Raw genomic sequence first — 72,089 nt, 5'->3', positions numbered from 1 at the left:
AGAGTACTATCTAGCGTTGATCACAAGAAGGAACTTGGACATAGCAACGCATGTCCACATCTCTCAGTGTTCGGCGCTACGCTTCATTCAACATCGTCGAGCGCCGCCTGTAAGTTAGGCATGTAGTTCAGGTATACAAGTCGACGTCGTAAGCTGCAGATGAAGAGATAGAAAAGTATATGAGGATATTGAAAGGGTAATGCAGAAGTCAAAGCGATGCGGTAAATCTCCAGGGTCAAGTGCTTGAACTTTCTGAAGGCGATAACTTCCCAAATCATCTTCATTCCACACAAGCCATATCGTAGAATAGCTTATAAGCATATCTCGAGGAACACTGTGTGAGCTTGTGGACGGTATGTTTCGCAGCGATGCTAAATCATTCTCTTCAAACACTGATGTACACAACGTGCGTAGACAACTGCGTCCATCCGGTCCTCACATTTTTATCACAGAATGGATGTATTGGGTTTCGATGTAGTTCTTAAATGTGGCAGTTTGATACCTTTTCAGTGGACAACTCACCTCAAGTGCATCTGTCTCCATTAGGGATCTGTGGATGGCGATTCAAATGCATGGAATTACAAGTTTTGGGCAGGGAACACATTTCCATCCGCTGCCGCATAAGAACAGTGGATGTGTGCCATTTTCCGTCCGCTCCACACAGCAGCAAACACAAGAGTTTTCCCGTTTGTTGTCACAATGAAGCATGACGAACCAGAGTCTGTAGTGTGCACAGGTGCCGCCCTCTATATGACATCGTACGAAACAGCCAAGCGCAAAACGTTCACGTCCCAGCAAATGTCGGTAGAAACTCCCTTGCCTGCTACCGAGTCGATCTGAATGACGAGTTGTATGCCTAACTTACAGGCGGCGCGCGACGATGTTACATGAAGCCTAGCGCCTAACGCTGAGAGATGTCGACATGAGTTACTATGACAAACTTCCTTCTTGTGACCCACGCTAAACTGTACTCTCATTTCTTACATTCGTTTTAGAAACGCCCTGTACTCTCATTTCTTACATTCATTTTAGAAACGCCCTGTACGAACAAATATTTAAGCTTTGAAATGTACTGCTTTGGCGATAGGTGTGTAAGTAGGCTGTTTAGGTTTTTATATTGGTAACGCCACGTAGCACTCTGAAAATCACTGGCTTGGCTGTGTGCAGTCTGTGGCTGGTTTGCATTGCTGTTGGTCATTGTAGTGTTGGGCAGCTGGATGTTGACAGCGCGTAGCGTTGCGCAGTTGGAGGGATTTTTGAAAGTCAGATTGCGTTGCGCTAAAAAAATATTGTGTGTCAGTTTAGTGTTGATCAGAATAGGTAAAGAGCGAAATGTCTGACGTTCTGTTTTGCTCAGCTGTTTGAAAATCAAATTACGTAAGGGATTTACCAGCACAGTAATTCATAAATTTTTCTAAGGGGACATTTCAGGTGTATCACGAAATGAATTGATTTTAGAAAGAACCCAGTATACCAAATCTCCCGACTGTTTAAAGAATCGAACTCCAAACTGTTTAAAGAATCGAACGTGACGCGCAGTGATTACACACTCTAAAACATGCACAAATGTTTTAACTATAATGCTTGATTGATTGTGTTAAACCAGTAGTGTAAGACTTAGCGCTAAATATACAGAGTATTTCAGCACTTTAAATTTTTAAACTTGGTCAGCAACTGTGTGGAACACTGAAAGTAACACTTTTGTTGCCCCTGGAAGCCGTTATATTGGCAAACTACTACTGAGATCGTTCCCCAGTTTAGTTGTTTAAAAATATACATAGATACAACAGAAATAAGCGTGAGATATTGATTTCTTTTGGATTATATTTGTTTTAGTTTCTTAATATTTTTGTGATTTTGAGGGAAAAATATCATGACATTCGGGTAAGCTACTTTGGCAACAAAGTAGCAGAAGGTCAGTTTTTAGTTAAACACTGACAGTGTCATGAAAATAACACGTTAATTGCGGTGATTGATGCATCATTTACATAGATATCAAGAACGTCAGTCTTCGCAGAAGGTGATGACTATTGAATACAGGGAAACACAAGTGAAGTGGAGGGTCGGGATAAGCATTTCCTACAAAACAATGTCTTACATGAAAACACTGTAATGAATTTTTGCCAGGCTCATAAAATCTGTCGACGCCCTTAAGTACAAATGTGACATCATTAATATGCTGATCATTAGGTCACAACGAATCACAAAATGATTTTCACAAGATGGTGCAAAAGTGGCTGTTGATCCTGAAGAGTAAAATGTCCTCCACACTTGACCTAAAGAAAACTCCGTTAAATTTTTAGTTGCATGAAAAATCACACAAATTCAAAAGTTGTCAGTTGAAGTAAATACTTAGGAATTACAGCTACGAACAAATTAAACTGGAACCATCGCAAAGAAAATGTAGTGCAGAAGCAGAAACAAAGGCCGAACAGAAAGAAGATTCAACAAACCTTGTAAAGAGACTGCCTACACTAAGCTTTTCCGTACTCTTCTGGCGTACTGCTGCGCTTTATGGGATCCTTACCAAACAGAACTGGCGGAGGACATCGAGAAAGTTCAGAGAATATGAGTTCACGAAACCGTAAAGTATGTGTCACGGGTATGGTATGCGAGTTGGGTTGGCAGCCATTAAAACAAAAGCACATTCACCATACACACGAAGTAAAAATTGTGTTGCTCTGGACGGATAACATTGCGGTTGCCAAGCACTGAGATAAAAGCTATATGCACCCTTTTTTATGATGTATTACTCGTTCCTTTTCGAAATCTATGACAAGACGTTGTTCTACTCCGATTTCGGCATATCACAGTATTTTATCTCAGTCTTACTTTCGCTTCAAGTAGTTTGGTGGGGCCAAAAGCAAAGAACATTAAAACCCACATGTCACGAAAACGCTAGCAGTTATATTTCAGACAGAATTTTTCTCATGAGTGTGATTCACTCAACTCTATTTTGTCACCCTCGCTTTTATCTGATATCATGCTTATATGAAGCAGTTAGAGACGCTGTATTGGTTTATTGGTTGCTAGATAATTACAAAAAAACGTATAAACTTGACTGCTTCTATAAATCACAATAGCTGAAAAAGGAAGTGTCGTAAGTAGATGCTGGTGTGACAGATTATCGTCGTGCCGTCAGGTTCAGGAGACTGGAGTTAACAGACTATTCGATATTCTCTTGGAATTAAAATTATTTCGAGAAGGAAGGAAGAATGTTCAACGTCCTGTCGACAACGGGGTCATTAGGGACGGAGCACAAGTTCGGTTTGTTTCAATGAAACCATCCTGGAAATTGCCTGGAGCGATTTAGGGATACCAAAAAAATCCAAAATTTGGATTGTCGGACGTGGATTTGAACCGTCGTCATCCCGAATGCGAGCCTGTGTCACCACTGTGCTGGGTAATTTCGAATCATTTTCGCAACAGTTCGGTGGTGTCGTTACTTGCGAACTGTAGAAACATCGGATAGTCACATTCTACCAAATGTAGTTTAGAGTTTGTTTCCAGCTGCATGTTCCAACAAGCTGACTTCCATGTGAATCAGTGTGCGTGTGTGTTCCTAGTCAATTTGGTATCACGCCTTGGGAAATTGATTCTGATTAGTTTGTGAGGTTTCTGCTGTGATTTGTTGCTGCTGGTTCGGGAAATTTACGTTTTCTTTTCGCATGCGAACCGCGTGGAGGAAAAGTTTCGAATAGATTATCGTCTAATGTTTCTTGCTTTCAGTTGTTTATTGTTATATTTGAATTCGTGGAATCGGACTGAAATCTAGTATTGATTGCCTCCATCAGTGATTGCATGATTCGCTCACTGAGTTTTGAGTTTCTTGACGGCAAATAAATTCTGTACATCATTCTGGAGGAAATAATCAATGGTTCTCACTTGTCGCACTGTTCATAATGTTAAGCAACTGTAACTTAATGCGGTTGTTGTAATGAAGACCGGCTGCGCCACTGTTTTTTAAATTGCTGCTCGGTCGCGTGTGTCCCCGTCTGGACTGTCCGAGGACGTGTGTTTTATGAAAGCCGTGGCGGAGCGAGCGTGAAACCTTGGCTGCCTGTATTTTATCACCTTATTTTATCTTGTAGGCGTCGTTTTTTATATGGCTCTGTTTGCACACATGTGTACTTACCTAATTTTAAGTTGTCGGTTTGTGTTGATCAGTGTCTGGCATGAGAGTTGCCGTCGTGCAAACGCAGCGATAACTCATCGCTAGTGCGCTGCAAACTAGCAATGCCACCTCGTATGTTTTGCATTCTGTTCTATGTACTGACCAGGGTAAGGCTTGTGCGGTTATAAAAGAACTATTTCCCCAGTGTATACTGAAAAAGTAGGTTAGTGCCGTCATAGGATAAGAGGGTTACTAACGATAGTTGTAGTATCATACCACAAACGGCTACGACCTTAGTTTTAATATCGTTGTTAAAGTTAATAAACTTCACCCGCCCGGTTCAGCCGTGCGATCTAACGCACTGCTTTCCCGGAGGGAGGGCGTGCAGGACCCCGGCACGAATCCGCCCGGCACATTAGCGTCGAGGTCCGGTGTGCCGCCCACCCTGTGGACGGTTTTCAATGCGGTTTTCCATCTGCCTCAGCGAATGCGGGCTGGTTCCCCTTATTTCGCCTCAGTTACACTGTGTCGGCGATTGCTGCGCACACACTTTCTCCACGTACGCGTACACCATAATTACTCTACCACGCAAACATTTGGGGTTACACTCGTCTGGTGTGAGACGTTCCAGGGAGGGTCCACTGGAGACCGAACCGCACAGTAACCCTAGGTTCGGTGTGGAGCGGCGGTGTGGTGAGTGGACTGCTGTATCCTGTTGTCAACCACTGAGGGCTACGGCGGGGACGGAGCCTCTCCGTCGTTTCTAGGTTCCCGGTTCCATGCAATGAAATACAATACAATAATAAACATCGAATAAGCGCTCTAAGTTATGAATTAGGTTAGGTGTAGCTTAGCGAGCGGCTGATAGTGGGCCTACTAATTCACAGTAACCATTACTGCTAACGCGGAACATAGTAACGTCTGTAATATGAACTAACTATACTATGGATGGCCGGTCGCGGTGGTCTAGCGGTTCTAGGCGCTCAGTCCGGAACCGCGCGACTGCTACGGTCGCAGGTTCGAATCCTGCCTCGGGCATGGATGTGTGTGATGTCCTTAGGTTAGTTAGGTTTAAGTAGTTCTAAGTTCTAGGGGACTGATGACCACAGACGTTAAGTCCCATAGTGCTCAGAGCCATTTGAACCAGCCATATACTATGGATGTTGTTTTTGAATTGCAAACTTTGGTGACCCTGTAACCCGTGCATTAAGCAATACCTCTAAGTGGTTGTGTTAATGTGCAGTGGCATTCACAGATTACGCGATATTGATACAGAATACTTGAGACAAGACTTTTATATTCACAGCACCTGTACATTAGTATGTTCTGCACAACGATTAAATTTCAATCATCTCGCTTCAGCATGTGTCCTGTTGCCTAGTTTGCACGGAGTCAGCCATGCGTCCTGATAACTTGTTCCATGCGTGATGGCATCGACGCATACAGTATAAGCTGCGAATGGCGTCTTGTGGTACAGCCATCCATGCCGCATTCACCTGTTTCCAGATGTGGTCGTTGGCATTGGGTCACAGTGGTGCACCCGTTGTTTCAGCATATCCCACAAGTCTGGTGATCTGGCGGGCCAGGGAAGAAAGCTGACATACTGTGATACTAAGAAGCCATGTATTCGTGCAGCGACATGTCGTCATGCAGTGTCTTACTGAAAATAGCGCCTGGGGTGTTGTGCAGGAATGGTATGGCTATAGCGTGCAGGATGTCATTCACGTAGTTAACACTGGTCGCAGTTCCCTGGACACGCACAAGCTGTGATTTGTGGTAGTACTCAATAGCATCCCACACCATAAGGCCTTGAGTTAGCGCTGTATACAATGAGCGAATGCAGTCACTGTCATGCCGCTCCCCCTGTCTGAGGCGAACGAAAAAGCGGCCATCATTTTCAAACAAACAGAGCTTAGATTCGCCCAAAAACGCTATCTGATGACATTCCTGTCCCCAGTGTCGTAGTTCCGAACACCATTCCAATGTACCATATTTCTGCACATCTATCAAAGGTAGACGGAGAAGTGGACGACGCGCCCGTAACCCATGCCGTAATGAAAGGGTAAGAACTTTCAGCCGGGATTGTGCACGGTGTGATCCATCGTTTCACTGCTGCACTATAGCCGAGGACAACGCATATCAGTCCTGCAATGCCATTCGGATGAGATGCCGATTTTGTAGGGGGGAGGGGGGGGGGTTATGGGTGGTGCGACCTGACCCACCTCGTCGTGTTCTATTGCCTTACGTGAACCATTCTGTTCACACCCGTTGCACTGCTGAAACACTTCATTCCACATGAGCAGCAATTACCCGGGTGGATGCATCACATTCTCTCATGCCAATAATCCGCCCTCTTTCAACTCACTGGCTTGACGGTACGGTTCGCGCTTACGTCTGCGAGGTACGAGGTATCCTGCTCAAGTCACTCTGACTCATTACTGTAGATTTATAGCGACAACGAGAGCCGCAGGCACATTTTACAGTATGAAAAGTTGCGCCATGATATCGATGTTGACCTTGAACCGGGGGGCGACATTAGTCATTTCTGCAGAACATACTAATGTACACGTCCAGTGAATGTGAATATGCTATCTCTAGTCGTTCAAGGTGTTCTATGTATTCGCAACATGAGTGTAATTACAACTTGAACTACGTTGCTTGCTGTGACATTTAATATTGAATGATGCCTAAGTTTGATGCTTTGGAAGTACTGAACTGTTGTCCTTGAATATATTTCTGATTAAATATTTTAATTGTTGGTCACTTGCATGCCATATTAATTGCACATTAAATATGAATGTTGCCAGCCACATATGTTGTAGGTCGGACTCAGAAGGAATGAAGGCGTTTAATAGATTACATTAGTTACTCAGATCTCTGCCTTTTTTCGTCTTCCATCCTCAGCAATTGAGTGGGTCGAGGTGTGTCAAGTTCTGACATCTGTATCAGGGTACACTCTGAAGACGTAGGATGGTTCAATTTCTCGTAAGATTCCGAAGAAGAAAAGTGGAGTTTCTTGTGAGAATTGATTAAAATGATTATTTCAGCAAAACTAATTCTGTCACAAAACCCAGAGCTCGAGTCATCAATCTTATTGCGAGGGTAAACGAAAAGGATTTATGCCGCGCATTTCTGTTAGTGTCGTTGCAAAGTAGCGATTGGAGCAGCGTAAAGATTCTTGAATGGTAAGCCTATGGTCGTGGGGTGGAATACTAATTGGAAACCTTTTTAATTTTCACGTTTTACGTAACTTACACAGCAAATCAGCCGAAATAATACCCAGTATGCATTAATATTTACGTAAAAGTCTTGAAAAGAAAACGAAAATAAAATATAGCATCCTAAGAAATTTTCCAGAAAGGATTGTAAGCCGTACAGGAGAACTTCGTGTATAAAATTAAATACTGCTCTTATATTACAGCCGATGATTTACACGTGTCAATGTGATGTACTGTCTACAAACAGGGAAAGCAGTAATTTTCTCGGCACCTTGCAGAAGTTAAAAATGTCACATTTTTACCATTATATGGTTGTTTTAAAGTTTCCATAGACAGATAGAGATGATCTACATTCACAAAAATTTCTCTCGCATCGTCACTTCGCCAATAAAGCAAGCACAAAGCATAATTTCGCCAAATATTGGCAACGGTTGTGGGCGATGAAGTATGGAATATATTATCATACAGTCTTCTCCATGACCAAATTGAAACTCACCCAACATAAAGCCCTTGATGCCTTAATCCTCGCGTCAACATTGGGTTACCTGCGTAACCTTTATAACAGGATATTTTCCAGGTGTACTGAAACTCTTGTACAAAAGCCTCAGGTCATTCCTCATTTTCACCTTTATAAATGTCATAATAAAAGCAAAGTTTAAATACTTCCAAAGAAGATCATTTGAATCGAAAGGAACATATGCACTCCCTAATGTATATTCGGATTGCCCAAGTAACCAGATATCTCCATTACTAATGCGAATTACATAACGTGTGCGTCGACATTTAATGCCACAGATCTCCACAAACGTACCAACATACTGTCGGATCCCTGATACGCCGAATCAGTGATGTATTTCGTCCCAGAGACAGTACAAACAAGCTATTAAGCAGGGGTTCATAATGTTTAGGCTAATCAGTGTATATTGATTTATTAGACAACCGAGTAATAATACAACAGATATAAATAAGCCTAAAATTTATCTTGACCCCCCTGAATAACTGTCCAGTTGCAAATTACAAAATATTTCAAGCAAATGTTTTTTAGCCGTCAGGGGGACATCAATCAGCATGATTATCTTCGTTGTAGGTTTGTTTTTTGCAAAGATATGGACAGCGGTATGGTTCAAATGGCTCTGAGCACTATGGGACTTAACATCTGAGGTCATCAGTCCCCTAGAACCTAGAACTACTTAAACCTAACTAACCTAAGGACATCACACACATCCATGCCCGAGGCAGGATTCGAACCTGCGACCGTCACGCGGTTACAGACTGTAGCGCCTAGAACCGCACGGCCACACCGGCCGGCGACAGCGGTATGACTTTCTTAAATGGCACCCTGTAATTTTCATTCGATAATTCATTTCCTCTCATAAAGACCTATTCAAAAATATATCACAGTGTACCATTCACTGAAACACAACGTTATTAACTACATAACACAACATTGACGTTGACGCTCCTAGCGCTTAATGCAGGTACTCGGGGCAATGGAAGACATCCACGTGCTAACGTTGACAGAGGACAAATGTAAACATAAGCAGAATGAGCACCCGTCATTCCGTGAACCATCGCCAGTTGAAGAGTTGTGTGAGTACATTGTACATCAAGGTAGAGAAGGTAGAAATGCTACTCATCTATGGAGAATGTAAGTTAGCAGAACAGTAATTGCAATACTGTTTTCTTATGTACTAGTACATTTCGTACAGTAGTTTAGTTATTTTAAATAATGTTGTGTAGAGTAGGCATACAGTAAAGGTTGTCCTTCCTACAAACTGCTTCGACATAACGTTTCTTTTATTGTTGTTCAAGTTATGCGAAAAGCTACGTAGGCAGCGGAAATGTACAGAGGGCGATATCCTGACAAGAACCCACCTTCATGACGGATATTTCTCGTCTTGTTGCGACGCAACAGGAAACGGGATGTTTCAACCCACGACAACGCAATCGTCGTAGCACTCGCACAGACGAAGCTGCCGAAGTTACTGTTCTCGCTTCCGTTAGTATGAATCCACATGTGAGCACACGACAGCTTGAACACAGACTGGCATTCCCAAAACCACTGTACATCGTATTCTTACACGTGGTTCCATCCTTACCACGTACACCTACATGAAGAATTGCATGGGAATGATTTCCAGACTCGTGGACAGTTCTGTCAGTGGGCACAGCAGCAAATCCTCGCCAACCCGAACTTCTTCTCCAATGTTCTATTTACCGATGAATGTTCCTTCTCAAACAAAGGACAGGTAAATACAAGGAACATGCATTACTGCTCCAGCGAAAACGCACGATGGCTTATACAGGTGGAACATCAGCGTCAATGAAGAGTTAACGTCTGATGTGGGATGCTTGGTACTCCAATTATTGGCCCTTATTTCATGAATGGTGGTATAAACGGCACAGCGTTTGCCAACTTCCTCAGACGAGTTCTTCCTCTTCTTCTGGATGAAGTGCCGCTAAGTACCAGAATGCTTATGTGGTATCAACACGATGGATGTCCAGCACATAATGACTTGCTTGCACGGCGGGTTCTGAACGGAAGGCACCCAGATGGATTGGTCGATGAGGAACAGTTACTTGGCCTGCTAGGTCTCCTGATTTCAATCCTCTGGACGTATTTCTTTGGGGATGCATTAAAGACGTTGTGTATCGCGATAGTCCAACAACTCCAGAGGACATGCAGGTACGTATCGCGCTTGCTTGTAATTCTCTTCAGTAGGCAACACTGAATGCAGTAAATAATTCTTTCGTTCAACAGGTGCACCAGTGTATCGGTGTCCACGGTCACCACTTTGAGCATCTTCGAACGTTCTACTGCTAGGCAGTGGTACAGGAGAGTCAAAGTCAATTTTGTGTTATGTTTTTACTTGGTTTTCATTTGCTTTCTGACAACTCCAGCTAGTGGACGAGTTTGTGATTCCGGGCTTAAAGTCATTGTTGTGGTATGTAATTAATAACGTTGTATTTCAGTGAATGGTACACTGTGATATATTTTTGAATAGGTCATTAGGAGAGGAAATGAATTACCGAATAAAAACACAGAGTTCCATTTAAAAATGTCATACCGCTGTTCATATCTTTGTAAAAAAACAAAGCTACAAAGGAGTTAATCATGCTGATTGATGTGCCCCTGACAGCTGGAGAGTATTTGCTTGTAACATTTTGTAGTTTGCATCTGGACAAACAGTTATTTAGGACGGTCAAGATAAATGGGCCACCCTGTATATCAATTTTTTTTACTATATATGACGGAATAAATTACATAATATTATATTTTGCTACTCGTTACAGGGAGAAAAGTAAATTGGAATTGTTGTTTATTCACGAAGTCATTATGCTGCAGCTATAATGTAATGCTTATCACATAATTGTTTTTTTACATTTCTTGCGATTTCTTCTTGTATTCCTCTTCCTTTTGTTTGACTGAAATTTGCGTACAAAACAGTCACTAATCATTTTCAGCCGTCTAGAAGCATCTCTGAGCCTCGACTTATTTAGAAATCAGAATTAGAGGTCCTCCTCTCAAGCACTTAGTACCCTATTTCACGAAAAAGTATCTCAAGAACTTAGGATTAGATGATCTAGAGATAACGGAAGCCACTGCCAAAAGTTTTCCCATATCCAGTAGAAACAGTCTGCGACTATGATTACATTTTTTGCTTGAGGGTTGTTTTCTGTGGAAACAATGTATGCCGATAAGCAAGCACTATCCAGAATGTTGTAAAACGATGCTAGCGGCCGTGTCTGTGTCCTTTTTACACAGTAATGGGGACACAACTTGTTCATATAATCAATGCCCCCTATTAGCGTTTTTTTCGTCTTCAGAACCTATGAACACAGAGAAACGTTATCTTCAATGAATGCAAATGTAGACGACAGTTCTTGACATGAAGAGGAAGGTTGAGTTTCAGGCTTGTTTCTTTTCACAGTACGAACAGTGGACAAATCCCAAGTCATCAACAGCCTTGCTAATGTAAGAGTAATTAAAAGATTTTCAGTGACTATATTTCTGCCACTAGCTTTGGAATGGTGAAGTATCTCTTCCCCCACTCTCTCCTCTTGATTGATTTCTATTTCGGAAGCATATTTACCTGTATTAATTTTTCCAGTTATTGGACTAGAATTTCACGAATCTCAAACGAACCAAACCTTCAAACCCTACTTTGGTGGCTTTAAGGGCATGTAATTAGTAAATTTTATCTTTCATTTATTAGGGAAAGTCTGTTCATTATCAGTGTGGAAATCAGAATCCACTCGGTTTTTTCGAAGATTTGAATTTAGCCTTTCAAATATATCAGATATTGCAGCAAATTTGCCATTTTTCAGACGCTTAGCCCTAGTGTTCACATTGCTCACATCTTATAAATCTGCTTATCTGCGCAGGTCGGTGTGGCCGAGTGGTTCTAGGCACTTGTCTGGAACCACGCGACCGCTGCGGTCGCAGGTTCGAATCCTGCCTCGAGCATGGATGTGTGTGATGACCTTAGATTAGTTAGGTTTAAGTAGTTCTAAGTTGTAGGGGACTGATGACCACCCATAGTGCTCAGAGCCATTTGAACCATTTTTCCACACGTACAGAGCGACGACATCTGGCACACCAAGGACTGTCAGCACGGCGATCGTTGTTGTGCCTTCCCCTGGAGTAGCAGTAAAGAGAGACACGCAAACAGGGGTCCGCCAAACGGTAACACTGCACTCAAACGAGTTCCAGTTAGAGGTGCAAAACTACCGTAGGCTTCTGAGCGAAGACAACGGTAGATTCCTAGTAGCTATGGTCTGTTAACGTCGTACCCGCATTACCTGCAGTTTTGGTGTGTGTTGCATACCTATCGGGAGTTACACCATAATGATCGCTTACATTTTTTTTGGTCATCAGTCTACTGACTGGTTTGATGCGGCCCGCCGCGAATTCCTTTCCTGTGCTAACCTCTTCATCTCAGAGTAGCACTTGCAACCTACGTCCTCAATTATTTGCTTGACGTATTCCAATCTCTGTCTTCCTCTATAGTATTTGCCCTCTACAGCTCCCTCTAGTACCATGGAAGTCATTCCCTCATGTCTTAGCAGATGTCCTATCATCCTGTCCCTTCTCCTTATCAGTGTTTTCCACATATTCCTTTCCTCTCCGATTCTCCTCATTCCTTACCTTATCAGTCCACCTAATTTTCAACATTCGTCTATAGCACCACATCTCAATTGCTTCGATTCTCTTCTGTTCCGGTTTTCCCACAGTCCATGTTTCACTACCATACAATGCTGTACTCCAGACGTACATCCTCAGAAATTTCTTCCTCAAATTAAGGCCGGTATTTGATATTAGTAGACTTCTCTTGGCCAGAAATGCCTTTCTTGCCATTGCGAGTCTGCTTTTGATGTCCTCCTTGCGCCGTCTGTCATTGGTTATTTTACTGCCTAGGTAGCAGAATTCCGTAACTTCATTGACTTCGTGACCATCAATCCTGATGTTAAGTTCCTCGCTGTTCTCATTTCCCTTCGTCTTTCTCCGATTAACTCTCAAATCATACTGTGTACTCATTAGACTGTTCATTCCGTTCAGCAGATCATTTAATTCTTCTTCACTTTCACTCAGGATAGCAATGTCATCAGCGAATCGTATTATTGATATCCTTTCACCTTGTATTTTAATTCCTCTCCTGAACCTTTCTTTTATTTCCATCATTGCTTCCTCGATGCACAGATTGAAGAGTAGGGGCGAAAGGCTGCAGCCTTGTCTTACACCCTTCTTAATACGAGCACTTCGTTCTTGATCGTCCACTCTTATTATTCCCTCTTGGTTGTTGTACATATTGTATTTGACCCGTCTCTCCCTATAGCTTACCCCTACTTTTTTCAGAATCTCGAACAGCTTGCACCATTTTATATTGTCGAACGCTTTTTCCAGGTCGACAAATCCTATGAAAGTGTCTTGATTTTTCTTTAGCCTTGCTTCCATTATTAGCCGTAACGTCAGAATTGCCTCTCTCGTCCCTTTACTTTTCCTAAAGCCAAACTGATCGTCACCTAGCGCATTCTCAATTTTCTTTTCCATTTTTCTGTATATTATTCTTGTAAGCAGCTTCGATGCATGAGCTGTTAAGCTGATTGTGCGATAATTCTCGCACTTGTCAGCTCTTGCCGTCTTCGGAATTGTGTGGATGATGCTTTTCCGAAAGTCAGATGGTATGTCGCCAGACTCATATATTCTACACACCAACGTGAATAGTCATTTTGTTGCCACTTCCCCCAATGATTTTAGAAATTCTGATGGAATGTTATCTATACCTTCTGCATTATTTGACCGTAAGTCCTCCAAAGCTCTTTTAAATTCCGATTCTAATACTGCATCCCCTATCTCTTCTAAATCGACTCCTGTTTCTTCTTCTATCACATCAGACAAATCTTCACCATCATAGAGGCTTTCAATGTATTCTTTCCACCTATCTGCTCTCTCCTCTGCGTTGAACAGTGGAATTCACGTTGCACTCTTAATGTTACCACCGTTGCTTTTAATGTCACCAAAGGTTGTTTTGACTTTCCTGTATGCTGAGTCTGTCCTTCCGACAATCATATCTTTTTCGATGTCTTCACATTTTTCCTGCACCCATTTCGTCTTAGCATCCCTGCACTTCCTATTTATTTCATTCCTCAGCGACTTGTATTTCTGTATTCCTGATTTTCCCGGAACATGTTTGTACTTCCTCCTTTCATCAATCAACTGAAGTATTTCTTCTGCTACCCATGGTTTCTTCGCAGCTACCTTCTTTGTACCTATGTTTTCCTTCCCAACTTCTGTGATGGCCCTTTTTAGAGATGTCCATTCCTCTTCAACTGTACTGCCTACTGCGCTATTCCTTATTGCTGTATCTATAGCGTTAGAGAACTTCAAACGTATCTCGTCATTCCTTAGTACTTCCGTATCCCACTTCTTTGCGTATTGATTCTTCCTGACTAATGTCTTGAATTTCAGCCTACTCTTCATCACTACTATATTGTGATCTGAGACTATATCTGCTCCTAGGTACGCCTTACAGTCCAGTATCTGGTTTCGGAATCTCTGTCTGACCATGATGTAATCTAATTGAAATCTTCCCGTATCTCCCGGCCTTTTCCAAGTATACCTCCTCCTCTTGTGATTCTTGAACAGGGTATTCGCTATTACTAGCTGAAACTTGTTACAGAACTCAATTAGTCTTTCTCCTCTTTCATTCCTTGTCCCAAGCCCATATTCTCCTGTAACCTTTTCTTCTACTCCTTCCCCTACAACTGCATTCCAGTCGCCCATGACTATTAGATTTTCGTCCCTCTTTACATACTGCATTACCCCTTCAATATCCTCATACACTTTCTCTATCTGTTCATCTTCAGCTTGCGACGTCGGCATGTATACCTGAACTATCGTCGTCGGTGTTGGTCTGCTGTCGATTCTGATTAGAACAACCCGGTCACTGAACTGTTCACAGTAACACACCCTCTGCCCTACCTTCCTATTCATAACGAATCCTACACCTGTTATACCATTTTCTGCTGCTGTTGATATTACCCGATACTCATCTGACCAGAAATCCTGGTCTTCCTTCCACTTCATTTCACTGACCCCTACTATATCTAGATTGAGCCTTAGCATTTCCCTTTTCAGATTTTCTAGTTCCCCTACCACGTTCAAGCTTCTGACATTCCACGCCCCGACTCGTAGAACGTTATCGTTTCGTTGATTATTCAACATTAGGTATGCCATTGGTGTCTTACTAGATTCCCCTAAAAACCAAAAGTGGTGAATGGTCTAAGACCTGAGTATAATCATCCTCCTGTCTGTTACTTAAGAATAAAAAAGTATTTCTAGCAAAACTGAAATTATCAATGTTTAATACAGGTTTTATTCGAAAATTGTTAATTTGCACGGTGAAACAGAGGGATGCTATAATAAAAATAAAGAAAATAACGCAGTTTTGCCATACACCGCTTGAAAACGCAGTTTCCCCAAACAAAAAGGTAAAATTTAAAAAAACTTCAAAACAAAAATATATGTCAAACATCACTGCAATACTTCGTAGAACTTCTATAGGACATGTTTCTGTTATTCATAAACAGCTTTCGCATTTATCAGTAATATCAGGCAACTTGCCTTTGAACACGATAAGAACGTGCTATTGAGTGGAAACTAACAATTTTATGTATTTAATGTTTGTGCATGTAATTGCTTTGGTTACACAAAAGCGCAGATGTTATATGATCAACTAATTTTTATTACTTATAAAATGCAATTTATATTCTATGAGGATATAAAAAACACAATGGACCAGCACCGAATATTGTGCGGTTCTAATTATGTTCAAAAGAAACAACCAAACAAACAAACAAAACGTAGGGAACTCGTCGGCTCTGATATTCTCGTTTACACATTGATTTATGTTCCATTCCCTATCTATTCTACCAGTTATACCGGTAATGGAATCATTTGCTTTGTCATTTATGTAGTGTACCAAAATTACCGAAACTTTAAAGCAGCATGGGAATGACGCACTCGTGTCTGTCATGCTAACTCAGATTGATGATGCCCATTCAGATTAGAACCGTTGTTACTCTGTGTTAAAGTTCACTCATTCTGTATAGTTACAAACTACCTACAAATGTAATGACCTATTTTTCCTTTATACTGTAGAAGTTTCATTATTTGCTATCTTCTGGTGTATCAGTTTTAATCGTAATTATCTAAATATGCTGTAATAAAATCTTAATGTTGCCTTTCAACCGTCTGTTAAACCATAATGAATTTATCACGTTGACGAGACTGTATTAATAGATTTGGAATTATTTTAGAAATTCTTGGAGCATAACTTTTGTTCTGTCGACCCAGGGCTATTCTCGTGACTGGATATGCGATCCGCGTGGTACCGGAAATAGCAGGGTCGCTGCTCCTTTCTCGCGGTTGCCGAGCAAACATAGGCACGACGTACCATACTGCCGCTCAGCTCACCATTGTAGCTACATGTCACTCCGCCTTACCTGCTTCAGTCGCGAACGTTTCTCTGTAAGAACGATTGTTGATAATCCTTCGTGTGGGGAAGCAACATTCATTGGTTGACTCTTCACGGAACGTATGTTTTGGAATTTTAACATTAAACTACAACATGATGCAGAGCACCTCTCTTGCAGCATCTTACACATGAGTTGGCTGAGATTGTCCCTGACTCTTTCATGCTTGCTAAATGAACCAGTAACTGAAGATACTCCACTCTAGAATTCTTCTCTTGTGGTTATGGATTCCAGACTGGTGACCAGTATACAAGTATTGGTCGAAATATGGTTTTGTAAATGATCTCCCTCGTGTGTGGACTATTATTTCTGAGGATTATTCCATTGAAACTGTCTAGCATCATGTTTACCTGCGATCAGTTTGCTATGGTAGTTCCATTTTAAATCGCTCCGTACGTATAGTCGTAGATATTACAACGATGTGATTGTTTTCGTGATTATTCGGCAATCGTGTAAACATACAGTAATAGGATGTTTCGCCTATTTATGGTAAACATGATGTCTCTATTTATGTTGAGGGTGAACAATTTTCTGGCTTAGCGAATATTGTGCATACAGCATCAACATCCGCAAAAATCCGCAAGAAACTAGCACTAGATCTTCTATACAGATACACCTTGCGTCTGAAAATTTGATTCTGTGACAACGCGTTCTGTTTGCTAGAAAATCTTAAATAGAATCACTCGGGTGCTCTGATATTCAGTTCTCCCTTATTTTGTTACTTAGGTGGCAATGCGAAACTGTATTGAGTGCTTTCCAGAAAACAGAGAACACGACACTGGTTTTTACTGCTTCCTGTCTCTCGCTGACGTACGAAGCGAGATGGGTTTCACACTATCGTTGTTGCTTGATCTCATGTTGTTTCCTATAGAGAAGATTTTTAGTTTCCAGAAATTTCACAATATGTGAGTATAAAACACGTTCCAATACACTGCAACAGACCTAAATCATACAGATCCGTTGTTTCTTCGTTTATTCGCTGACCGTTCTTGAAAACGGGAATGACTAAGGCTTTTCTTTCAATTTTAGGAACAAATCGCTTTCCAGAGGCCCACGTGCATTGCTGTTACAGGAGGCTAAGTTTCTTCAGGCACATTACTTAGAATCAATTTGTTATCCAATCCAGTTCAGTGGTCTTTCTCCCGTTAAGTTATTTTAGTTACTTTTATAACTCGTGGTCAATTAATTTGATATCTGTCATTTTGGCGTTCATGCGACGATTTAAAGAAGGAAGCGGTTTTGGGAAAAGGTGTTCGGTATTTTGGTCTTCTCCCTGTAACCCTCCGATTCGATGCTATTATGATCACAGAGTGTCTGGAGAGATGCCCTCAATCCGTTTACTGATTAAAGATAACACCAGAAGTTCTATCGACTGTGTGCGAATTCGGGATATAGAATGATACGGAAACTTTCTATTTAGTTGAACGATTCACTGATAGCTCTCTCCCACTAATTTAGGATTCATACAGTTTCTGTTTTTATTCGAGGCTTTGGATGTGTTAAGGGCAATTTTCTAACATGACTTTCGAATCACGACGGGTGTCTCCTGTCCCTCACAACTCTGCGTGGCACATATCTGTCTGAAACGTATTGCATATCTCTCTTGAAGTTTGATTACTGATGCTCAAAATTTTCGTGCTAGAGTTAAATATTTCTCGTTCATCTGTCACAAAACGTAATTTATTTCTGTCTGCCTTGTTAGGTAGAAATATCCTTATTTACATTCCTATTTCCTGCCGTGTTATATAGCATTGTAATGGAATTACGATCACTGAATCATTGGTTTCCTTTTCTGAGTAGAAAATTTCGGGCCGTCGGTGTTCAGGAAATTAATATATTGCCATGACTAGTCGGTTCCCTAATAAGTTGCTCAAGGTAATTATCAGATAAAGACTGACAACGATTTCACTTTAATCCTTGAGCCTGCTACCACACTTAAGCGCTAGAATCCCCTACTCTATAGCTGAACTGTCTCCCAGTCTGTAGCTAGTAATATGAAATCTCCGAGAGGGATAGTATTCTTTCCTGTCTGAAATCAGAATATACTTTTTACAGACGGTCGAGTGATTTCTCTTTCCTAAAAATACAAACGTGCCCTCGACACGTACTCCGGTCCCTAGTAACCGCTTCACGTGTCTGTTGCACACCTACTGCCCACTGTCGAATGTTCTCCGTTCAGGACTCCTCAACCCACTGACCGCTTCAATAGGTCTTCTGCGGACTACACCAACACATCAAAAACATAAGCCGCCATCTGCCAAGATTTCAGTATTCCATTACAACGTTACTAAATAATAAAACGGTGTAACACAACAGAATATTCCTAAGACATTTCTATAATTTACTGAGACAACATGCTCATCAAAAACAGATCTGGTGAACATACTAACAGTAAAAAGAAATAAACAGGCAGCTGGAAAGAATGTCTGCTAGAAATGAGTTTGGGAATTTGGAAGCAATGCTTACAGTCGTTTCCTTCCTGCCCGTGGCTGACCACAATCTGAGTTACTGGTAGCTGGCAGTCTGAAAAAATATCAGTTTGCCAGCAGACTTCATTGTTGGCTTTGATGTGTTTCATTGTCATTCTTTACAGACCCCCAATTTTTTTCATGTACAGCACCACTGCCAAGAAGGAAAATTAAAGAGGAAAGTGCGCTCATACATCACATCCCCACCGCCATCACGTAATGTATGAGGAAACTCTACCGTTCAAGATGTTTCACCTAAATAAAATGAAGAATCTGTCGTGACGAAAAATCCCGTTGAAGTATTTGCTTATACAGTACCATTTTTAATAATTTATTCCACAAAAGTTACCAAAACCATGTCCACATAAGCGAACTTTATGATCAATACTTTTGTGAAAATACCAGTGCAATCAAGACCTGGGGCGATTTACTATATTCATGTCACCCCAACCTCATCGGTCAGTCATGCAATAGTGACGTGACTGCATTCATGAAAATGAGTTTAGAACTACTCTTCATACTGAACACTAGAGGAAGTCAGAATGCATACCCGACACGCTTCTGCAGCAGACAGTAACTTAGTTAACCTATGTAGACGCCCATATAACCCAAGTCATGCACAACTGGTCTATCTAATTCGGAAGCAGCAGTAACAAACTAATACATATCTGTTGCATGAATTTTAAAGTATATCTTTTTAAAGTATCTTATTATTCGGTCTGTTGGCCAATTGTGACAATAAGCTGCACTTATTGATCAAGACTATCGACCAAGAAGGATTTGAAATAGCAAGCAGTTCTAGGTGTAATGAAATTAACAACATCGCAAAGCGTCTGCTTCCTATTCTGGTCCACAGTCTTGCTATTAACCAGTCTAGCGGCAATTTGGCACAGTAGGACAGCAGCCTCTGCGTGCGCTCTGAAGTTTACACCGTGGAGCCGTTTAAAAATCGTATCACGATAGGGACAATATGTTGTTCAAAATATTATCTAGTTCTGATTCTTCTGTAGCGTCAGGATTGAATAAATACAGTTTCTTGGCGTTGATTTAGTAGACAGCGTGTGATGCAGCTCTAATTTTCCTCAAACTACTGTATGATCAGCATAAATTTTTGTTGCCTGTCGAAATATTTACTTAATATGGCTATCGGTATATAAATGAATTAATTAGATCGATTGAAAAAGGAATTAACAAGAACACTTTAGAATGGCGAATAACCTGAGCACTGTGCAGTAAAAATACCAGAAAAGAAAGTAAGAATTCCCTACATGTGAAAATGTTTACCCTGACCTAGAAAGTTAATTAAGAGCCAGACACACGTTAAACCCCAAGCTGTAATTATTGTGCACAATGGAATGGATAACGCGAAGAATTTGTGGCTCTAGGTAAGAATCCTAAAATGAATAATTACAAAGAAATAAATTTGATATGAATGGAGGGTGTTAACAGAAACAAGCTTTGGATTAACACATACATTTATTCAATTCAAACACACGTTAAAAGAATATAGCTATGGAGGAATACCGATTGATTTAAAAGATATCCTCCGTGTGAACAATCGTAAGTGAACTTACTGGTGTTCAGCGTTACGCAGCGTCGCGGGCGACTTGTCTGGTGTCGGCATCGGCGGAGATGTGGCCCTGCTGATTGTCAGCGCTTCAGCTTTAGTGATGGGTCCTGCACCTATATCGGAGGCAGAGAGCACTGTGCCTCTGTCTGGAGTCGCAGTGAAGAGGGTTATAAGAACAGTTTCTGGTCTCATGTCAAATGTCCCGCCAGCTTGGTATGATGATATCCTTTGGTACCCATTCATTGTTAGTGCCCGTAACGGTGTCCATGACAGCCGCACGGTACATAGAGGACATCGTGCCGCCGGTGGTTCTGCTGTTTGCGACAGCCCACGCCATTGTCCTATTCCAAGAGGACAATGATTATCCTCACACCGCGCCCCTTCCCGAGCGTGCCTTTCTGTGTGGATACTTATCATCAGGAATCCACCTCTACCCACAAATGTGAGGGAACTTCGCACTAAGGCAAGCAGCATGAGATGGACTATCACAGGACTATATCCTGGACGTGTGAAACTCCGTGCTGTGAAGTCTGGACGATTGCATTCACAAGCACAAGGACCCGACGCCCCACAGACACATACGTTTTGCAACCATGCAGCGCAGTAATGCAGGTCCTTCGAAGTTGCAAGAGTAATCATTTAGTTTGTGTGGTACCATCTACCTGCCCGGAAACGATTGCAATACACCTTCTCCTGCTGGGCGTGGCTCTAAGCTCTGAATACGACTGCTTGCAGAAATGAAGTAAATAAGTGGTACTCTAATACTGCTACCATGAATGCAATTAGTCTAATTCAGTATTTTCACACAAAATAAGACTTAACTAACCATTAAGACTACCTCTCCTGAAGGATATAACTGGGTTTATCTACTTCGTTATCTGCAAGAGAACCAACGTGTCTAAAACACGTTGAGGAACTGCAGACGATTAATAAAGGATAAGAAGTAGTATTTCTTCTCAGTGGAAAAAATTTATTGAAAGCGAATAGTCTAGAAGCATACGCACATTTTGAGGACCGAGATTGCAGCTAGACGCTGCAGCTAGACGTATTTCATTATACAAGGGAGAAAGATTTACTTACTAGTAACACTGAGTCATTTAGAAACGAACGACAGTAGGAAATAACTTGAGCGTGGAGAAGTATCCTCAACTACGTACAGTTCAGTTCAACATCAGTCGACGAGATAATGGTTGTATTTTACTACTTAACATTTCTCCTATCAGAATGAAGAATGTTCGTTATGGGGGGTTATACAAGCGAAATGAAAGCTGATTTAAGGGAGAAATATTGGATTTGGTGGGAGCTATTATTTAGTGATGTGGAAGATGCAGTTCTGACATTATCGTACAACAGTGTACTTAGAAATTGGCCAACTAGGCATCCGTATTAGCAACAAACAGATGCAAAGCATATGCTCGGTTACCGACCGTGATGCACAGCGGCCAGCTTCGAGATGTAAGTTTGATGTGGCTTTTAAGCTGTCTCAGACTCCTGTTTACTTGAATGCAGAACAGCAAACAAACAATTAGAACACGAGAACGCACGAAATAAAATTCGTTTAGTTGAGTTGCGCGAGATTCTTCCTCTTAACGCTGCATGAGAGACTCCGGAAGGATATCCTTTCAAAGACACTTTATTGATGCTCGCCAAGCCAAGAGTGAAACAAATGCAGCTGATACTTTAGGGGACAATTAACGGAACAAGGAAAAGCGCTCAGTTGAAGTAGGACTCGCTGGTAACATTTCGGACGGCCAGAAGTTTTCTTAAGCTCACGCACACAGCTAACAAAAATAAATTTCCAGTAAAGTTGTTAAATCGTGGCCTCGGAGTAACTTGTTTAATTACCGCTAAACTAATTACCAACAAGCTTTTTTCCGGTTTCACTGTAAAAAAAAAAAAAAAAAAAAAACAGTTTCCTTTTCTGCATTTAGTTAGTGTGAGAGTCTCGCAAACGCTCAGGAAAGGTAATTTACAACGGAATATGCATTTAGCAGCCGTTTTCAACAGTATTCGTACTCCAGAGTTAATCAAGCATGACAGCGAATTGGCGGTACTCATTTAACAGTGCATTCATTCCTGATCTCTCGCTTTCCCCTCACCCTTATTTTTGAGTTTTTCTAGTTTAGTTGCTTCTTAAATTAGCTACGCTAGATCTCTTATAAGATGGTACTATTCACAAAACACAAATACTGCTGTGTGAACGAATGCAGTATCCTAAAGATGCCAACACTGCTAAGCCTTTATGCATGCCTATAGTTTCCTAACATGCAAATGAAGCTTTCTGTGTAGTATGACTTCACTAAACAGTACATGAAAGCTCGAACGGAATCACCACTATGCTCCACAGTACAAATGAAATACTGTGAAACGCATGACTTGCTAAGATAAAGTCGTACGGCATTCTTGGCGGTGAAATCCGGGAGGGCAGCTTCAAGCTCTCTAATTGGGAACATTCTCTATCTTCCGCGAAGTGTGAATGTTGTACATGTAAGTGTATTCGATATGTGTATGTGACTAACTGGTGTATGCCAGATGGTGGTGGTCGTGGTGGTGGTGGTGGTGGTGGTGGTGGTGGTGGTGGTGTGTGTGTGTGTGTGTGTGTGTGTGTGTGTGTGTATGTGCCTGTGTGCGGTTGGGTTGCATCATGATGACAGAAGAGAGAGAGAATGAAACAGCCGGTGCCGATATATAGCCTACTCCACTCGAACAGCACCAAAGGGGGCGCGGAGAGTAACGATCCGAAGGACGGGTCATTATCGAAAGTGTCACAGGAACACAGTGGAGAAGTTAGGAATTTAATCCAGGATAATGGGGCAAAGGATGCTGATCCAAAGCTTTGCACGACTATCCATCCGGCCCCCAGCCAGAAAGCAAAGGGAAAAGTGCCAACATCACGTGACATACCCGGCCGTTATCCATCCAAATAAAGGCCACTCCCGATATTGCTTAACTCCAGTGATCGGGGGAGAAGCGGCGTAATCAACAAGGTGGGTCGAAGGCGTTTCCTAAGCTTCTTTCAATGCAGAGCTGTATTTGTATATTCTAAACACCCGTATACATCTGTACACAGCAAGCCACATCCAGTCTGTACCTGAGTGTACTTCTGATACTAGTATCCCTGTCCTATTCCTGTTTCATTCAAGTATGGTGCACGCAAACACCGACTGCCAGTAAGTATCCACATGCGATCATTTATCTTTGGTTTTGCAGTTCTGAATTCGCGAGAATATACGAAGGGTTCAAGATGTTACTGACTCTTCTTGTGTCGTACGTTCAAGAAAATTTAACAATAAACTTGTCTATGACATACAACACCTATTCTGTATCGTCAACCCCTGGACTACATCTGTGCGATGGATTTTGTGATGTCACAGTTCGTAATAACTGATGAAAGTCATTTACTGAAATGGAAGTAATATCTGTGGTTCCCCCAAGGAAGTGTTATAGGTCCTCTGCTGCCCATAATCTGTTGTTGTTGTGGTCTTCAGTCCTGAGACTGATTTGACGCAGCTCTCCATGCTACTCTATCCTGTGCAACCTTCATTATCTCCCAGTACTTACTGCAACCTACATCCTTCTGAATCTGCTTAGTGTATTCATCTCTTGGTCTCCCTCTACGATTTTTAACCTCCACACTGCCCTTCAATGCTAAATTTGTGATCCCTTGATGCCTCAGAACATGTCCTACCAACCGGTCCCTTCTTCTTGTCAAGTTGTGCCACAAACTCCTCTTCTCCCCAATTCTATTCAATACCTCCTCATTAGTTATGTGATCTACCCATCTAATCTTCAGCATTCTTTTGTAGCACCACATTTCGAAAGCTTCTATTCTCTTCTTGTCCAAACTATTTATCGTCCATGTTTCGCTTCCATACATGGGTACACTCCATACAAATACTTTCAGAAACGACTTCCTGACACCTAAATCTATACTCGATGTTAAAAAATTTCTCTTCTTCAGAAACGATTTCCTTGCATTTGCCAGTCTACATTTTATATCCTCTCTACTTCAACCGTCATCAGTTATTTTGCTCCCCAAATAGCAAAACTCCTTTACTACTTTAAGTGTCTCATTTCCTAATCTAATTTCCTCAGCATCACCCTACTTAATTCGACTACATTCGATTATCCTCGTTTTGCTTTTGTTGATGTCCATCTTATATTCTCCTTTCAAGACAGTCCATTCCGTTCAACTGCTCTTCCAAGTCCCTTGCTGTCTCCGAGAGAACTACAATGTCATCGGCGAACCTCAAAGTTATTATTTCTTTTCCATTCATTTTAATACCTACTCCGAATTTTTTTTTTGTTTCCTTAACTGCTTGCTCAATAAACAGATTGAATAACTACGAGGAGAGGCTACAACTATGTATCAATCCCTTCCCAACCGCTGCTTCCCTTTCATGCCCCTCGACTTTTATAACTGCCATCTGGTTTCTGTACAAATTGCAAATAGCCTTTCGCTCCCTGTATTTTACCCCTGCCACCTTTAGAATTTGAAAGAGGGTATTCTAGTGAACATTGTCAAAAGCTTTCTCTAAGTCTACAAATGCTAGAAAAGTAGGTTTGCCTTTCCTTAATCTAGCTTCCAAGATAAATCGTAGGGTCAGTATTGCCTCACGTGTTCCAATATTTCTACGGAATCCAAACTGATGTTCCCCGATGTCGGCTTCAACTAGTTTTTCCATTCGTCTGTAAAGAATTCGCGTTAGTATTTTGCAGCCGTGACTTATTAAACTGATAGTTCGGTAATTTTCACATCTGTCACCATCTGTTTTCTTTGGGATTGGAATTATTATATTCTTCTTGATGTCTGAGGGTATTTCGCCTGTCTCATACATCTTGCTCACCAGTTGGTAGAGTTTTGTCAGGACTGGCTCTCCCAAGGCTGTCGGTAGTTCCAATGGAATGTTGTCTACTCCCGGGGCCTTGTTTCGACTCAGGTCTTTCAGTGCTCTGTCAAATTTTTCGCACAGTATCATATCTCCCATTTTATCTTCATCTACATCCTCTTCCATTTCCATAATATTGTCCTCAAGTACATCGTCCTTGTATAGACCTTCTATATACTTCTTCCACCTTTCAGCTTTCCCTTCTTGGCTGGAGTGGCCGTGCGGTTCTAGGCGCTACAGTCTGGAGCCGGGCGACCGCTGCGGTCACAGGTTCGAATTCTGCCTCGGGCATGGATGTGTGTGATGTCCTTAGGTTAGTTAGGTTTAATTAGGTCTACGTTCTAGGCGACTGATGACCTCGGAAGTTGAGTCGCATAGTGCTCAGAGCCATTTGAACCATTTGAACCTTCTTGGCCTAGAACTGGGTTTCCATCTGAGCTCTTGATATTCATACAAGTGGTTCTCTTTTCTCCAGAGGTCTCTTTAATTTTCCTGTAGGCAGTGTCTATCTTACCCCTACTGATATACGTCTCTACATCCTTACATTTGTCCTCTAGCCATCCCTGCTTAGCCATTTTGCACTTCCTGTCGATCTCAGTTTTGAGACGTTTGAATTCCTTTTTGCCTGCTTCATTTACTGCGTTTTTATATTTTATCCTATCATCAATTAAATTCAATATTTCTTCTGTTACCCAAAAATTTCAAATAGCCCACGTCTTTTTACCTACTTGATCCTCTGCTGCCTTCACCACTTCATCCCTCAGACCTACCCATTCTTCTCCTACTGTATTTCTTTTCCCCGTTCCTGTCAATTGTTCCCTTATGCTCTCCCTGAATTTCTGTACAACCTCTGGTTTAGTCAGTTTATCCAGGTCCCATCTCCGTAAATTCCTACCTTTTTGCAGTTTCTTCAGTTTTAATTTACAGTTCATAACCAATAGATTGAGGTCAGAGTCCACATCTGCCCCTGGAAATGCCTTACAATTTAAATATAATAATCTAGATAAACGATTTACGAGACAATCTGAGCAGCTCCTTTAGATTGTTTGCAGATGATGCTATGGCTTACAGACTAGTAAATTCGACAGATGATCAGTAGTAATTGCAAAATGATTTACGCAAGATATCTGCGTTGAGCGAAAATTGGCAATCGAGACTAAACCATATAGTGTGTGATGTGCCCTACATTAGTACTAAAAAATCCGTAAAAATTTCGATTACACAGTAAATCAAGAAATTTTAAAAGTTTTCCACTAAAGTAAATGCCTAGGGAACAGCCGGCCGCGGTGGTCTAGCGGTTCTAGGCGCTCAGTCCGGAACCGCGCGACTGCTACGGTCGCAGTTTCGAATCCTGCCTCGGGCATGGATGTATGTGATATCCTTAGGTTAGTTAGGTTTAACTAGTTCTAAGTTCTAGGGGACTAATGACATCAGAAGTTGAGTTCCATAGTGCTCAGAGCCATCTGAACCATTTGAACCTAGGAAACACAAGCACGAACAACTTAAACTGGAACCGTCACACGGAAAAAGCTGCGTGGAAGGCGAACCTACATTGCTTTTTATTTGGAAAATAGAATATGCTACATAACTGTTAAATACACTGCCTCCACTGAGATTTTCCTCTCTTTTCTCGAGTATTGCTATGCGATGTGGAATCCTTACCAGACAGAATTGCAGGAGGACACTGAAAAATTTCAAAGAAGTCATTTTGTACTATAGTGCAGAAATAGTAACTCCATAACTGAGTTGGAGAAGCAGTCATCAAAACGAAGGTGATTTTCTTTGCGGATTGGTCTTTCAATCCCATCTTTCATTGACCAACTTCCTCCTCCGAATACTAAAATATTTTGTTCACTTATGCCTCAAAGGCAGAAATAACTACTGTATAAAATCAGAGTTCACTCGGAAAGAATTAGGTTTCCATTGTTCCCATGTACTACTAGAGAGTGGAACGGTCGAGAAATTGGAAGTGGTCCTATGAACCATCTGCCAGGCACCTAAGTCTGAATTGCAGACCAGTAACGTAGATGTAGATACAGTTTGATAAGTATCTTCGTGATGGTATCATGTTCAGCAAACGAAATTGTATCGAAATGCGCCGCTCTTCGTTTTATATTCCACATCTTTTCCACTGGCCGCGCGGGATAGCTGCGCTGCTTGAGGCGTAAGTTAAAGTTAGATTAAGTAGTGTGTAAGCCTAGGGATCGTTGACCTCAGCAGATTGGTCCCATAGGAACTTACCACAAATTTCCAAATTTTCTTTTCCATTTACCCTTCTTTAAGGAATGTGTACTGACAGTTTAAAATACGTGATAGAGTGGGACTCGAACGCAAATTTCCTTTCTATCACGAGCAGTCGCCTTATCCGTTTGGCACCTAGGCACCTGAACACGCCTCTCAGCCAACTCAAACTTTCCTTCTTCTGATTTTCCTGCTGTGATTTCCGGACAACACATTTAATTCATTTCGTATAGACAGGGTAATTCCGTCATGACGTTACGAACTTTGAGGGTGATGGATGAGGTTATATATATATATATATATATATATATATATATATATATATATATATATATATATATATATATAAATTTTAAGTAAGGAATCCTGTTCCAGTAACGACAGAGTCGAAATTTATAAGCGAAACCCCTCCTGATACAGCTAGCATAGTGCGATACATGTACCGTTACTGTTGCTGCTCAGGTTGTGGGGAAGGAAACTTACAGTGTGTTTGTATTTATCAAAATAAGAAAAAAATCTACTAAACTTGGGCTCTGAAATGTATACGAGAAGAGCTTTGAACACTTGTTCATCTTCCGTACTGTGAAACACTTTTCTTCAACTGCTAGCTCTTTGTTTCCAATATTTTTGGAGGAGGTATTAGGCAACATGCGAGGAAAAAATTCCAGTAAATGTGACTCGAAAATGCATATGTTAAGAGCTATAAGCAGGTATTCATCTTCGTTACTGTGAAACGCATCTCTTCTCCTGCACAAGTGCCCGTAGCTCTTATGCATTTCAGAGCTATGTTTAATAGGCAGTTTTTTCTTGTTTTCGTCCATACTGCCATCTGTGAAGGTTGCCTTCAGTACAACCTTAGCAGTTTTAGCATTTCGAAAAGGAATGTTTAAAATGCGTTAATTACAGTGAGCTACAGAATGTGTCAAAGGAACGAAAAACAAGAAGTCACCGGGGACAAAATTTTGTATCTGTGGGGTTACATTGCCTCAATATGTTTTTAAATTGAAAACATGGTCCAGGTAGGCTGTATTCTTGCCTATTTATAAGAAAGGCTGCAAATCACGAGGCGTATATTACCAGGGAATAAATCTGCTAAATTACTGTTACGAACTGTATACTGAAATAGTAAACAAGAGATTAATACCAATAGTGGAAGCACAACATGGTTTTAGAAGAGATATATTATGCTTCTTCCTAATGATCAGATTACAGTAGCAGAATCTAAAGAAAATACTCAAACTGCAGTAAATAAACCGAATGAAGTTGCTAGTAAATATAGAATGAAAATATCGACATATGAAAGAAAAGTAATGAACTTTTAAGGATTGTAACCTATAAGACAAAAAATAGGAGAGTTTAAATATTTAGGATGCCACTTTAAACTTTCCAAGTCAGAAGATGTAGAGATAAATTTGGTCAGATTCAGACGTTTCTGTGGAATATGCAACTTACATTTAAACGTAGCGTACGTAAAGGAAGCGTTTCCATTGTTACTGTATGGTAGAGTATGTTGGAGCCTAACATCTGATCAATTACGACAAATCGAATCATTAGAGATGAAGTTCCTCCTCTTTGTAACGGGGTATTCATTTTGGGCGATAAGAGAAGTACCTATATTAGCCAAGGATTAAATGTGGAACCTGTTATAAACGTGGCTGAAGAACCCTGAGGGAACTGGTAAGACCACGTCCAGCGTACGTCTACTGATAGGATAACCAATGTTGCAATGCATTATAACCCAACCGGAAAGAGGAACGTTGCACACCTCTGAAAGAGATGACGTCAACAGTTCTCAGGTGGAACAAACCAAGAGGAATAATCCTTGATGACGATGATGATGTTACCACTCCATCTAATTTTTAACATCCATATGCAACCCACATCCGAAACACTTCGATTTTTTTTTTAATTTTCCAGTTTCCCGCACCCAGTAACGTACAACCATACAATGCTGTGTTTTATATGAAGATTCTCAGAAATTCCTTCCTCAGCTTAAGGCCTATGCTTGAAACTAGTAAACCAATTTTCACCAGGAATGTGCTATTTCCCTGTGTGTCTACTTTTTAAGTTCTCCTCGGTTCCTTTGTCATGGGTTATTTTCAGAATTGCATTCTGGAAACATCCTCCAGGCTGTGGCTAAGCCATGTCTCCGCAGTATCCTTTCATCCAGTAGTGCTAGTCCTGCTAGTTACTCAGGAGAACTTCTGTGAAGTTTGGAAGGTAGGAGACGAGGTACTGTCGGAAGTAAAATTGTGAGGACGGATATTGAGTCGTGCTTGGGTAGCTCAGTTGGTAGAGCACTTGCCCGCGAAAGGCAAAGGTCTCGAATTCGACTCTCGGTCCGGCACACAATTTTAATCTGCCAGGAAGTTTCATGGGTTATTTTGCTTCCAGGGTTTCAGGATTTCTTACCGTCAACTTCCTGGACACCAATTTTGATATTAAATTTATCATTAATCCAATTTCTGTGACTTCTTATGACGTTTGCCCTTCTTCGGTTCCTCCCAGTCCATATTCTGTACCTCGTAGTCATTTCACTCTACAGAGCCTATAATTCTTATTCACTTTGATTAAGAATAACAATGTTCTAAGACAAGCTTATCGTTGACATCCTTTCTTCTTGAACTTCAGTCCTGAGTTCGAATCTTCCTTTCATTTCCATCATTATTTCTTCGAAGTACAGGTTGAACAGTAGGGACGACGGACTGTACCCCTGTCTTACCCTGTTTTTAATCCAAATATTTCGTTCTTGGTCTGTCATTCTCATTGTTCCCTCTTGGTTCTTGCACATATTGTATGTTACTCGTCTTGCCCCATAGCTTATTCATATTTCTCTCAGATAATTTTATGCTGTCGAACGCTTTTTCCACGTCGACTGATACTATGGACGTGTCTTTATTTTCCTTCAGTCCTTTCTGTCATTATGAGGCACCACCTCAGATCAGCCGCTCTGGTATCTTTACCTTCCTTTGCGGCAAAGTAAACGTCATCTAACAGATCTTCAATTTCTTTTCCATTCCACTTAATATTACTCTTGTCAGTGACTTTGATGCATAATCTGTTATGCTCCTTGTACAATAGTTATAGTATTAAGCTGCTTTTACTTTCTTCCAAACTGTGTGGATTTTATATATATATATATATATATATATATATATATATATATATATATATATATATATATTAAAGTCTCATGGAGCGTCTCCACACTCATCGTTTCTATAAACCATCCAAAATAATCGTTTGGTTATTAGTCCCCCAATTCCGAAAAAAAATATGCATTTTCTCTCCCTTAACAGCCAATGGCCTTGCCGCAGTGGTAACACCGGTTCCCATCAGATCACTTAAGTTAAGCACTATCGGGCTGGGCTAGCACTTGGATGGATGACCATCCCGTCTGCTGAGCGCCGTTGGCAAGCGGGGTGCACTCAGTCCTTGTGAGGCAAACTGAGGAGCTACTTGACAGTGGAGTAGCGGCTCCGGTCTCGTAAACTGACATACGGTCGGGAGAGCGGGTTGATGACCACACGCCCTTCTATATCCGCATCCAGTGACGCCTGTGGTCTGAGGATGACACGGCGGTCGGTCGGTGCCGTTGGGCCTTCATGGCCTGTTCAGGAGGAGTAAAAATAATCCTCTCCCTTGTATGAACACAGGTCTACAAAATGTTAAACTCTGACTCTCATATTGGATGTCCTATGTCATCCACATCAACTCCCATCTCTTCTTCTATAACGTTCTCAGACAGTTCCTTCAACCTTGTAGTGTCCAATGTAATCTTTCCATCTATCCGTATTCCCTCTACATTTAACAGTGGAAGTTCAATTATACTCTTAATATTTCCGTATTAGCTATCACATTTCTGGACGCTGATTCTATTCTTATGTGACGTAAATTACTGTGCTCCAATCTGGCCCTGAAAATTTTTGGACTTTCTCTTTTCGTCGAACGATTGAAAGTTTTCTCTTTTACTCGAGGATTCTTCACGGATACTACTATGACGCAAGTCGGTAGCCGCTATGTTCCCATGAGAAAAATGCTATGTCCTCGTTGCTAATGACAAATAGGTGGAAGGTGGCCAGTAGGATCTGTCTCCAGTTTAATCTGGACACTAAAGCTAAAGGTTTGTTGACGCAAGTGCCCATTAAATAAATAAAATAAACTTGTGCGAAAGAACTGCTCACTGTTGACAACTTGTGGCAGGAAGCAGATGTCCGACAAAGGCGTGCTTCTAAGTGCACTGAATGTTTTCCGGTAGATCTATCTATCTACAAGTTAGCGTAACGTTCGGCACCAATTAGCAGCTAGAAATAATCCTGAAATAGACGACTGGTGCCAAGGTACCCGCCGCTTGTAACACCGTCCTGGTGGTCTTCATTGGTCGGCGGCCTCGCGGTTCTTCATCGGTGGCTACGTTCAACGCGCCGCACGTGGCGTCCGCAGAAACTTAGAGGCACAGACTGGGAAGTATCGATAAACTACGGTACTACAGCTACCTTCCTGTATCTATGGTTCTCTGTCCAACTACTGTGATTGCCGTTTTTGACACGTGCATTCCTATTCCGCAGTATCTACAGTATTGCAGAGCTTCAAACGCACATCATTCCTCGTTACTTTTGTATCCCACTTCTTCCACTTTGATCCTCCCGTAATGTTCTCTTAAACTTGCGCATACTCTTCACCATTACTAAAGAGCGATCTGAGTCTACATCTACTTACACTATGTGATCAAAAGTATCCGGACACCACAAAAACCTTACGTTTTTCATATTAGGTGCATTGTGCTGCCACCTTCTGCGATGTACTCCATATCAGCGACCTCAGTAGTCATTAGACATCGTGAGAGAGTAGAATGAGGTGCTCCGCGGAACTCATGTACTTCGAACGTTGTCAGGTTACAGGGTGTCACTTGTGTCATAAGTCTGTGCGCAAGATTTCTATAATTCTAAATATCCCTAGATCCACTGTTTCCGATGTGATAGTGAAGTGGAAACCTGAAGGGACACGTACAGCACAAAAGCGTACAGGCCGACCTCGTCTGCTGACTGACACAGACCGCCGACAGATGAAGCGGGTCGTAATGTGTAATGGGCAGACATCTATCCAGACTATCACACAGGAATTCCAAACTAAATGACGATCCACTGCAAGTACAGTGAGGTGAGGTGAGGTGAGGTGAGAAAACTTGGATTTCATGGTCTAACGGTAGCTCATAAGCCACACATCACGCCGGTACACGCCAAATGACTCCACGCTTGGTCTAAGGAGCGTAAACATTGGACGATTGAAAAGTGGAAAAACCTTATGTGGAGTGACGAATCACGGTACGCAATGTGGCGATCCGATGGCAGAGTGTGGGTATGGCGAATGCCCGGCGAACGTCATCTGCCAGCGTGTATTGTACTGTAAGTAGGCTGTTTAGGTTTTTTTATTGGTAACGCCACCTCTGTATGAAAATCACTGGCTGTGCTGTGTGCAGTCTGTGGCTGCTTTGCATTGTTGTAATAGTCGCCATTGTAGTGTTAGGCAGCTGGCTGTGAACAGCGCGTAGCGCTGCGCAGTTGGAGGTGAGCCGCCAGCAGTGGTGGATGTGGGGAGAGAGATGGCGGAGTTTTGAAATTTGTCATGAACTGCTATATATATTATGACTATTGAGGTAAATACATTGTTTGTTCTCTATTAATATCTTTCATTTGCTAACTATCCCTATCAGTAGTTAGTGCCTTCCATAGTTTGAATCTTTTATTTAGCTGGCAGTAGTGGCGCTAGCTGTATTGCAGTAGTGGGAGTAACCAAGATTTTTGTGAGGTAAGTGATTTGTGAAAAGTACAGGTTAATGTTAGTCAGGGCCATTCTCTTGTAGAGATTATTGAAAGTCAGATTGCGTTGCGCTAAAAAATACTGTGTGTCAGTTTAAGCACAGTCTCGTGTATAATTGTTCAAAGGGGAAGTTTCATATGTCGACCCTTAGCCTAGGATACCTCACTGGAATCTTCTGATTTTTTTCTTGTAATTTGTGTAATTAGTGTAGATTTTGTTTATTGCTAGCGCGTAATTGTAGAGAGAATCTCCTTTGTAGTTGCAGTCTTTCATTGTTGTACAGTAAAACAGGTGTGGCACGCATGTAGATTTGCACCAAGTATTTCGCAGCTGCAATTAACTAGATATTATTTTCAGTGCTATGTTAATGTGTTCCCCTATTTTTGCTCTTCAAATTGTGTTTTTCTGTGTTGTCGTGTGAAATATTGTGACAATAATGGCGTGTGAAAAACGTAACACTAGGCTCCAAAGTAAATTGAGAAATGACAGCGAAGACGAAAGCAGTGTGTTAGCGCCACCGTGTAATGAATTAACTAATATTCAAAGTAGTAATTTGGTAACTGTGCATAGGGAAATGGAGCGGGTGGCAAACAATGGCGTGCACAGTGAAACAATTAGTGAAGAGGGAAGCATTATCGATCGATCGGTCGGCAACAGCTCGCCTCAAGAATCGGGAATGACAGGACACAATTTTGCAAATATTGTAGACTCAGGTTTTGGGTCCTCACCGTTTTCTCAAATGAGTCAAGACACATTTTCTGCTTGTCAAAATGTGAATGTTGACGGTGAAAATGCACTGCAAAAAGGCATAGAGAAACAGATTCCAGACACTAATACATTATTATTGCAATTAATGCAACAAATGGGACAAAATCTTCGAAAGTTAGACACAGTGGAACAAAATCAGAGACAAACACAGCAAAAGCTTCAAAAATTAGACACAATGGAACAACACCAGAGACAAACACAGCAACAGTTAGACGCAATGGAACAAAAGCTTCAAAAGTTAGACTCAGTGGAAAATAAGCTTGAACAAACACGTGAAGATTTAACTACCGAGTTACATAACATTGAATCGAAATGTCAAAAAGTCTGTAATGATGTAAAAACACAAATTTGTGAGCATTTTCAACCTATTTTTTCGCGGCATGAAAATGCATTACAGAATCACGAAGCAGCTATAAAAGAACTGCAAATTATTGTTCATGAAAATCATGAGACCTTGCAAGCTGAAATTGACTCAGTTGCATCTACCGATTCGGTTACGCAACTTGCAAAAACCCAGGAAAACTTAAAGGACACAGTAGAAAGACACATGGAGGAAATTAGTACATTATCAGAGAAAGTAGTTGAACTTTCGGATCAGCTAAATAATTTATCTACGAAGGTAGATGATAATCTGAATGACACAAAACCGGTAGTCTTTAATGACACAGAAGAGAGCAAACAAATTAGGAAACTGAAACAAAATCTGAATCAAATTAATACGCAACACCAAGTAGAAATCCTGGAAGTACAAGATCAGCTGACACAGGTAATACAAGAATTACGTATTTCAGAGGACACTCGCGCTCCAACACGGGAAGAGGGACATAGAAATACGGAACAACCACAAAATAATAACACAGGACACTTCGGAAATTATGAAAGAAATTGGCAAGGCGCATTGGATTTTGAGATGGAACCGCCGACACGACCTAACAATGACCGATATGCGACTCGCCGACATGATGATTTTGACTATAAGCTGTTCATTACTACACGTAAATTCAAAACGTTTAAGAATTCTGCCAACGACATTCATCCACAAGCGTGGCCCCATCAATTCTCTCATTGTTTTCCTCCCAACTGGTCATTAGAACACAGATTAGAATTTATGTGTGGCTACTTAGAGAATGAACAAGCTGTAAGAATGCGATCGGTCATTCACGATTGCCACAGTGAAGGAGAATTTTACCATGCCTTCCTCTCAGCATATTGGTCTCAAGCCACACAAGACCGAGTAAAACATAGCATCATAATGATGAAACGTTTCGAACAATCTGAATTTTCCAGTATTATGAAATATTTTGAAGACACGTTGCATAAGAATCAGTATCTTTCAAACCCATACAGCCCCTCAGAACTCATCCGAATTTGCTTAACCAAACTGCCTGAACATTTACGACATATTATTTTGGCAGGACGTTGCAAAGACGACATTGAAGCTTTTCAGGGACTGTTACAAGAACTGGAAATTGACACTGACAGTCGCGGGATGCGAAAACAGGAAAACAATCACTACAGGTCACATCCGTCGCAATTCCGCGATGAAAGAAATAATAACTGGACACGACAAGGCTATTCTCACAACACAAATCGTGACCAAAAAAGACACCACCCATATGACAACCGTTGGCAGAATAATAGGTACAGAGAAAGATCGCACTTCCATAGTAATGAATATGATAGAGTTACCATAGAAACAGACAATATGGGAACCAAAACAATTATTATCAAGGGAGACAGAATAACTTCAGACGCAACAGTTCGGCGCACAGTTACGATTCAGGGAGAAATTCTCCACCACGTGACGAACAAGGAAGAAACTACGGAACCTACCGACATGACGACAGACGATATATTCGTAACGACAGACCTGAACTGCATCAGAACTGGCGGGATTTAAACAGGGCAGGGCCTTCTTGTCAGAGTGAATTTGTAGAAGTTAGGTCTCCTAATCCCAATAACGGCGCGCGCCAACAAAGAGACAGACAATGACTCGCACAGCAGGCAGCTGCGTGCGCCCGCTGGCTCCGAGAAAAATAAGACGCTAGCCTTGAGAAAAATTTTAGCATTCTTTACCGATGTATAAAACATGACAATTGCTTTTCAGTTGAAAGTCTGAGTACTATGAAGAGTAAAGGTTTATACCACATTTCACATGTAAAACCGTTTATTGAAACATAATCTGCTTTTTAACTTAGTCTTTGCCATAAAACTTTTCACTCCACGCTACTAGTACAATTTGTCACTCTGAGAAACTGTTAACAGGCAACAATGTTTGAAGTTAAATATCCAGTCAAGAACCAAGAGAATTTATTTCAACAGAAATTACGAATGCATTGTTATAGTGAACAGACGACACAGTGTTGTTATTTGTACATTCTTGCTTGTTAGTTGCATGATTACGTAACGACTATAAGGCTCACATACTTAGAACATTTACCAGTACTGCTAATGAGATTTTAATGCAACATTTTGGTTTACTTGAAAATACATTCTGGATTTAAAGTACTTTCAATGAGATACCAGATGACACAGTGGTTAGTTTATGTGACAGCTACACGATTTTATCACGACGCTACTAATGAGTGACAATTTACCTGCACAGTTTTTCTGTATTGTTTTGGAAAGTAAAACATGTTTTAGTAGTAACTTTTGTGGTATAGCTACAATGAGACAGCCTTTTCTGTAGCACAACAATACATTACATTATAGTACTTTCTTGATCACAGTAAGGTACGTAATAACTACGATATCTATAAGCAAAGCATTTCACTTTCGTTTATGATGAGGTAAGTACATTGACTTTAGCAGAACTTTGCTTACAGAGGACGATAACTACGACAGTTCCACAGAATCATCTTACAGCAAGACGCACATTTAGCACTACAGGACACGCATTTGAGTGATTACTTTTGTACTTAAACCATTTATTTTTCAAGATTTTTGAATTACAAAGAAAGTTTTCCCTGATACATTTCATTCCATTGCAATAATCTGTAACACCTGCAGGTATAATTACATTAATCCTCAGGGGGGTACACGCTTACTTTGTGTACCATGTGTTTGGCAAGCACAAGGAGCCCTAGCTAATATGGTATTTGCTTATACAACTTTACACATTGGTACCATATTTCTCTAACACATAATTACACAGCTATCTGATCATGTAACTGAGAGATAAACATTTTTTTTACTACATTAGTGACAGATGTTTACGTAATTACACAGTTGAATAACTTCACACGTATGAAATTGCATTTTGTCAGTACTTTGTGAACTGTTCATATTTTTTTGGAACCATTGTGATACTATGTGAACTTTGAATGATGTATTTGGTATGGGATCATGATTTTTGAAGTGCGTTTGAGGCGGATGACACTTTTGACATGAGCAGAGAATTTTTTTAGGTTTTGAAATTATTGGAGGAAGCTACGACGATTTTGAGAGTTGACTGAGGTATTATGATGTTATTATTACGACGACGATGTGTATTATGCTATTGAGGTATGTTTATGATCCATAAGCTGATGCTATATAAGGAATTTGATTACGTGTTTATATGTATATGAATAATGAATAGAAGTTAGGGACTATGGTTTGTGAAAAAGGTTGTTGGAACCCAAGAATCGTACTTCAAGGTTATGAAATGTGTGTAAATGTGTGACTGTATCACAATGCTGACGAATATTTTTTTTTGGACACTTATATTTATAGGATTTTGTTTCTACAGATTTGCAACGCTAATTCTTGACCTGTGAAATATTTTTATATAAGACTGCCACTGTAGCGGAAACTGCTGTCATAAATATTTCCGTAAAAAAGTTGTGACCACCTGCACGTAATACGTCGTGGGCACCCAGATGGGCGACAGCCGCCCGAGAAAAAAAGCCATTAGCGTGTGCCTTCCAGCGGCACAGGTAGAAAAAAAAAAGAGAGGCCATTATCCTCGCTATTGACGTTCCTTTGTAGAGAGCATCGCAAAAACGACACGGTCGAACTTGAAAACATATGTTGACACTGTGGAGCTCTTAATTTATGATATTTGCAGAAATGCCTAATGAAATGACGAGAAATATTTTTACATCTGCACACATGATTATGACAAGCGTCTTTCTACGAGAGTTGAGAGATTTTCTCTACTAACTTATGAAATGCCCTATGGCTAATGAATGATGTTTCATGCCTTCCTTTGTACATATTTACTCATTTTGTTTAATATCTAGTTTCTAGCTGCACTGCAGCATTGGTTAAAATAAAATTTAATAGATGTACTAATATAAATATTTTATGCCTACAGATCCAGTAAATAATTTTATGATCTATTCAAAAAAAACGAAGGAGCATAGAAAGATATTTCCCTTCACAGGAATTGCATACGGAATTTTCTTTTCAACTACTGGGTAATTTTTTTTGGTAGAATAACTTCTTGTGGTGCACCACTTTAATTACTTAGACATTAAGATGTGATTATACATTTCCCTTATCTGCATTGTTATCTTTAGTGTACTATTTTTTTTTTGCTTGAGCTATGTCATGTTTAGGTATTCCATTTTCTGCTGCTGTTTGCCAGGCATAATGTTACTGAATTTGACTTTGTATTACGCTGTTAAGCCAGATTTACTACTGATTTATTTTTCTTGTTTGCAGCGCATTGCCTCATATTAGTTGTAATGTTGAATTGCTTGGTAATTTAGATTTACTGTAGCTTGCTTTGCCAGCTTGAAATTTTTGTCATTGATGTTTGTTACTTGATTTGTGCTGCTGCATTGCCTCGTCCCTTAGTTTAATATCTGAGCTCAGTAGATTTAAGTTAGCTTAAGAGGGGGTAGACTATATAAGAAACTAGTTGTGATGAATGGAAAGAAATGCATTGAAGGTATATGAAAACGTTTTGGGCCAAAATGAGTATTGTACAACGATCCGTAATTATTTTGAAAGAAATATGAACAGAGTAGAGAAAGCAGGTATTGATAGGACTTTTTGGAAATAATGAGGAACGAAGGGAGATCTGCGAGAAGTAAAGAAAGTTTTGTTTGCAAAATACTGCAGTAAAACAAACCCTGTCCTTTCCTTTTGTATTATTATCCTATGTATTTGTGTACCCTTGTGTATTTGTTTTCTTCCTGTCTCTGTGTACTGTTTCATAGAACTTTTTTCTCTTCTAATACTAAGTTACATTCACTATGATGAGGAATACTGTTATCCTCAAGTACAATTGGCATTAATAATATGTTATTTACTTTGTAAAGATGTTTAGACGTTATTAATTCTGTTCTGTGAAAGTTATTCTGATCTTTTATGTATGTACTCATGTCATAATTCCTGTAACACTGATGTACATGTTTATTTCTATTCTTTTGTAAAGCCCCTATTCCTACAAATGTTATCTGTATTATTATGATTAATGATGTATTTTGTACCGTTGTTATTGTATTCTTATGCTATAAAATTGTAATTGATACCAGTTCATCAAATTAAGTAACTTGTAAGTTACATTTCATTGCACACGTTTCTGTTGGTCATAGTATATGGACAATATGTGAGAAGTAGGGACTGTTAGTGTTTGCACATGTGTTAATAATTCAGCAAGGGACTAGATAACAGCATTGCTGGTTCTAAGGACAATTCCAAAAACTTTGTGAGTGCACAAGTGGTGGTTTATGGACTTGCTATATTGTCCGCAAGACTCTTCGATGGTGACTGTGCACCTGCACAGTCGCAACAGATGGCTGCTGGCCATCTCTACAAGGACTGCAGTGGGTCTGCATCTTTGATGACCCACCAGTACCATTATTTCTACAAGGACTGCAGTGGGTCTGCACCTCTGGTGGCCCACCAATACCGTAATCTCTACCAGGACTGCAGTGGGTCTGCTCTGTGATGACCTACCTACCAATATTCTTCAAAACGTCGAATGACTCTGCTGTGGGTTTGCTCTGTTGTGGCCAATTACCTGTCAGCATGTCAAGAGTCAGCACTGTCTTTCCGTTGGAAGGACAACACTACTTCTTCAAGACTGCATAGAAATCCACTGCTTCCGTGTGCATTGTCTTTTACTGCTCAGACTTTGAGAAAAACACTGCAATGTGATGAATGATCAGGACTGTCTTTATGGACTGTGAGAAAATTTTAGCTTTTGACCAACATTGTATCAATAAGTGTGTGCATTTGATTTCTTTGTTATTGTAATTACGATTATGAAAAATTTTAACAAATATGTATTGCCCAGTGCCCAAACCAATTTGTAAAATTTTTTGTGGGGAGCATGGGAGCTATGTAAGTAGGCTGTTTAGGTTTTTTTATTGGTAACGCCACCTCTGTATGAAAATCACTGGCTGTGCTGTGTGCAGTCTGTGGCTGCTTTGCATTGTTGTAATAGTCGCCATTGTAGTGTTAGGCAGCTGGCTGTGAACAGCGCGTAGCGCTGCGCAGTTGGAGGTGAGCCGCCAGCAGTGGTGGATGTGGGGAGAGAGATGGCGGAGTTTTGAAATTTGTCATGAACTGCTATATATATTATGACTATTGAGGTAAATACATTGTTTGTTCTCTATTAATATCTTTCATTTGCTAACTATCCCTATCAGTAGTTAGTGCCTTCCATAGTTTGAATCTTTTATTTAGCTGGCAGTAGTGGCGCTAGCTGTATTGCAGTAGTGGGAGTAACCAAGATTTTTGTGAGGTAAGTGATTTGTGAAAAGTACAGGTTAATGTTAGTCAGGGCCATTCTCTTGTAGAGATTATTGAAAGTCAGATTGCGTTGCGCTAAAAAATACTGTGTGTCAGTTTAAGCACAGTCTCGTGTATAATTGTTCAAAGGGGAAGTTTCAGTACCAACAGTAAAATTCGGAGGCTGTGGTGTTATTGTGTGGTCGTGTTTCTCATGAAGAGGGCTTGTACCCCTTGTTGTTTTGCGTGGAATTATCACAACATAGGCCTACATTGATGTTTTAAGCACCTTCTTGCTTCCCACTGTTGAAGAGCTATTGAGGGATGCCGACTGCATCTTTTAACACGATCGAGCACCTGTTGATAATACACAGCCTGTGGCGGAGTGGTTACACAACAATAACTTCCATGTAATGGACTGGCCTGCACAGAGTCCTCACCTGAACCCTATAGAGCACCTTTGGGATGTTTTGGAACGCCGACTTCGTGCCAGGCCTCAACGACCGACATCGACACCTCTCGTCCGTGCAGCACTATGTGAACAATGGGCTGCCATTCCCCAAGAAACCTTCCAGCACCTCATTGAACGTATGCCAGCGAGAGTGGAAACTGTCATCAGTGCTAAGTGTGGGCGAACACCATACTGCATTCCAGCATTACCGATGGAGGGCGCCACGAACTTGTAAGTCATTTTCAACTAGGTGTCCGGATACTTTCGATGGCATAGTGTATAGGTGTACCTTACAGTCTATTATCTTATTTAGAATCTCGGTCTTACAATAATTCGACTGAAATATTCATGTGTCTCCAACTCTTTTCTAAGTATACCTCATCGTCTTGTCATTTATGAGTACTATATTCGCCACTGCTATTGCAGAACTCAATTACTCTTTCTCCTCTCTCATATCTACTAACAAACCCAAACTGTCCCGGAACTGCTCTATTCCTTCTCCCACTATATTAGAATGACGACAATAAAATCTTTGTCGGACAGGGATTCGAAATCGGATTTGCCGCTATATGCGAGAGGTCACCTTAATCATTCGGCTATCTGAGCACGATCCACGGGCAGACCCAAACTTTCGTGTGCCGTCCATGTGTCACAATCTGAACTTACACGTTACGCGTATCCCTGTCAAGGGAGGACATATGTATTGTCAGGTGAGGGTCTGGTACTGGTACTGGTACTGGTGAATAAATAAGGAATAGCAGTACCTGACACATTAAGAGGTACAATACACTGCTCCTCCGGCATTCGTGCATGTCCTAAGGAACATGCACTGCAGTCACTATAGCTGCAGTTGCGAATACGAGCCACCTTCGGCTGTACATTAGAATTTATGGCAGCCCATATTTCGAACCCTAATTTCCCGCTGTATGGCCGACCGGTGTGGACGAGCTGTTCTAGGCGCTCCAGTCTCGAATCGCGCGACCGTTCGTCGCAGGTTCGAATCCTCCCTCGGGAATGGGTTCTAGGGGACTGATGACCTCAGATGTTTAGTCCCGTAGTGCTCAGACCCATTTGAATTTGAACCCGCTGTATGCGAGCAGTCATCGTAACCGCTTCGGCTACCCGTGTACAACCCACGGCCAGGCCGGAACTTCCATAGGTTATCGTGCACGTGTCACAAGCAGGACTCGTACGTTACGTATAGTCACTGTAATGCCTGTCCCTTGGAACATTCAGGCGCTACTATTTGCTATTTACTCGTCTGTACCAGGCCCTCGACTCCCGGCACTCTCATGGATGGAGATATACGCACGAGTGCAGTTTGGGATACATGGACGACAGCGGGTAATGCGGGATCTAATCTCTGTCCGGCATATTCATAGTTGTCATTCAAACACACAACCGAAGGGGTACATATTCGTAACTGTGGATATATTTCTTGTATTTCTGAATGGCTTTAGTAGCTGCGGTACCTATTCCTTCAGCGGTGCTTGCTTGTCCAAAGAAACATTGCATCGTACTTCTTAATAACACAAAGACTAGTATTTCGAAGAGATTACAGGAATCTGGATTCACAGCTCCATTTGTCATGCGTCGTTTAACTTCTGACACCATACAGTAAACAAGGCACTTGCGTGTAATGCAGACGCAGACGGATTGGCGAAAGAAGATTGCATTCAGTGATTCTCGTGGTACAAACCTCTGTAATTTCTTGAATTATGGTAAGGGGTGTCACTGAACGGCTTGGTAATTGTTGATGGGGAAGTGAATGTTCGCCAGTATGATGAAGAAATTGTAGAAATTTTCGCAATACGCTTAGTGGCTAGGGAACCATTATCGTAGAGGAGGGTAGTGACTTCGCGCGGCAGGTCGCACGAGAAACACTGCGAGGAGTGCACAGATCCTTGACTAGCCTGCCAGCTTTCCAGTTTTTTCGCCCACTGAGCATGTCAGAGCTGAGATGGGGAAAACACGATTTCACACTAGCTTTATGAACTGCGCAGCATATGTTTCAGACATGGCAAGAGATCCTTCAACATGACTTACAGCGTCTGCTTGCTTCCATGCTGCAACAAATACCTGAGTGGCGAGAGTCACACATCATAGTGACGTTCACAGTGGATATCAGTTCTGTGTGGAATGAACGTTCAAAAGTTTGAAAAATATCGGTGCTTCACGGTGTAGCAATTTTTATTTCCGCCTGTATACGTTTGACTGGACACAGTGCGGCAATAAACTTTCAGGTACGTCGGTAAATCGCTCTATATTTAGAAGAACGCCGTAGTGCTCTCCCCTAATATTTTCATCTGATTTTAGTTAATTACTCCACATACTAAAGTTTACATATACAGCCGAAATCGATGTAAGTGATAAGAATGTTATGAAGTGGCATTGACTGTAACTGAAGTTATCTATAAAAACACCTTCACGTCTCATTGACGTTTAGAAGATAAAATTTTTTCAAGGACTCTGCCGCCGCGACGTATCACGCAGTTGCTTCAGATGCTATACATTCATGTCCCACTTTGAAACAGACGTATCAATTGTACAGGCACCAACAATTATATTAGAAGCGAGCTGAATACCCGGCGTTCTAGTAGTACTTCTACTCCTCTGCCCCCCCCCCCCCCTCTCTGTCCACCTGCTTGCAACCCGCTTCTCTCTCTTCACATTATCAACACTACCTCAGTGGGAAATTGCTGGTTCGTAACACGATAACATTTCCTACCAGATGGTAAGTAGTAAGTGTACTTTGGTTGAAATATATCCAGGTATTTAGAAGGAGTTTTTACCTGTGGAGTTGTCCACTGCACACATGTCACACAAATTTAACATATTTCAAACACATTTGTACACCTGTATCTCTAGCGAATTCCGTCTTGCAGTTTCGTTTTCCGCAGCTCAATGATGCCTTGTCTCTTGAACTATGTGTCGTACAACTACACTACTGGCCATTAAAATTGTTACACCAAAAAGAAATCCAGATGATAAACAGATATTCATTGGACAAATATACTACACTAGAACTGACATGTGATTACATTTTAAAGCAATTTGGGTGCATAGATCCCGAGAAATCAGTACCCAGAACAACCACCTCTGGCCGAAATAACGGCCTTGATACGCCTGGGCATTGAGTCAAACAGAGTTTGGATGGCGTGTAGAGTTACAGCTGCCCATGCAGCTTCAACACGATACCACAGTTCATCAAGAGTACTGACTGGCGTATTGTGACGAGCCAGTTGCTCGGCCACCATTGACCATACGTTTTCAGTTGGTGAGAGATCTGGAGAATGTGCTGTTCAGGGCAGCAGTCGAATATTTTCTGTATCCAGAAAGGCCCGTACAGGACCTGCAACATGCGGTCGCGCATTATCCTGCTGAAATGTTGGGTTTCACAGGGATCGAATGAAGGGTAGAGCCACGGGTTGCAACACATCTGAAATGTAACGTCCACTGTTCACAGAGCCGTCAATGCGAACAAGAAGTGACCGAGACGTGTAACCAATGGCACCCCATACTCTTGCGCCAGTTGATACGCCAGTATGGCGATGACGAATGCACGCTTCCAATGTGCTTTCACCACGATGTTGCCAAACATGGATGCGATCATCATAATGCTGTAAACAGAACCTGGATTCAACCGAAAAAATGACGTTTTACCATTCGTGTACCCAGGTTCGTCGTTGAGTACACCATCGCAGGCGCTCCTGTCTGTGATGCAGCGTCAAGTGTAACCGCAGACATGGTCTCCGACCTGGTAGTCCATGGTGCTGCAAACGTCGCCGAACTGTTCGTGCAGATGGTTGTTATCTTGCAAACGTCCCCATCTGTTGACTAAGGGATCGAGACGTGGCTGCACGATCCATTACAGCCATACGGATAAGATGCCTGTCATCTCGACTGATAGTGATATGAGGCCATTGGGATCCAGCACGGCGTTCCATGTTACCCTCCTGAATCCACCGATTCCATATTCTGCTCGTTGTAGGTGTCGCCACCGGCGCCAACCTTGTGTGAATGCTCTGAAAAGCAAATCATTTGCATGTTACAGCATCTTCTTCGTGTCGGTTAAATTTGGCGTCTGTAGCACGTCATCTTCGTGGTGTAGCAATTTTAATGGCCAGTAGTTTATGTAAGTTGGTAGCTATATTCGGTGCAATGTGTGAACTGTATACAAAGTGTGTCGCGAATAGAATCGATAGTAAAGAAGTAATTAATTAAAACGTCATGCTTGGGGCAGTAGTTTTACTGCACCAATAGCAGAAGTGTAGCTAAAAATAAACTTTTTTCCTATCATCGTCTTGCGATGGTTTTCAGAGAGGATGAAGTATCTCGAAAGTTTTAAATTACATCTTAAGTTTGTGGCCATTTACTAAGTGCTCTTATTCTCAGACACCGTACGAATAAAATCTGGGTATTCCCGCGTCGTAAACTACACTCCTTTTTCATCCTCAGCGATCCAGTGGTTTAGGAAGAGAAGTGGAACATACATCCATTTTTGTAATATATCATATAGGAATTAATGAGAAAATTATGTCAGCCCATCATGACAGCGGGAGATAGCCAATCCAGAGTATAATCCGTTGTTGACCAATGTAAGTAATCGTGAGAAACTTGAGGCCTTTTGCTCACGCTGTCAGCGCCAAGAAAGAACTTCTGCGACCAACACTTACTTCGGCTTGGGAGCAGATCGGTGGGAAAACCAGGTCAGCCAGCGCGACGGTGTCTGCGGTGAAGCGCGGGCCCTCTGCCCGCCCCTGCCACCTGCTATCACCACCTGCCGCTTCCAGCAAACTTTTTCTATAAACAGCTCCACTATCGCGACCGCACAGTGTTCACCGAGACCTGTCACCATCAATAGCACAGCTGCTGTGCTGCGCCAGAAGAAACTTCTCCCACAGTCAGCTCCTTCCAATAAGTTTGAAAATGTCGGCACTTCTTACGCGCACAGAAGGCGTACGGGATCCATCATTATGTGATTCGGGCATAAAGTGGTGATCTTAACTATCTATACTTCATTGGCAGTATTTATAAAACTAAACGTTGACGACATGTGTTTTCAAAACCACTGACGCACGTATGACTACAGGTGTCGTGAGCGATTTATTCGCCAAATGTCTCTTATGACGTATAAACTCTTGAGAGTACCAATGTACGATCGAATTCGGTAAAGATAATAATCACATTTTTTCATTGTGCGTAGAATAGACGAAATGTTGCATATGAATATGTTCATAAGCTATAAACCATCGTTTAATATACACAGGTGATACCAACATCAACATCTGATAATTACTCAAGATTCACTTAAATATGCTTAATTTAGTGTGGTGTATTTAAAATTCATATAAATTACCCTATCAGTGTTACGAAGTAATCACATAGAAATACTATACAGATAGGTATCATTATTGTAGCATGATATGCGGGCAGTCGGAAAAGTAAAAAAGTAAAAAAGAACCTGATCATAAGGGGGAACGTTCATGAAAAACACGCACGGCGTAAAAGATCCACCAAATCGACAATTCTGAAGATACGGCAACGAAATTTTGTAACATGCTTTACACGAAGTTAACGCACTTCATTTTAAGTTCCTGGAATTATAAGAGATATTTATCTTTTTTACTGAATTTAAAAAAATTTATTTTCAAAGATTAATATATGTGCCTTTTTCTCAGAAGCTATTCAGGACATTTATATAAACTTTTCTCTGTATACTGTCTTTCCATATAATAAGTGCTTCTCATGAGGTGTTTTGAATATGTCGAATAACTGAATTTTAATAATTTTTAATTATAATTCTAAAAGTATAACATAAAATTTATGCACAATTCAAAGCACTTATGCCCATATACCAGCTAACAGTCAGAAAGTCAAAGTTTATTCTTGAGACCACATTTATTGAGTTTATAGAGATAAGTACACAACATTTCATAATTCTAGCCTTCTTAGATTCTGAGAAAAATACACATAAACCTAAAAACAAATTCAGTAAATGCAATTTGAAGTTCGCCGGCCTTGGTGACCGAGCGGTTCTAGGCGCTATATCCTGGAACCGTGCGACCGCTACGGTCGCAGGTTCGAATCCTGCCTCTGGCATGGATGTGTGTGATGTCCTTAGGTTAATTAGGTTTAAGTAGTTCTACGTTCTAGGGAACAAATGACCTTAGAAGTTAAGTCGCATAGTGTTCAGAGCCATTTGAACCAATTTGAAGTTCAGACATTTTTTTTTATGTCATCTCCTCAGAAAGCTCCAGACTTAAATTCGTGGTCCTCTTTCCCTTTAAGGCTTCTTTTCTGCTTTGCGAGGACTTAAACTGACTTTTCAGCAGGAGGAAAGCGCTGTAGAACTGTTTTTCTCAAGATGTCTTGAGTGAAGTTTCCTATCTTGAAGCCCATTCTCTCAATACTTCTACCCTCTTTTCTTTCCCATCATTAAATACAAGAACTATACCAAAAGTTGCAATTAAGACAATTGTAGCAGATGAAAATGTGATTTTAGGGCATCGTTTCTGTATGACTGAATTTAGAGATACAGAAATGCGGAACAGTTACAGATATTCTATATAACCAAAGAGTATATATCTCAGCTTTCTAGCTGCATCCTGCTTAAGTTTGCTTGAAAGTAATCCAGGGAAACGTTGTTCACCGGGCTGGTACTGAAGTGTTGCTTCAAGCAGTGGACGTGGCAGGAAGGTCGCGTCACACATTGAATTATTTATTTTTCAGGCACTTCGGATGTGATTTCATCACTGAAACTTTCTGAACTCATTGTCCATGGATTATACATATTTTCAGTCAATTACATGAACGTCCCCCCTTTACTTAATTTCTTCTTCTGCTGTTTCTTCCGTGCCTTTTCCGTATCTCTAAAAATCGGCATTTTTATGAGTTGTTTTGCTGTGGCAATTTGTGGTCGGATGCTCTTCCTGCATGACGTCACTCCCCCTCCCCTCCACGGAACAGGATTTTTAAGCCCCATCTGTCTGCGTCCATAGTAAATCTCATGTGCAAGTGTGAGGTGGAACTCAGGTACCAGCTCGGTGTTGATCTAGTTGGATGTGGGAAACCGTCTACAGACCACATTCAAGGTGGCTCGCTGTTGCCCCATCATTCATTTGAACCTGATCAGGCTGGCCTCATCAAATCCGGAAACATGTGCGTTAATGCAATTGGCTATTATGGCTGGTTGTTGCTGAAACTAATTTGTCATGAGGCAACAGGTACTGTCTTCTGTAGGATTGTTTAAGATTTGTATTGCCTCCATGCCTTTCTCGGTGATTCACTGTCGTTGTCAGAAATTATATCTTAGCCACGGCACGCCCCGCCACGATCCTCTCCTCATTACATGGCATCATGGAACAGAAAACTTCACAGTTGACACATATTACAAAAATCCGATTGCAGTGTGATCTCCTGAAAAACAGACATCATGAGTTTTAGGTAGGAATTTTCCTTAGTCCTGAATGCATGGTCCTGGAGCGATCAACGTACGAGTTATGAAGAACACGCGTGCCTTTAGTTCAAAGTAATTCCGGTATGATGCACGCAAATAATGTACTATTATTTTCCTCGTCCTGCGTAATGTTAAACTGTATTGAACATCTGTTTCGCACTTGTTCATCACCTGCGGCCTAAGTCCGAAACTTTAAACCCTTTTAGTTAAATCTTCTATCTGAAGATTCATTTATGTCTACATCTACGTGCACACTCTGCAAATCGCATTTAAGTGCCTGGCAGAGGGTTTATCGAACCACCTTCACAATACTTCTTTATTATCTCATACATCTCGCGGAAGAAATGAACACCTATATCACTCCGTGCGACTTCCGATTTCACTTATTTTATTATGAGGCTGATTTCTCCTTATGTAGGTCGGCGTCAGGAAAAATATTTTCGTATTCGGAGGAAAAAATTCGTGATTGAAATCTTGTGAAAAGATTCTGGTGCAATGGAAAATGCCCTCCAAAAAATTCAAATTGCTCTAAGCACAATGGGACTTAACATCTGAGGTCATCAGTCCCCTAGACTTAGAACTACTTAAACCGAACGAACCTAAAGACATCAGACACATCCATGCCCGAGGCAGGATTCAAACCTCCGAGCGTAGCAGCAGTGCGGTTCAGGACTGATGCGCCTAGAGCCGGTGTGCCACAACATCCGGCGAAAATGCCGTTGTTTTAATGATATTCTCCCCAAATCCTGTATCACTTCAGCGACACTCTCTCACCTATTTCGCGGGAATACGAAACGTGCTGCCCTTCTTTCAACATTCGCAACGTACTCCGTCACACAGCGCAGAAGTATTCTAAAAGAAGACTGACAAGCATAATGTAGGCAGTCACTTTAGTAGCTCTGTTACATATTCTAAGTGTCCTGTCAATGGAATGCAGTCTTTGGTTAGCCTTCCCCACTACATTTTCGGTGTGTTTTTTGCAACTTAAGTTGTTCATAATTGCAATTCCTAGGTATTTAATTGATTTTACGGCCTTTAGAATTGAATGATCTATCGTGTAACCGAAGTTTAACAGATTCCTTTTAGCTCTCCTGTGGATGACCTAATACTCTTCGTTATTTAGGTTCAATTGCCAATTCTTGCACCATAGTGATATCTTTTCGAAATCGTTATGCAATTTTTTTGATATTCTGATGACTTTACAACTCGATAAACGACAGCGTGATCTGCAAACAACCTAAGACGGCCGCTTAGATTGTCTCCTAAATCTTTTATATAGATAAGGAAATGCAAAGGGCCTATAACACTACCCAAGGGAACGCCAGAAATCACATCTGCGTTTCGTTACATTCTTTACAGCTGAATCATTGCTTTCTATGCTTTCGTTTCAAGTATATTGTTGTTTTCTGGTAATTTCGTTTCAAGGTGGCTGATCAGCCAGTGTTTTGTTACTTTCTTGTAAATAATTACTGAAGCATAAGTGCAAAGTCGTTTTCCTGAGAAGTATTCGTTATAACTGTTGTGTGACGAATTGACTGTTTGTCTGTGATTTCATTCACTGCTTCGTTTCCGAAAAGAAACTGCGTCGTCGATGATTTCAGGCAGGGTATTAGTAAGAAAATATGAAATCAAATGACAGTAAGATCCTGCTAACCACGTGGTTAGGACTAAGTTAGACCACCCGTGTGCGCATTTCCCTTTAAATAACAGTAAATTAATTCCGTTGCGTGTGAGTATTCATCATGGTCAGATGTAAATCCGTCATCAGTCCGTTGTGTTTGTGGATTCAACGATAGTCACACGTGCTTAAAGTGTTCCACCATATTCGGATGTGAATTTCTAGCCAGTAACAGTCATATTTGCATTTGTATTCACCACCAGTGAGACATGCGTGAACATCAGCGTTAAATGTGTGCACTTAAGGATTCATTTTGTTTAAATATAATTAAAGTGATTACAGTCATTCACTAGCCACTATAGTCCAAAACAGCTCATGTTTAAAGGTATCCAGAGACAGATGTAATTTCTTTATAGTCGATATATTTAGAGGTTTCATTCTAAACAGACAAACTTGTACAAGTTGAATGACTTGAAATAACAGTATTTAAGTGCATATACGAACCTACGTTAGTCGGCTGTCTTCATGATGGCATGATTTTCGTACGTTCTGCAGTATATCAAACATTTACGTGCTATTGACCAAGTTTTACCTGTAACGAAATGTACTTGCGTTCGAAGTAATATATGGTAATGAAGCTAAGTCATTGCTACATTGTAAACTAACTCAATTAATAGAGTATTTTAATACAGTTCTAGAACTTTTGCCACAAGACGGCATATTGCATCGTCTAGGAAGTACGCTCGCAAGGTAATTCACAGTACACGTGACATCCTGAGTAGTAGTGTACAACACACATACAATTAAAAAAGATATACAAATGAAGTTAACAAACATGTATCAAGTACTAGTAACCACAACAAATTGCTAGAAACCGTAACACATGGCAAAGACAGAGACCATAAGGTGACTAGCACTACATGGAACATTCTGATATAAGGCAAAAAAATGACCACAGGGTGGGGAACATACTGAAAAACTAGGACTCCAGAATATAATATACAATACGGTTAGGACTAGCAACGTGTCCACAGGCAAATTTAGCATACGTGTCATCTATCAGTTACTTTGTAGTTCATGCCAATCTGTTTACATAGGCCGAAAATGAGGGAAAAATTTTATCAGTCCACTAATCTCTAATTTTTACGGCTACCTTCTACCGTAATAACTTTTGTTAGCTAGTCTGACAGTACAGAAATATAGCATCCACAAGATAATGGGTTACATACCGGAAACCGAATGTAGACGTCAATACAGTAGTTTTTTGTGATGAAACATGCGTAGGTAAATAATAGGAAATAAGAAACACATTAGGTTTGCTCCTTCTGCTACTGAAGAAGACAAATTTAGCTCGGAGGCACAGGAAAAAGACAGCTAGAACTTATAAGCACATCTTCATCTACACTGCGCAAGGCACTGTACGGTGGTAAGGATATTTTCCCAATGATAATTGTTGTTATACGTCCGTTCCACAGTACATACTAGGTTTATTCGGTAGTGTGTCGTAAGGTATACTGCTATCGACAGCGGTATGTCGTAGTCAGCCGTTTCTCTAGAACATTAGAAACCGACAACGCCTTTCCCGACAGGTGGTACTGTGTTGCTGCTTCGCTCAGAAAGGCTCATGCGCTGCCGTTCATGCGTATTTATGGCAGGCGATGGAGCCATTGTTCAGATTTATCTTGTAACGGTGGTACGCAGTTGAGTTACACGAAAAACGTGTTAACATTTTGCAGATTCGATGGGATATGCGTTTCGAAATTTCCTGTATAATGGTATGGCAACACTGAGAGACTTGTCGACTTATTCGCGGAAGGTGCTTTTAATTACACACGAGATCAGCACAGTAATCCGTACGGTCATTCTTAGTCAGCAGCATTCGTTGACGTGCAATAATTTTAAATGGGCAGTAAAGGAAAAGCTAGTTTAATTTGGAAAAGCAATACAATAGCAAACTGCAATGTGAAAGTCGAGGTAAGCTTAACCGCTGACATGAGTACGGTTTGGTCTAACCATTGTTAGGAAATGAATTACTTACGAACGCATTAAACGAAGTAAACTGTAAGAGCTGTGATCCTTTGAAAGCAAATTTTTAACTTAAAATGGCAGATCTTAAATATTCGCAAAGAAAAGAGATACGTCTTGGTATTAGACAACACGGTCGGGTTTAGTTCTCTCTGTTAATCATTCCTTGCCCTTGTTCGATCGCAGTAATGAAAACTATTTTACTCAAGAATCAGCAAATTACGAGTTTATATGGAGGGAGGTTGCAGCCATAGATGTAGATATTTCATTACCTTCAGCCAGCATCGATGTGAAGTTCTTTCATAATCAGACGACACACAATGCTCCTTGTCACGAAGGGTTTTTGGTGGTTTAAAAGACGTGTCTAAAGTCTTCCAAACATAGTGAAAAATGAGCTCAACATGATGATTTCGTGTTTATTAGCTACTAATTCGAAGTAGGATGTATGATACATATAGGCGTAATCTCTTCTGTCATGACGGTGCGATCATTTTTCAAGTTGTACGTGGCTTCATCAAAGATACTAGATGACAGTATGTGCATAAATTGTGATTATTTGCTATGACACTGCATTAGCAATAAACGGAGTTCAGCTCCTTTTGCTCATTTGCTGCCTAAGACTCGTAAATAACGTTTGTGAGTATTGATCGAAGTTACATACTTCCATGAGCAATGTAACAGGCTGTTTTCCTGAAGAGAGAGCGTTTCTGTTATTGCTATGAATGCAAAGATAACGGAATCTTCGTGACTTCAATGTTGTTGCAGTTTGTACCGACCTTGGGTGTGACAGTCAAAGAGCAGAAATGATGAAAAACACCAGAGGTATCAGCGGATCTGACCCCCGGCTGATCGTCGACGACCGAAGTAAGGAGCATACCTCTCTAACGTTGTTCAGCCACAGAACTTTCCATGTGTATAACGAACCCCTAAATTTAAGGAAAATAGCCACGATCATCATGGGAAGTAACAAGCTCACAAGTACAACGTGGTTTAGGTTAATGACGAGCTTCCTGGAAATAAAATAGAACACTAGTTTGGATGAAATAAAAACCATTTTTGAGTTACGAAACTGTCGGAAGTGTTAACCGAATATTTACACAGGGTGCTCTTCACTTCAACAGGTATAATGCAGTTAGTACCATCAAATACACAACAGTGGGTGTTTCCTCTTGCAGATGAAATGACAGGAACATTCTTAGAACAAAAATTCTGACTGCATTTCACAGGTTTCAGTATTGAATACATTCTGTGGGCCATAAGAGCTTCCACACCAAATTAGCACATAACCTTCGGTAGCCGAATCTGTCAGTTACCACATCGTCCATAATTTCTTCGGGCAGAAAGAGGATAATGGCCCGGCAGCTCCGTTGAGGTATTTCAGTTTCCTCCAAATTTGCAGATAATTTTCCGGTAAGCAAATTACCTAGATGGGCACTGTACTTTGTTCATCCAATGCACGTTCACCGATTGCAGTACCTTCGTAAAAAAACTACGAGTTTTCCTTACTTAACTTAAAAAACATCAAGTCAATGAGTGCGCGTTACTGCAGGGGCCACCCGAAAAACTTTATATATATATATATATATATATATATATATATATATATATATATATTCTCATATATATATATATATATATATATATATATATATATTCTCCGAGTTTTCGACAGGTCAATCTTATCTCAGCTGTTATCCTGAAAACTTGGACATAATTTTATACACAATATATTGTATTTCCGTCCCCCACGGACCATGCACCTTGCCGCTGGTGCGAGGCTTGCGTGCCTCAGCGATACAGGTGCAACCACAACGGAGAGGTATCTGTTGAGAGGCCAAACAAACGTGTGGTTCCTGCAGAGGGGCAGCAGCCTTTTCAGTAGTTGCAGGGGCAACAGTCTGGATGACTGACTGATCTGGCCTTCTAACATTACCCAAAACGGCCTTGCTGTGCAGGTACCGCGAACAGCTAAAAGCAAGAGGAAACTACAGCCGTAATTTTTCCCGAGGACATGCAGCTTTACTGTATGATCAAATGATGATGGTGTACTCTTGGGTAAAATATTCCTGAGGTAAAATAGTCCCCGATTCGGATCTCCGGGCGGGGACTACTCAGGAGGACGTCGTTATCAGGAGAAAGAATACTGGCGTTCTACGGATCGAAGCGTGGAATGTCAGATCCCTTAATCGGGCAGGTAGGTTAGAATTTCTAAAAAGGGAAAAGGATAGGTTTAAGTTAGATATAGTGGGAATTAGTGAAGTTCTATGGCAGGAGGAACAAGACTTCTGGTCAGGTGAATACAGGGTTATAAATCCAAAATCGAATAGGGGTAATGCAGGAGTAGGTTCAATAATGAATAAAAAAATAGGAGTGCGGGTAAGGTACTACAAACAGCATAGTGAACGACGTATTGTAGCCAAGAAGGGTAGGAAGTCCACGCCTACTACAGTAGTACAAGTTTGTATGCCAACTAGCCCCGCAGATGATGAAGAGATTGAAGAATTCTATGATGCGATAAAAGAAATTATTCAGATGGTGAAGGGAGACGGAAATTAAATAGTCATGGGGGACTGGAAGTCGATAGTAGGAAAAGGAAGAGAAGGAAACGTAGTAGGTGAATATTGAATGGAGGCAAGGAATGAAAGAGGAAGCCGCCTGGTAGAATTTTGCACAGAGCATAACTTAATTATAGCTAACACATCGTTTGAGAATCATGAGAGAAGGATGAATACGTGGAAGAGGCCTGGAGACACTGGAAGAATTCAGTTAGATTACATGAAGGTAAGACAGAGATTTAGGAACCAGGTTTTAAATTGTAAGATATATCCTGGGGCAGATGTGGACTCTAACCACATTTTATTGGTTGTGAACTGTAGATTAAAACTTAAGAAACTGCAAAAAGGAGGCACTTTAAGGAGATGGGACGTGGATAAACTGAGAGAACCAGAGGTTGTAGAGAATTTGAAAGAGAGCGTTAGCGAACGATTGACAGGAACGGAGGAAAGAAGTACACTAGAAGAAGAATGGATAGCTTTGAGAGATGAAATAGTGAGGGCAGCAGAGGATCAAGTAGTTGCAAAGACGCGGGCTAGTAGAAATCCTTGGGTAACAGGGGAGATGTTGAATTTAACTGATGAAAGGAGAAAATATAAAAATGCAGTAAATGAAGCAGGCAAAAAGGAATACAAACGTCTCAAAAATGAGATCGACAGGAAGTGCAAATTGGCTAAGCAGGGATGGCTAGAGGACAAACGTAATGATGTAGAGGCATATATCACTAGGGGAAAGATAGATACAGTCTACAGGAAAATTAGACTTTTGGAGAAAATAGAACTACCTGTAAAATATCAAGAGCTCAGATGGAAAACCGGTTCTAAGCAAAGGAGGGAAAGCAGAAAGGTGGAAGGAGTATAAAGAGGGTCTATACAAGAGCGATGTACTTAAGGACGATATTATGGAAATGGAGGAGGCTGTAGATGAAGATGAAATGGGAGATACTGCGTGAAGAGTTTGACGGAGGATCGAAAGACTTAAGTCGAAACAAGACCCAAGGAGTTGACAACATTCCATTAGAACTACTGACAGCCTTGGGAGAGCCAGCCCTGACAAAACTCTACCATCTGGTGAGCAAGAGACAGGCGAAATACCCTCAGACTTCAAGCAGATTATAATAATTCCAATCCCAAAGAAAGCAGGTGTTTACAGGTGTGAAAATTACCAAACTACCAGTTTAATCAGCCAAGGCTGCAAAATACTGACACGAATTCTGTACGGACGAATGGAAAAATTGGTGGAAGCCGACTTCGGGGAAGATCAGTTTTGATTCCGTCGAAATGTTGGAACATGCGAGGCAATAATGACCCTACGACTTATCTTAGAAGATAGAGTAAGAAAAGGCAAACCTACTTTTCTAGCATTTGTATGGAGAAAGCTTTTGACAATGTAGACTGGAATACGCTGTTTCAAATTCTGAAGGTGGAAGGGGTCAAATACAGGGAGCGAAAGGCTATTTACAATTTGTACAGAATCCAGGTGGCAGTTATAAGAGTCGAGGGGCATGAAGGGGAAGCAGTGCTTGGGAAGGGAGTGAGACAGGGTTGTAGCCTATCCCCGATGTTATTCAATCAGTATATTGAGCAAGCTGTGAGTAGGAATTAAAACCCATGGAGAGCAAATAAAAACTTTGAGGTTTGCTGGTGACGTTGTAATTCTGTAAGGGACAGCAAGAGACCTGGAAGAGCAGTTGGACGGAATGGACAGTGTCTTGAAAGGAGGACATAAGATGAACATCAACAAAAACAAAACGAGGATAATGGAATGTAGTCGCATTAAATCAGGTGATACTGAGGGAATTAGATTAGGAAATGAGACACTTAAAGTAGTAGAGAGTTTTGCTATATGGCGAGCAAAATAACTGATGATGGTCGAAGTAGAGAGGATATAAAATGTAGACTGGCAAATGCAAGGAAAGCGTTTCTGAAGAAGAGAAATTTCTTAACATCGAGTATAGATTTCAGTGTCAGGAAGTCGTTTCTGAAAGTATTTGTATGGAGTGTAGCCATGTATAGAAGTGAAACAGGGACGATAAACAGTATAGACAAGAAGAGTATAGAAGCTTTCGAAATGTGGTGCTACAGAAGAATTCTGATGATTAGATGGGTAGATCACGTAACTAATGAAGAGGTACTGAGTAGAATTAGGGAGAGGTATTGAATAGGATTGGCGAGAGGAGAAGTTTGTGGCTCAACTTGACTGGAAGAAGATATCGGTTGGTAGGACACGTTCTGGGGCATCAATGGATCACCAATTTAGTATTGGAGGTAAGCGTTGAGGAAAAAAATCGCAGAGTGAGACCAAGGGATGAATACACTAAGCAGATTCAGAAGGATGTAGGTTGCAGCAGTTACTCAGAGATGAAGAACCTTGCACAGGGTAGGGTAGCATGGAGCTCTGCATCAAACCAGTCTCCGGACTGAAGACCATAACAACAACATATTATGTTTCACGATGAAGTTTATGAAAAGGTATTACTTTATTTGCGATGTTCCAATCGACAGGCACTAGCTCTGAATGCACATTTAAAATTATTTTTTTAGAAACTTTTGAAATTACGAATTATTTGGCACACTTAAGATTTCTATTATTAAGTACGCCATCTAGTACTGTTTACTGTGTTTATTTCTGGATTCATCTATGAAATAATAATCGAAATTAATAGAAATGCATTTGTGAAGAAAAACTGTAAACTCTTTGGAATATGGTTATTACCGCACAGATCATGCCTTTGATGTGATCGGGCGAACAATGTATTTTCCGGCTTTGTTAATGTGAAAATTCAAAAGACTCTATGATATACTAAAATGTGGCAAAATATATATTAACGTTACAATAAAAAATACTGAAACAACAATCTTCAAATCTATTTAGATGAATTCAACCATGAGGACCTAAAATGTGAGGATTTCAGCTTCAAGATTCAGACCCATTAACAAGAATAACTGGAGCCAGCTCTAACAGGAAAGATAAGTAAACTATAAAGTTTCTTATAATCTTATATCCTCTCAAAGTTTTCATAGAACACTTTGCTTAAAGTGGAAGGTGTTCCCCGAAATGCACTCGTAATTTTTAGATCTAATGAGAAAACATATAGAAATGGAGTGCATGGAGTGCTCACTTTCAAGAAGTTAGTGCAGTGAAGTGAATAATTATCACCGTTTTCCTTTTCTTTTTAAATAGTTCACAATACTACCTTCAAGATATTTTTCCAGGTACAACTATCCATTAAATAATGTTCAAATTAGAAACTACCCGTAAACATGGCGCTTCAACAACGGCAATATATCGGTATCCTCTCGGCACCGTACGTCCTGGCGAGGGAATGAAATGGGAACAGAGGATATGATAACAATAGTGAGATCACATGTGTCCCCCTGTTGTGTATCCTTCTGCGGATGTTGACATGCGTATCCCAATTTCCTAAATTTGTGAATGACAGGTTAATGTATCAATATTTTTGCATATTTTCATGTGTTACCACCAAGCAACATAGCTCTGCTGCACAGAACTGCTATACTATAGTAAAGAATGCAAGTAAAAGAACTACACAATGACGTGAACAGAAATGACACATTTAATCAAAGGCAGTAATTACACTGAACTTAGTGCAATATCTGATGGTCACCTGACATTACAAATGATGAAACATAGTTCTGAATAAGATGTGTGGTTACCACGGACGGTAATGTACGCTCTGCGAGGTGCTTCGATACTGGCAACAAGGTTGAAAAGTATTTCTTGCGGCAGGGCGTTACATCCCTCCACCACTGCGGCTGACAGCTGCTAGATGGTCGTTGGTGCATGTGGGCGTGCTGCAGTGCATGTCCTCAACTCATCAAACACGTGCTCGATGGGATTTAAGTCGGGGGGAACGGGCAGGCCAGTCCATTCCCCGAATATACTCTCGTTCCAAGAGCACTTTCACCGGCGCGTTTCAATTCGGTCTGGCATTGTCAAGCATAAGAATGAAGTCAGGACGGAATGCACCCCCGAAACGACGTGCATGGTGAAGGAGCACAGTTTCACAATAACGTGACCGGCAAGTGTATCGTGTTCAAAGGACTGGACGTCAATAAGCACTCGCGACAATATCCCTCCACACGTCATAACACCTGGACCACAAAAACGATCGGGTGCGACAATTTCCTGGGTGCATTACGTGTTCCCACCTCTCGTCATGTGAGGATACATGAAGAATTACTGCTAGGACTGAAATACTCGCTGGCCTAGTTTCTATGCTCTTGGCACCGTCGCAAATAATGCTGCCGATGTGCATGTGTCAACGAAACACAACGTACTGGTCGTCGGGCATAGAAACCATCTCTGTGTTGTCGGAGTGTAACTTCTTAGATTCCTCACGTAATGCTGAGTCTTGAAAATCTGTAAGTTAGTTTATGCGGGTTGATTTTCTTCACACGTTGCCAGTTCAGTGTTCTCAGCATTTCTGTGACACTCTCATCTGTCAAACATACTAGTGTCCATATGTACTGCACCTAGACGTTCCGTATCTCCTGTTTCTTCATTATGGTATGAATCCTACACACTTCAGCATTATTCTAGGATGGGTTGCTATACTGTTTTTCAGTAATCTCCTTTGTAGAATGATAGTTTTTTTTCAGCATCTTTCGAATAAACCGAAGTCTGGGACCTGCTTCACCTGCGAATGAGGCTACGTGATCATTCCATTCCATATCCACATTGTTTGTGTTAGTTGACCAACTGTGACTCATTGAAATTATAGTCAGAGGACACGACACGGTTGCTGAAATCCTTTGAATGATAAAAAAATGTAAAATTTAGCAAGTTTCCAATCTTGGCATTATCTAGAACTAATTATATAGTTTCTTGAGATATTACTTCTTTGTATATAATGTTAAAGGTTACCATAGGTACTGTCTACCAAACCATTTATATACATGAACAGAAAAGGTCCCAGCGCATTTCCCTGGGGCACGATTGAAATTACTTCTGCATTTGTCGATGATTCTCCATCCAAGATAACATGGTGCGTCCTCTCCATCATGAATTCATGAATTTAGTCACAAATTTCGTTTGATTTCTCATATGTTCGTGTTATTGCTAATAATAGCTGGTGTCGTACTGAGCAAGTGATTTTCGGAAGTCAAGAGATCTAACTGCCAGCCTTGATCAATGGCTTTCACAGTCCTCATATGCGAAATGCGTGTGTAATATTCGCCATGTCCGATGTTCTCGGAATCCATATTGGATGCGATTGATGAGGTCATTCTGTCGGAGATACTTCACTATGTTTGGCTTCATAATATGTTATACGATTTTGTGGATCACTTCTGCCTCCATTCCCGCAGACAGGAATGACGTAGGAAATAATGAGTTTTGTCGGATCTCGTATCGCAGTTGTAAAGGGACTACAGTGTTGAATATTTTAAAGAAAGTTTGGGCTTTAAGTGGTTGCATTTGGAAGTTAATTGCGTCTGAACTTTCTGGTCATATTTAAATTACGTGTGGCATGTTTTCATGAACACCAGGAGGCATTATGGCGGGCGCTTATTTCTAAGGAGCCCCTGAACGACTTGATGTAGTATCTAGCGAATAGCTGTGGGCCACTGACCGTATAGGACTTGAAAATCATTTCATCTCGATATCCGTAGAAAACAACAGTCGTTAAGTATCAGCAGTGTTAGTTGAATAGCAAGTACGGACCTGACAGCCATTTACAACAAGTTTTGCAGGCAATGAAGTCAAATTTTCAAGGAAGACATTTGGTATCAGAACACCATTAAGTGTTACGAAATTGTACATTCTACCTCCAAGCTTGAGTTTTGTGGCCTTTGCTTGGTAGATATTTAATCGAATTTTCTTCAGTGCTGCTTTTATCGGCTGAACCATTATCTACCAACGCAGAGTGAAGGGGACTGACTTGAAGACGCTTACCGAGGTAGGTGGACTGAATGCTAAGGACGAGAAGTTATAACCCATTCCGCCGCAGTGCGCTTTCTTCCAAGTACTGAAGACAGTTTTCTGTTTGAGAGGATGGTTGAAAGATGAGCTAACTCAGCAGACTATTTCATTTAGAATCTGACAGGAACCCTGTTGAGCTCTGGGGCTACTTTGAAAATTGGATTCTTTGTGGAACAACAGTAATTACACCATGCATGCTCACATTGTTATTGTGATGCAAGGAGGTACTAGTGTCCACCAGTAGAAGAAATAAAATTTAATGTTTTATTATCTCGCAGCCAAAATAAATGAAGAAGAATGTGCTAGCCGGTGCAGGTAGGTGGGTCGTCGGACCAGTTAATTTACTGATGGTCCGTAGGACGACAGGGACACGCAGTTTGCAACTCCCAGCTGGGCGTGGCTTCTGTGCGCTGATGACCCGATGGCTGCCGCCCGCGTCCCTGAAGTACCCGCCGGCAGCTCATATTCGCTCGTAGTACAAGAGAACGCTCTACCCGCCGAGGGAGCGGCGCTGCCAGAGAGATGAACAGCGGCAAAGAGCAGTCGCAGAGAGGGCGAGACACATTCAAACAGTGCAAAGGCAAACGTACTATCTTTGTAGGTCATAAATGTGGCAGTCGCAGCCGACAGCCTTGGATCGTGTTCTAGCGACGCAGGTGCCGCACACGAGCTCTCTGGGAAGCTGTTTTTGCCTAGAGTTAGAATTTTTATGACAGGGCATGTATTTTTCCGTAAGACTGACAGCTACATCACACACACACACACACACACACACACACACACACACACACACACAAATGCTTGTTGTGAAAAAACTAAACGAATAATTTAGACTATACGTAGACGGCCTTTCTCTCTAACAGAACTTATTTTAGTAAGTAAATGGTCATATTAGTTAACCGCTCACTCTTTTAAGTCTTAAGGATCTTCCCTCATGAAATTACTCCCTTCCGTGTCAGATTTCTCAGTATGGCGTTGTCGATCTTGTTTCCTGGAAAATGGCACACGTCTACCATCCTCCAAATGGTTCAAATGGTTCTGAGCACTATGGGACTTAGGTCATCAGTCCCCTAGAACTTAGAACTACTTAAACCTAACTAACCTAAGGACATCACACACATCCATTTCCGAGGCAGGATTCGAACCTGTGACCGTAGCAGTCCCGCGTTCTGGACTGCAGCGCCTAGAACCGCACTGCCACCGCCGCCGGCCTACCTTCTTCCACTGGTTCGTTTAAATGGACTTGACCCTTACACAATAGTGAGTTTGTGTGCCCCTAATTATTCTACGAGCCGGTATTGCTTAAGCCATTTACGACCTTGGACTGCGGACACTTCTCTCATTGTGTTATTCACTCTTGTTTAAGTCGTAAGTGTGTGCAGCACAGTTCAGAAAAAATATCTTAAGTGAAGTGAAACTACGGCATTTCATTTCTCTATATGGTATTCACTTGATGGTAACATACTGTATTGTAAACGGCGCGACGTAATTGCAGAGAAGTCATTTAATGTTCAGCAGTATGTGCCAACAGTAAAGCACAATCGTAGAGTACAACGGACTTAAAGTGGAAAAATACTAAAAACAAATTCTCCTAGGGAAGTCTGACCAGTTTAATTCACCATCCTCGAAAGAACTTTGTACTGCTTTCCTTTGGGCTCATATTCCCTTAAGCAAACTGAGCCATCCAAATTTTCGTTATTTCTTAGAGAAATATACAAGAAAATCTCTTAATTCTTCCTCAGTAAGAAAGGACTACGTCAGCAGAAGCTACATAAAAATAGTGTAACAAATCAGAGGACCAGTTGCATGTAAAAAGTATGGCGGTAAGTTACTGAAACAACAGACTTTGTGGGAAGATTCGTAGCAAATTTCGTTGGGAGAACTTTTAAGGAAGTTTTTTATATACTGTCGACATTTAGAGAAAGTACATCTTTGCATCATTAGTAAATTGTTCGACACATCTAAGCGTGCATAACGGCATGAACGCGTTAAGGACGCAAAGCACTTCTCTCTGTATGGATGCTGCGCCTTATATGGTGAAAGTTCCTTGTCCATTACACGTATTATACAGTGAAATGGTACATGTGACTTGTTTAACTTACACCTTACACAGTGTTGCCGACAAGTTTCGTGGTAAATACAGTGAAGTTGGCAGGTTTATTGGGTGTGTGAAAGAAGCATTTTTGAAAGACCCTTCATGGTTGCAGCATTTAAGTTGTTAGCCCCAGATGTTTCCTTACCAGCACCTCCCATTTTGACAGACGGGTGAGGTCATCATGGACTGAAGCTTGGAACTATTATTGCCAGAGTTTAAATGTTGCGAAAGCATCATTGATTCATTTGATTGCGGTAAGGCTGCCTCAATTGGACTAGTCCAAGAATTAATGCCTACTGCTCAAATTTCAGGCAAACTTTCGTACGTAAAATCAAATTTAGAATTTATTTCTGCTGCCATAACGGCTTTTAACCAATCATAACTGCTACTAGAGGAGCAGACAGAACAAGTGAAAAAGACTATGAATAAATTAGAAGCTGTGTGTGGAAGTACAAAAAAAGTGCGAGAAGTCTAAGAAGAAAATGAAGAGTATCGTACACTGCGTTCCATTTCTGTGGTTTGCTTGTGTGAAAAGGTCTCTCTTAATCATTAAGATTTAGATTCAAACGATATTGTGCATTTTAAATATGGCCTTCTTGTGCCATCTGACGTAGTATAAAGTTTTGTAAGCATAAATTCGTATAAACTGACAAATGAAAGTACTTTAAAAAAATTGCACAAGGTATTCACCATATGTTGCAGCTCAGAGCTCATAAATTGAAGTAAAAATGAGGATGTAAAAAGAAAACACACACCAACGGTTAACTATTTCTTGATAATGTTAATAAAGAGCACGGTTGAACATAAAATTCGAATTTCACAGGAGAATGTGAAATTACATAGTTAAATTTGCTTCTTATGGGTATTTTATTTTTATTTCATTAAACTGATTTACCAATTCCCTTTTAGAACAGAAATTTTATCTCTTTTTAACACTGTAGGTCACTTTAGGTTTTTCTGCACATTTATGGAAAATTCTGATCATAACAACATATTGTTTTCTGCACTTTACGGTGAGTTTTTGGTCATAAAACAAAGAGCAAATGAAATGAGGTTGGAAGGTGGGATTCATCTAATGTCTATACATCTGCGTCAGTTTGTAACGCCGCAAATGCATATCCTCCTGTTTCCATCTATTGCACTGCACATTTTTTTCCTTATTTTGTTACCTGAAGATATAACATTTCTGTGTCTTTGTATGTTGTAATTCTTTTACTATATATATATATATATATATATATATATATATATATATATATATATATATATATATATAATGTCGATTTATAATTGGTTTGTTTTGCAAATATTATTTGTATTTATACGCTTGGTCTGGCTGGGCTAGTGCAGTGGAGCAGGTGTGTTGTGTGACGCTCCCGCGAGTTGCCGCGCTTTCGGGGTTTGGCAGCATGTAATTGCGCTCGACTTGCTATGATAGTTTCTGACACGGTGTCGCGGACGGGAAGCGTTAGCTGGCGCACATCAAGAGCCCGTTTCGCCTGGTGACCGTGTCGAGAAGGAGGCGCGCCAACATCCAGCTTCTGCAGCAGCGACGGCCGACAATGAATGACTGTCACCACCTCCTCGATCGACGGCTTCAAACCTTCAATCAACCAACAAGAAAGACTGGAAGCACGTTAAGTTTTAGAACTGTATGGCAGACCTCAGCTTTTAAAACTGTTCAAATCACAAAATTACAGCAACGTAGCATGAACCTTTGTTGCTCATTGTCCCAATTGCATTACCAAGCAGGGTCCCTTCCTTTTCCGGAATGAACCCGAGTGTCGTTGAAATTCAAACGCCAGCATTAAAGCAATATTATTCTATTTCACTGCTTTAATTTCAAAGTTCAGTTAAAGTATTCGTAGCTGGCTACAGTATTTAGATTACACAAGCACAAATCAAGAGTGCGAGTTTTGTTAGCATATTTTAGCTTTCCTGTGACTGCAGCTCAGCTTGATATGTACTAAATTTTACTATTGTTAATTGTTCAGAATCATTTAATTCAAGTTCAAAGTTAAATCTCTTATTTCTAAATTGCGTAGATTCAAGTAGCTTTTGAAATGATTGTTGAGGTAGCCCAAGACTAACCGTATTTTACTGAATTTCGATGTGCTTCAGAAAGAAAGCTCACTATTAACTTCAGTCACTAAATTAACTTTCGATTTTCCGGTTTTATTAATTCTTTTGCTAAATTAAGTCAGAGTGTAGCGAAATTTATTACTTCTGACAAACTTTCAGTTTTCACACTACACGTGTGAACCTTCAGTTGCCACGCTTCTAGTGCTAATTATATGTGTAATAACCTTTCTTTTTCAGTTACTATAGTAATTGTCCTTAGGACTGGCGACCGTAATTTCCCCCAAATCTCAAATATCTAATTACCGCTAGTTCATTGTTAACATAACGGCCGCACATTTACTTTCTTTATTAACTTTACCCCTTTTCAAAATTAATTTCCACCAGTTTCATTTGCATTTTTCCTTTCATTTAGATGTAACCCTTTCCTCCCTCTTTACCGACAGATTAACTTCGGTGACGATTGCTTTTTCCCAAATTTCCATTAGGTACACGCGGTTTAATTTTTCACTGTCATTAAGGTCGATAAGTGAGGGGGAGGTTAAAAGTTGAGAGAATGATATAAATTACAGAAAACAATTTGCATGAGCATGGTAAAATATCTGACGGTGAAAGGCATGGTTATACAGAATTATTAAAATTTTTCTTATCGTTGAACTATTTTAAGTTTAATAGTAAGTTTTATGTACAAGAGAATCGTTTAGCAATGATTTGTGTATTGGTAGGACAAATGGTAAACATCTTTTTGAATGAATATGAAAGAGTTTCTTTTTTCTTTTTTTTTTTAAAGAAAAGAAAATGAGCTGCACCTGTGATGGGGAAAATTCAACGTCCCAAAACCGCCAAAATAATTTTAATGAAAAGTCCGGACCTCAGGGTTTGGAGCGTCATTTACCATTTGTTGTTTGTTTGTAGTGGTCTGCAATCCTGAGACTGGTTTGATGCAGCTCTCCATGCTACTCTATACTGTGCAAGCTTCTTTATCTCCCAGTACCTACTGCAATCTACATCCTTCTAAATCTGCTTGGTGTATTCATCTCTTGGTCTGCCTCTACGATTTTTACCCTCCACGCTGCCCTCCAATGCTAAATTGGTGATCCCTAGATGCCTCAGAACATGTCCTTCCAATTGATCCCTTCTTCTAGTCAAGTTGTGCCACAAACTTCTCCTCTCGCCAATCCTATTCAAAACCTCCTCATTAGTTACGTGATCTACCCATCTAATCTTCAGCATTTTTCTGTAGCACCACATTTCGAAAGCTTCCATTCTCTTCTTGTCCAAACTATTTATCGTCCATGTTTCACTTCCATACATGGCTACACTCCATACAAATACCTTCTCTTCTTCAGAAACGCTTTCCTTGCCATTGGCAGTCTACATTTTATATCCTCTCTAGTTCGACCATCACAATTATTTTGCTCCCCAAATAGCAAAACTCCTTTACTACTTTAAGTGTCTCATTTCCTAATCTAATACCCTCAGCATCTCCCGACTTAATTCGGCTACATTCCATTATCCTCGTTTTGCTTTTGTTGATGTTCATTTTATATCCTCCTTTCAAGACGCTATCCATTCCGTTCAACTGCTCTTCCAAGTCCTTTGCTGTCTCTGACAGAATTACAATGTCATCGGCGAACCTCATGGTTTTTATTTCTTCTCCATGAATTTTAATACCTACTCCGAATTTTCTTTTGTTTCCTTCACTGCTTGCTTAATATACAGATTGAATAACATCAGGGAGAGGCTACAACCCTGTCTCACTCCCTTCCCAACAACTGCTTCCCTTTCATGCCCCTCAACTCTTATAACTGTCATTTGGTTTCTGTACAAATTGTAAATAGCCTTTCGTTCCCTGCATTTTACCCCTGCCACCTTCAGAATCTGAAAGAGAGTATTCCATTCAACATTGTCAAAAGCTTTCTCTAAGTCTACAAATGCTAGAAACGTAGGTTTGCCTTTCCTTAATCTAGCTTCCAAGATAAGTCGTAGGGTCAGTATTGCCTCACGTGAGCCAATATTTCTACGGAATCCAAACTGATCTTCCCCAAGGTCGTCTTCTACTAGTTTTTCCATTCCTCTGTAAAGAATTCGCTTTAGTATTTTGCAGCCATAACTTATTAAACTAATATTTCGGTAATTTTCACATCTGTCAACACCTGCTTTCTTTGGGATTGGAATTATTATATTCTTCTTGAAGTCTGAGGGTATTTCGCTTGTCTCATACATCTTGCTCACCAGATGGTCAAGACTGGCTCTCCCAAGGCTGTCAGTAGTTCTAATGGAATGTTATCTACTCCCGGCCCTTGCATAGACCCTCTATACGTATACTCCTTCCACCTTTCTGCTTTCCCTTCTTTGCTTAGAACTGGGTTTCCATCTGAGCTCTTGATATTCATACAAGTGGTTCTCTTTTCTCCAAAGGTCTCTTTAATTTTCTATCTTACCCCTAGTGAGACAAGCCCCTACATCCTTACATTTGTCCTCTAGCCATCCCTGCTTAGCTATTTTGAACATCCTGTCGATCTCATTTTTGAGACGTTTGTATTCCTTTTTGCCTGATTCATTTACTGCATGTTTATATTTTCTCCTTTCATCAATTAAATTCAATATTTCTTCTGTTACCCAAGGATTTCTACTAGCCCTCGTCTTTTTACCTACCTGATCCTCTGCTGCCTTCACTACTTCATCCCTCAAAGCTACCCATTCTTCTTCTACTGTATTTCTTTTCCCCATTCCTGTCAATTGTTCCCTTATGCTCGCCCTTAAACACTGTACAACCCCTGGTTCTTTCAGTTTATCCAGGTCCCAACTCCTTAAATTCCCACCTTTTAGCAGTTTCTTCAGTATTAATCTACAGTTCATAACCAATAGATTGTGGTCAGAGTCCACATCTGCCCCTGGAAATGTCTTACAATTTAACACCTGGTTCCTAAATCTCAGTCTTACCATTATTTAATCTATCTGATACCTTCTAGTATCTCCAGGCTTCTTCCATGTATACAACCTTCTTTTATGATTCTTGAACCAAGTGTTAGCTATGATTAAGTTGTGCTTTGTGCAAAATTCTACCAGGCGGCTTCCTCTTTCATTTCTTACCCCCAATCCATATTCACCTACTATGCTCCCTTCTCTCCCTTTTCCTACTACCGAATTCCAGTCACCCATGACTGTTAAATTTTCGTCTCCCTTCACTATCTGAATAATTTCTTTTATTTCATTATACATTTCTTCAATTGCTTCGTCATCTGCAGAGCTAGTTGGCATATAAACTTGTACTACTGTAGTAGGCGAGGGCTTCGTGTCTATCTTGGCCACAATAATGCGTTCACTATGCTGTTTGTAGTAGCTTACCCGCATTCGTATTTTTTTATTCATTATTAAACCTACTCCTGCATTACCCCTATTTGACTTTGTATTTATAACCCTGTATTCACCTGACCAAAAGTCTTATTCCTCCTGCCACCGAACTTCATTAATTCCCACTATATCTAACTTTAACCTATCCATTTCCCTTTTTAAATTTTCTAACCTACCTGCCAGATTAAGGGATCTGACATTCCACGCTCCGATCCGTAGAACGCCAGTTTTCTTTCTCCTGATAACAACGTCCTCTTGAGTAGTCCCCGCCCGGAGTTCCGAATGGGGGACTATTTTACCTCCGGAATATTTTACCCAAGAGGACGCCATCATCATTAACCATACTCTAGAGCTGCACGCCCTCTGGAAAAATTACGGCTGTAGTTTCCCCTTGGTTTCAACCGTTCGCAGTACCAGCACAGCAAGGCTGTTTTGGTTAGTGTTACAAGGACAGATCAGTCAATCATCCAGACTGTTGCCCCTGTAACTACTGAAAAGGCTGCTGTCCCTCTTTAGGAACCACACGTTTGTCTGGCCTCTCGACAGATACCCCTCCGTTGTGGTTGCACCTACGGTACGTCTATCTGTATCGCTGAGGCGCGCAAGCCTCCCCACGAACGGCAAGGTCCATGGTTCATTTATTGCACAGAAAATGATATATTCGTAAAAGATATCAGAAATACAATAAGCAATAAGGTTTACAAGAAAATATTAAAGTTATTTAAGTTTGAACAAAAGTTGAAATTTTAAAACTTTTTCAGAGTTTTAAGCTTTCACGTATAAAAACAATAATTTAATACAAAGGAATCTAAAAATTGGTTTGGATGACCTTAACAGTAACTTCTTAGGGGGCAAGAGGTTACTAGTGAGCTACACTTCGTTTCACAATGACCACTTAATAACAATTTTAGCAATTAACAAAATGTCGAAGGAATAATGACGATTCCCAGAATTTATTTACAACAGATAACCAGCCGCAAGGGGCGCAATCACACTAATAATTCGCCTGTGGAAGAAACATGATGTTGACAGTAAAGGGCAAGAACTCGATCTAGGAAAACGAGGGGATCGCTATCCCTGCTTATTAAAATAATTTTGATGTAAGTGGTATTCACTGTTAGGGGGGACAAAAGAAATCCATACTCTTAGTGAATACCTTGGGCGAAATTCTTCATGTCGAACCAAATTTTTAGGAAAGCATTAACATATGAATTTTTCTTTTAAAAATTTACGAATACTACAACAGTAAAAAATATACCAGTCTCAATATACAGCCAGAAGGTATGTCAATATACAAAACTAAAACCCTTATCTTTAACATAGAATTTAGCGACTGTTTGGAGAGCACGGCAAACACTCCAAATTGTGTCGAAGACTTTCTGGAGTAATGTAAAATAAATACAACCTATCTTGTATATGAATTCTGTGCACGGAGTGGACTCCGGTAACACCGTTACATGCAATGGTGGACACGATTAATTTTCTGTTAGCAGAAGAGCCAACACTGTGTTACTAGTGGAGGCCGAAATGCAAGCGTTTTAGCTCACGAAGGCTGGCGTGAGGAGGGAAGAACTATACTGACGTGATGTCTGAACATGACAAGGAATGAGAATTCAGAAAGAGGACGTAATTAGTTTGATACTTAACGTTAATCCATTCATGATGAACGTCGCTCTTGACGGTACATGATTCACAATATTATCTGTTCAGAATACATTCTTGAAGATACTAATTATAGTAACTGAATAGGGCGCCTTGCTGGGTCATAGCAAATGACGTAGCTGAAGGCTATACTAAACTGTCGTCTCTGCAAATGAGAGCGTATGCAGACAGTGAACCATCGTTAAAAAAGTCGGCTGTACAACTGGGGCGAGTGCTAGGGTGTCTCTCTAGGCTAGACCTGCCGTGTGGCGGCGCTCGTTCTGCAATCACTGATAGTGGCGACACGTGCGTCCGACGTATACTAGCGGACCGCAGCCGATTTAAAGGCTACCACCTAGCAAGTGTGGTGTCTGGCGGTGACACCACAATTAACGCCTCGCTAGCGCGACCGCTAGAAGCCGGAGGACGGACAAACAGTGTACCGTCTAGACCACGGGTGTGCGAAACAAGGATCACAAGCTCCAACCAGGCCCGAAAACTCCTGCCCGCGAATAGCTGTAGAAGGCCCACAGACAGTCAAGTTTAGCGTAGACACATGGAGTACAGAGCACACGTTAGACCTTGACCGTGTGCACACGAAAACAAATAAACACAAATAAGTCCATAACACCCCAGTGAACCCCTAAATGTGGTGACACAGTTTCAACTGAGTGTATGAAATGTTAATTATAGACACATCAGAGGAAGAAATGCACCGATAGCCAAAATACTACCTAATAGTCGGGATATCCACCTTCGGCACGTTTAAAAGTAGCCACGCGTCGTGGCGTGTAGGTAAGGAGGCCTCGGTAGGTCGCTGAAGGGATTTAGCACCACATCTCCACACACAGATCACCTCATTCCCGTAAATTCCGAGGAAGGGAGCGATGAACTCTGACGCCACGTTCAATCACATCCTAGACGTATTCGTTTGCGTTCAGATGTGGGAGTTGAAGGGGCAGAAAATCAACTGGAACTCGCCACTGTGTTCCTCGAACTGCTCCATCACTCTCAGGGCCTCGTGAAACGGCGTATTATCTTGCTGAAAACTGCCACTGCCGTTGGAGAACATGAGCGTTATGAAAGAGTGTACGTGGTGTGCAACCAGCGTACGATACTCCTAGGCCGTCATGGTGCATAGCACAAGCTCCAGTGGACTCCTGTATGCCGACGTGAATATTCCCCAGAGCGTAATGTTGCCGTCAGCAGCTTGTCTCCATCCCGCAGTGCAGGTGTGAAGGAGCTGTTCTCCTGGAAGATGGAAGACGACGGTTTCGCGCCCTCCCATCGGCATGATGAAGAAGGATTGCACCAACATCCAGTGCCGATGGTCTAGTGCCTATTTCTGTCACAATTGCCGATGTCGTGGAATTAATATTGGCTCATGCATGAGTCGTCGGTTGCGGAGACCCATCATTAGGAGTGTTCGGTGTTCTGTGTGTTTAGTCGCTCTTTTACCCTGACCTAAGTGTGTTCAGCGTACTGTGTGTCCAGACACACTGATACTCCGCCCAGCATGTCGGTTGTTAGTTCCGCAACAGTTTGCCGCCTCTCCTGTTTTATCAGTCTGCCCAGCCTACGACATCCGACATCTTTAGTGAGTGTTGGCAGCCCAAACCCACGCAGTCTGGACATGGTTTCACCGTGATTTCGCCACCTGTTGAAGACACTCACTACAGCACTTCTCGAACACCAGACAAATCATACAGTTTCCTAAATGCTCTGCCGAGCCCCCAGACCATCACAATCTGCCGTCGGTCAAACTCAGATACATCGCGGGCCATCCCCGTTCTGCACACGGACAGCACGCTCACTGGTACTTTATTCACCGGCATGTGTCTGACTGTCAGTCATTCCTCGCCAGGTAACGCTGCTATTGCCTGGACGTGTTTATATCGATAGCTGGTTGGCAGTCATAACGTTCTGCCTGATTTGTGTAAATGAACAGGCTATTGACATAGTTGTCTGCATGGTTGTCTGCATGGCAGTCTGCATGGTTGTTTGCACAGTTAGATACTGACGTCAACTAACTAGCTTTGCATCCACCCTCGTGTCAGTGACTGCATCGCCGGCTCATG

This window comes from Schistocerca nitens, chromosome 6 (genome assembly GCF_023898315.1).
Source record: "Schistocerca nitens isolate TAMUIC-IGC-003100 chromosome 6, iqSchNite1.1, whole genome shotgun sequence".
Lineage (NCBI taxonomy): Eukaryota > Metazoa > Arthropoda > Insecta > Orthoptera > Acrididae > Schistocerca > Schistocerca nitens.
The sequence above is the reverse complement of the archived record's forward strand: the minus strand, read 5'-3'. Positions refer to the sequence as shown.